The sequence below is a fragment of the Aquarana catesbeiana genome, linkage group LG06, assembly GCF_042186555.1.
Source record: "Aquarana catesbeiana isolate 2022-GZ linkage group LG06, ASM4218655v1, whole genome shotgun sequence".
Classification (NCBI taxonomy): domain Eukaryota; kingdom Metazoa; phylum Chordata; class Amphibia; order Anura; family Ranidae; genus Aquarana; species Aquarana catesbeiana.
Genome location: NC_133329.1, coordinates 38535194 through 38607282, shown reverse-complemented (window position 1 = coordinate 38607282; position 72089 = coordinate 38535194). Strand labels below are relative to the sequence as shown.

Genomic DNA, 72089 nt, shown 5'->3' with positions numbered 1-72089 from the left:
ATGATGGAAACCCCTCATAATGGGCACAGTGGGTGTAAAGACCTGGGAACTCTGCACAGGGACGGTGGGAACCCCCCATAATGATAAATTCATCATAACGAACATTCGTAATTGTTACAAAAAGTTAACAAACCTAAAAGTTAAAAACCCGGGAAGTCAGCACAGCACAGGGATCGTGGGAGCCCCTCATAATGATAAATTCATCATAACGAACATTCGTAATTGTTACGAAAAGTTAACAAAAATTCGTATTTCATACGAATCTGAATTGAATTTTGGACACGAATTAAGAAATACGAATTAATTCTAATACGACACGGAACGGAACAAAATGAAACGAAACAAATTTATTGATGGCGCACATGTCTCCTTCTCAAAAAGAAAGTAATTGTATCGTAAAAGGAAAAATACACTTTCCAAGATGAATCATTTTAATTCATGTGATATTTGAGTGATTGTAAGCCCAAAGTATGGGTTATGCAGGAATACGAAGATCTGACCTCACATGTGAGCCACTTATGATTATCACCCCAAGGGAACCCTTCTAATCTTGTGTGGTCTGTTTTGTATCCTGTAAATGAGAAGGTATCCTCAAAACCATAAGTTGTAGCAGGGTATCGATCAAACTACCTAGTGACTCGCCCAGAGAGCCAAAGCTGGCTACTAAAGGTCTACCCTGGAAAGGACATCAGGCTTGTTTATCTTAGGGAGGTAATGGAATTGGGTGCAACTGGGTGGGGGAAGGGGGGGTTGGGTACCAATTTCTTAGCATCTGCCTCATTAAGGACTCCTATGGCTTCACTTATGATGTGTTCTAACTTATTTTTATATCCCAAGGTCGAATCTGACTATAAGTGGCCCCCTTTTTTATAGATCTGACAGCTGCCATAATGCCTCTTCCCATCAATCATGAGTGTTAAAGCATTTATTAGCCTAAAAAAATGGATTCTGCTCCTTTAAAGCATGATATATGACACAGTGCTTTTGAAACAAAAGGAAGGTAGGGCTTGGACTTTTTAGGCACAGTCGGCAGTCATAGGTATAAAAAATATATACATTTTATTGCAATAGATCATATAAAAGAAAGGGGAACCTCAATACATATTCTAAAAATACATATTCCACATTGACAAGACCGTGTAAAGTATAGAGTATACAAGATACCGCTACTGCATCGAACCAGGTAGGTAAAATACAGAGACCAAGGGATATAGTGAAATGAAGATCAATCCTTGTTCCTTGGATTGTAGCATTCCATGAGTGTGGTTCAGAGGCAGGTAGGCGGCATGATGATGTACACATATATGACTTGGCTCTACATGTTACACGCTGTGTAGCGCTTCTTCAGGAGCATAGATAATGGCTATCAAATAGATAGGAAAAAGAAGAATATGTATAAATATAACATCACAATTCATAAACATTCATAATCACATATCATAAGACTGAGCTGTAGTGTTTGCATTCACGGTGATCGCTATCCAACCATCTCCAAGATAGTCCAGAGGAGCAGCAAACCAAAATTCTATGGGGGCGTGCATATTATAGTAAAATATAATAAAAGACACCATGAAACTATTTAATCAAATGAAGGATGTCCATAAGTTATATTACTGTAATATAAATATAATGGTATAGTGTCCAGGGACAGAGTAAACCTTTGATGTATCCAGAAAGATAACATAGACTTACTTGATAATGTGGAGTAGTTACACACATGGGGTATTGTTAAAACCAATACGGTGTAGCAGCCACGGAGATGCAGCAAGCCAATAGATGGAAGGATGGCAGGGCTATAGGGTTCTGACGTTGGGCAAGAAGTAAATAAATAATTTATAAGTCAATAATCAGGGATGAAAAAGATCCATATGTATACCAAAATAGGATGTAAAAAATGACAGACACAGGGAACTCCCGTGAATTCCCCATGAGTCAGAGGAGGGCAGGGTCACCGGATGGCCCTGCCCTCCGTTATATAAGAAATGTCAGAAGAAGCGAAACGTCACATGGCTGAAGACTCCCACTGAGGCGGATCGTGCGGACGGAGCGGAGAAGAAGCCTGGAGGAAGATGCGGGACGAGAAGAGAGGAGGAAGAAGAAGATGGAAAAGAAGAATATGAAAAAGAAGATGGAGGAAGAAGAAGAACACCGAAAGAACAACAGAAGAAAGAAGATGGAAGAAGAAGCCGAAAGAAGAAGAAATTAATAAAGGACTTGTCAAAAACCGTCTTTTGTGTTTTTTAACCTTTTTGTGAAATGGTAGGGATACATTTGTACCCCATTACCAATTCACATAGGGGGGTTCGGATCTTGGGGTCCCCTTGTTAAGCCCCCTGCCCGCAGACCCCCACAACCACCAGGCAAGGGTTGTGGGGATGAGGCCCTTCTCCCCATCAACATGGGGACAAGGTGCTTTGGGGGCTACCTCAAAGCACCCTCCCAATGTTGAGGGCATGTGGCCTGGTACGGTTCAGGAGGGGGGGCGCTCTCTTGTCCCCCCTCTTTTCCTGCAGCCTGCCAGGTTGCGTGCTCGTATAAGGGTCTGGTATGGATTTTTGGGGGGACCCCACGCGATTTTTTTTAAATATTTGCGGGGGGTTCCCTTAAAATCCATACCAGACCTGAAGGGTTTGGTATGGATTTTGAGGGGGACCCCCGCGCAATTTTTAAAAAAATTTTGGCGCGGGGTTCCCCTTAATACCCATACCAGACCTGAAGGGCCTGGTATGGAATTTAGGGGGACTCCCACGCCATTCTCTTTTTACATTTTGGCACGGGATTCCTCTTAATATCCATACCAGACCTGAAGGTCCTGGTATGGAATTTAGGGGGACCCCCACGCATTTTTTTTTATTTTGGTTCGGGGTTCCCCTGTGGGGAAATCCCATGCCGTTTTTATCAATGAACTTTTATGTGTATTGTCAGACTGACAATTCATTAATAGCCACGAGTAGTTTTAAATGACTTTTTTTTCCTTTGAAATGTCATTTTGCTGTCAGACTGTTCTAAACACGGGAAACATGCACCCCTTTACAGGCATACTATAGACACCCCCAGGTATCAAATTTAAAGGAATATCACACTTTTATTGTTTCAATTTAGGCATTATTAAAATCACTGCTCCCGAAAAAACGGCCATTTTAAAACTTCTTTTTACATTGATACATGTCCCCTGGGGCAGGACCCAGGCCCCCAAACACTTTTTTATGAAAATACCATGCATATAAGCCTTTAAAATTAGCACTTTTGATTTCTCCCATAGACTTTTAAAGGGTGTTCTGTGGCTTTCGAATTTGCCGCGAACACCCCAAATTATTCACTGTTCGGCGAACTGGCGAACAGCCGATGTTCGAGTCAAACTCATGTTCGACTCGAACTCGAAGCTGATCCCTACTCACATGGGAGGGCTTTCTTCAAACACACTTTGGGAACACAGGGCCAGGGTGGCACAACTACCTCAGGAAGTTGTTCACTGGACTGGGAGGGAAGATCCCCACGGGTGACAGAAACGCCAGAAGCAGAGGGAATGACAGGAGTAGAAGGAGCTGGAACAGAATTCAGACAGGCATTCAATGAGGTAACCAAAGCAGACAGAACCCTCCAAGGGGGGGACTCACCCACAGCTGGAGGGATCCCAGCAGCAGCCATAGGGATAGCAAGCATCCGGGCATCAGCTGATGAATGTCAGGCAGCTGGGCAGCAGCATGAGGGAAGGCAGGGAACTGTGCATCCACTGGAGGGACAGCAGGTAGCTGTGCATAAGCATGAGGAATGACACTCACCTGGACCGCAGCATGAGGAATGACACTCACCTGGACCGCAGCATGAGGGATGGCAGGGAGATGGGCATCCACTGGAGGGACATCAGGCAGCTGGGCAACAGCAGGAAGCATCCCCGCTTGACTTCTGAAGACTGAGAACAGCTCCTGCATGGACCACCCGTCCGCTCACATAGGGCGCTGCGCCTTTGCTCCCGCTGGTCGCTCTGCAACAGGGGGGCTTCTCCTCCCGCCCCCAGCTCGGTTCGGCCCCGCCTTCCACGGGTGGCAACTAATGGCGGCGTGTATGCCTGCTTCTTCCTCCTATTCTGGCCACTCGCTGGCCGCGACTCCTCCACCGAGGCTGCTGCCATAGGGAGACCCTCCGGCTCTGGCCCCGCCTCCTGCAGACGCTACCGCTCCGGCGGCCGACTCCTCTGCTGGGTTTCCCGCAGGGCTGGACTCCTCCCCTTTGTCCGAGGCCGACACTGCGGCTCCTCAGGTCATGACTGAGACCCCGCGGCTTCGTCCAATGGCTCCAGCGTGACCTGCTCTTCCTCTTCAGCTAGTAAAAGGCAGAAAAGCAGCCACTCCCCCCTCACCCACTCTTCCTACACGCTCCATGAACTGCTGGACGAGGGACTGCATGCTGTTCCTAGCTCTCCTGCACGCCGAGAGGTCAGCTGACACTGCCGGGACTTTTACCCTTTTATAGCCTCCTTCCGGCCTTCCAGAACATTCCCTGGGATCCGATTGGCACCATCCAGGTCCCTCATTACCATATTTAAAGGGACAGAACCTGAACTGCCCCCAAACCCGTCACCTTAACCTAACCCCTCTAACATGCTAGCCTAGGGGAGGGGGATGGCTGCAATCCCAAGGAAGTGAGCCCCAAGGTTAGTGTCCCACTTTAGCCATTGCAGTGTGCTCCTTTACAGATAAATTTTTTCGAACAAACTGTAGCTTTGTGACCAAAATCACAAGGGCTTTCAATAAAGACTGGTTACCACAAAGCTATAACGGGGGAGTCAGCAAGTCTGCGCAATAGCAATGAAATGGAAGGATTAGCGATATGTCTACATCTCAGCAGTGGCGGCTGGTGGGGTTTTTTTTTGGGGGGGTCAGTCAGTCAGGGCCCTACTCTTACCCCATCTCACAGGCAGCACTCCGGCGGCGGCGGTTTCTCATTCCGGGCTGCGGGCGATGCTGTCTCGGTTCCCCAGTGTCTCCTCCCTCCTCCTCCTGGCGGCCAATCGGGTGACCGGTTTAATGACCCGCTTCCTGATTGGCTGGGAGGAGAATCAGTGTTACAATAGCGAATATTCATTTGCTATTGTCACACAACTGGGTGAGCTTCGGTCACAGTGCTCTGCGCCTCAAGCCTACTCTTTTTGGAAGCCTATTAGAGCCTCTGACTCTAATCACGTGGTTAAAAAAAAAAAAAAAACCCATTGGAATCCATGCATCCCGCACCCTGCATGTAAATCAGGGGGCCAGACACGTAAATGAGGGGGCCGCGCCCATGTGCCCTAATGGACAGGCCGCCACTGCAGCTCAGTACAAACTCGGGGAAGGTCTGGTCCAGAAAAACATCATTACTACCATTGGTAGAGTTTGCATATAACATTGTGTTCCATTCTGCTACGGGGCAGTCCCCATTCTTCGCCAACTATGGCTTTCATCCTTCCTTTTTGCCTAACTTTGTTCCTGAATCCACGGTGCCAGCTGTTCAGAGCGTGCTTTACGAGAGGTCTCCCTCTACACGTCAGCCTCTGCCACAAGGTACAAGGCAGTGCTCCTTGGATTTTGGGCCCATTTATGTAACTAGGCTGTGAAAGTCTCTTACATGTAGTATTCCCATACTTAGGAGGAGTAGAATAATGTGTTTGGTGTGTATTTTCAAGTAAGCCTATACTGTGTGGGAGGAAATATCGTATTAACTGAAAACTTTGTGTAAAAGCATTCATTTTCTATCATTAACTCATAACTCACTATGGGGTTGATTTACCAAAACTGGAGAGTACAAAATCTGGTGCAGCTGTGCATGGTAGCCAATTAGCTTCTAATTTCAGCTTGTTCAATTAAGCTTTGACAACAAAAAAAACCTGTAAGCTGGTTTCTATGCAGAGCTGCACCAGAGTTTGCACTATACAGTTTTGGTAAATTAACCCCTTTGCCTCCCAAGGATATTTTTTGTGTTTGCTTTCCAAAATGTGGTCATTTTGTGGGTGGTTCCACTGTCCTGGCACTCCAGGGCCTCCACAATTGTAACAGTAATCAGGAAATTAGATGCATAATTTATGCTCTATGGCAGCCTGAAGGTGCTCCTTGGATTTTGGACTCCATTATCAGAATGTGTTTTAGGGTAAAATTATAAGCTTGCCCATACTGTGTGTGAGAAATATCCTATTCATTTACATCTTTCTTTAAAAAAAATACATTTTAATTTCTTTTCAACATTTTACAAAAGCTTTGGCAAAAAACTTAAATCTGAAAAAGAGTCACCATGCCTCTTAAAAAATATGTTGGGGTGTTTGCTTTTCAAACCATTTGGGGGCCTCTAAAATGTAAGAGGTAGTCAGGAAATCAGATGTTTAATATATGCCTCTAGAACAGGGGTGTCATCACGGGCCGCATTAGCATTTTGATTGACGTCAAAGGGCTGGTTGCATCTATAAGACTAGATGTCCAGAGCATCCTTCCCTCTCTTACATCAGATGTCAAGAGCCCCCCCCCCACCAGCAGAAGTCAGGAGTCCCACACCCACCCTTACATTACAGTGCACCCTGCTTACCTTCTGCTGGTGATGGGAAGAAGCTGGGGGCAGATGCCAGAGTCTGCTGAATACTGAGACCAGGGGAGTCGGAGATGAGGGGGTGCTGCGGCTGCACAGAGAGGAGCAGGATTTGTAGAAGGAGCTCTGTCCTCCTCTCTGCTGCTGACTGCTGGATGGTGCTCCTTGGAATTTGGGCTCTTCAATGCTGCTAGGCTCCTAAAAAGTCTCACACTCAGTCTGTTACTCAGGAGAAGTATCAGAACTTTTTTTGCTTCATAATTGTGTGTATGCATATGCTGTGCGATGAGGTATAATTATGTGTGTTTGAAATATCTTATTAACACAGTATCCTGGCAATATATGCAATATTCATTACAAAAATGGGGTTTTGGACCCCACTTTTTAACATGGATCAAAGCATTATATAATAAACCCAAAGCCTATATAAAATATGCTGGATACAAATCTGAAGCCTTTAATATCGAAAGAGGTACCCGACAGGGTTGCCCATTATCTCCCTTATTATTTGCCCTTATACTCGAACCCATGGCCCAATACATCAGAACAAACCAAACTATAACTGGCATTGAAGTAGGAGGTATTACACACAAATTATGTATATTTGCAGACGATATATTACTTTTTCTATCATCACCACAGGTCTCTGGTCCTAACTTAATACCAGCTCTTGATGGATTTGCAGCCCTATCCGGCCTTATGATTAATCCTAAGAAATGCCTAGTGCTTAATATTTCACTCACAAACATGGAATTGATCCCGGCTAGGACTGCACTCCCATTCACATGGGCAGAAAAATCAATCCCATATCTTGGAATTCATTTAACAGCATCTCATTCTGACTTATTCTCAACCAATTATCCTCCTGTATTAAGACAGATCACAAATCTAATAAAACAATGGTCGCAACTTCCTTTATCCTGGATAGGGAAGATTAATGCAATCAAAATGACTATTCTACCCAAATTGCTTTATCTATTCAGAGTCCTCCCTATTCCAATTCCTTCCTATTTTTTGAGAATAGTACAAAAAAGAGCAACTTCGTTTATATGGGGCTCTTCTAAACCACGTATACCTATACACACACTACATCTTCCCAAAAATAAAGGAGGCCTGGGATACCCTAATTTTACTAACTACTACAGAGCAGCACATTTGGCCAGTCTGTCCAAATACCATGCAAAACAGGAAATCCCATTATGGGTATTTATAGAGGCTTCAGAAAATGACCCTCTATTAATATCAAATTTATTATGGCTTGATCCTAAAGACCGCTTTAAAATTCATAATCCCATAACTAAACACTTCTTTTCTCTCTGGGATAAACTAAAAACCAAATATCAGTTACAATCTCCACACAATCCTCTCCTTTCTTTTATCAGAAATCCGGCCTTTTATCCGGCATGGATCTACCCAAATTCTTTTAAAGCTTGGACAACATCAGGCATTCAGACACTAAATGACTTCATAGCATCTAAATCATTCCTTTCATTCCCATCGCTTAGAGAAAAATATGATCTACCAAACTCTGAGATATTTAGATATCTCCAAATCAAAAATTTCTATACACCATTCCTAAAGGGGGATACACCATTATCCCAATTATCCATTTTTGAATCAATCTGTACAAAAGATCCACTTGCTAAAGGTACAATTTCATCACTTTATAATCAATTGTATGGAGTAGCAAATCTTAATAGACCCTCTTACGTTCAGAGGTGGGAGGAGGACCTGGGACGAACTTTAGAAGACACGGACTGGTCTAACATATGGCTCACATCTAAGTCATCTTCACCCAACATCTTAGCACTGGAGACAAATTATAAAGTCCTAACTCGCTGGTACCTTGTACCCGCTAGAGTGGCAAAATATTCACCTAATACCTCAACTCTTTGTTTTCGAGGATGCCCAGAAATAGGCACATATTTACACATATGGTGGACGTGCCCAGTAATCCAAACATTCTGGAAGGAAGTCTTCGTGATTGCATCTAAAATATTTAAAAAAATAATACAACCAGATCCATATTTAACTTTACTTAATCTAAAACCGGAATGGTTAACACTCTCTCAATTCAAACTTATAATCCAACTAATAACGGCTGCAAAACAAACAGTGGCCAAGGCATGGAAATCTCCTACATTGGTACTAGCAGAAACAATTCACAGAATGAATAATACAATGTCCCATGCTAAGATGGTAGCCATCGATCAAAATCAAATTCCAAAATTTGAAAAACTTTGGCATCCTTGGATAAAACAACAGTTCCTGTCAAACTTCAATGACTCTGTCCTGTTGCCATGGTAACAGATTAAATGACTTACAGAGACACCCATTCTAAGGCTTCAAAGAGAACTAAAAAGAATAATAAACTGACGAGCGGGACAACCTTGTGGACCATACCTCTACCTTTCAACCCTTTTTCTTCTTTCTCTTTCCTTTTCTCCACCTTACGATTAAAGCTCATTATCAGAATGTATTTGACCTATATACACTCTACTTGTAAACAATATGTATAGTAGGTATAAATCATTTAAATACCTACAAAAGTAACTAAGGAAATGATATATATCTTTAATTTAGGTTTACGTGAACCCAATGTTTAATATTTGAAATTTCATGATATTTACCTATATAAACCCTACTGTAAAACAATGAGCTTACTTTATAGATCCTTGTAAACTTACTTTATGTATCTTTATAACATTGTATACTCAATAAACTTCTTTTGACAAGGAAATATCTTATTAAAATGACAACTTTGTGAAAAAAACACATTTTATTTACTTTCTTCATACTACATAAACTTGTTGAAAGAAATGACAGCTTTAAAATGCTAACCATGCTTTTTACTAAATACCTTGGAGTTTCTGCTTTGCAAAAATGGGCCATTTTGGGGGGTATTTGTACTGTCCTGGCATTTTAGGGCCTCAAGAAATGAGGTGGGCAGTAAGTACCGTACATCAGAGTTGATACATTTCAAATATACTGTACATACTCTAGTTTGTAAACTCTATAACTTTCACACAGACTAAATAATATACACTGTTTTTGTTTTGTTTTTTTTTACCAAAGAAATTCCGCAGATATATTTGACCTAAATTTAAGAAGAAACATCATTTATTTGCAAGTTTTATAACTTTAAAAGACAGTAACCACTTGCCGACAGCCACATGCTGATATACGTTGGCATAATGGCAGCACTGGGCAAATGGGCGTAATGTAGACGCTATAACTTTTGCGCAGACCAATCAATATACGCTTATTGTGTTTTTTTTTTATCAAGAATATGTAGAAGAATACATATCGGCCTAAACTGAGGAAAAAATTAGTTTTTTTATATATTTTTGGGGATATTTGTTTGGGTGCAACGTCGCACGACCGCGCAATTGTCAGTTAAAGTGACGCAGTGCTGAATCGCAAAAAGTGCTCTGGTCAGGAAGGGGGTAAAATCTTCCAGGGCTGAAGCGGTTAAGGGAAACAGTTCAAACTTGTTGGTCTTTTTTTTACTTTATTTTGCAAAAAGAAAAAATACAGTGGTGATTAAATACCACCAAATGAAGGGTCTATCTGTCTCAAAAAATTATATAAACTTAAATTGTGTACAGTGTTGCATAGTATGCATGAGTATTTGTCAATCAAATTATCACATTGCAGAAAAATTGATAAATGAGCTGGACAGGAAGGGGATTTAACATGCCGGTCTTTACGTGGTTGAATTAGTTGCCTGTAAAATACATGAGGCTGAATTCACAAGGTTTTTTTTTTTATAAGAATCATTATTTTTTCCATATGACTTTTATTTTCTAATCTCATTGAACCTACAATAATTATCTTTTTTTTTTAAAATAAGTATCCCCTTTCTAATGTTTCAGCTTTGTGATTTAAACCTAATGAAATTCCTTCTTTTATTGACTACATAACTGCATTAAATGTTTTTTTAATAAATGTCCGGTGTTCAGTAATTCCTCATTTTGGGGGTCACACTTTAGCACATAGATTAGGAGTTAAAACTGTAAACAAAATATCCAACATAAATGAGAAGGTTTTACACTGTTTATTATGAACACATTTCATGATTCATATGCAACAAGTATTAAGAATTAAAAACATTTTTGTAAAAAGTATATACAGTACATTTAACTGTAGAAATAAAGTGCACTGATTTTGGTAGAGGAATCAGAGTAAGGCTACTACGAGAGGAGGAAGAAGGTATGCTGTGGAACCATAGTTTTAGGTAAATTCATTTGTCCATTCTTTGGGATAATTTTATTATTTGATATGGACTAGTGACTATACTATCATTCCTCAGATCTCCAGGGCTCTTTTTCCTTTGGGGACCGTTTGGCTATATCAGTCACCTTCAACCTGAACACGTGGATGTTTATTCATGTGGACTGAGTCCTTAGTATCTAATTTACTACAGGTACATTTTTATTTGTGGTTTAGTTAAATCCCTTATTGGATACATTTGAATTTCCGTTTGTTATTAAGTTTTTGTTTGCACCTCCATCCTCATTTAGGCGTATCACCTACCAGTTCCCAAAATCAATAGGTTTCAACACATACCACCCTCTATGGTTACACCAGATGATCCATGTGTGGGCGTTCCTCTGAACAATTTGGCCCCGTGCTAGCCTTCATATAGTCTTTTGATTTTGATCAGTCCATTTCTATACAGGTAATTTTGCCTCTAAATAGTCTGTCATCGTGGTATCAGTCAAAACATGGGGGTTTAAATAACCAATTTTTATACTTTTTTTATTTTCCTGTTGCGTTTTTGTATTTTTTTATATTGTAATTATGTGTCTTGTTCCTTTTTCTAATTTCAGTAGATAGTGCCTGACAAATGTCGCGCCTTGAGGCGATTCAGTTCGCATTTGCAGCGCTTTAGAAATCATTCATTCATTCAATGTAATTCTCCTGAGGAAGCTACTAATCGTGGTGAAACATGTTGAGGATTTTTTCAGTCGCACATTCTGAAACTGTACTGTATCATTTTTGATGGACTTTTTTATCTGTCATGTTCTTAGCTTTTCTAAATAAACTGTGTTGAATCTTGCACCCTAAAAATTCCATTATCCTTATCCTTCATGTAAAAAGTATAAAAATAAAACTTTGAAAAAGAAATCAGACTGGCAAAGTTCAACAAGGAAGAAGGCACATTGATAAAGAAATCCTATATATATATATATATATATATATATATATATATATAAAGCTTAAAAAATATTATTGTAGACAATCAAGAAGAGTAGCTGAATGGCCGCACAACAAATTATTTTATTATTATTTAATCACCTTTATTTGCAAAATAGAATAAAATCCAAAACAGTCAATCCATGGACAAAGGAGGTACAGAAAGGAATCCTAACGCATTTCACATCATTGTAGATGCTTCATCATAGCTAATGATCATAGTCTGATTGTAAAAATATATAGTGATGTACCAATCAAGGAGCAACAGTTCCTAGAGACTCCTCCTATAGACAATCAGACTATAATTGAAAATAAATGTGCAAGAAAGGATGTCAGGGAAACAGAGACTCGCAGATCATCAAGCTCCGAATACGATATAGTTAATTAATAATCACCGATTCTCTGTAACAACTGATAGTCCCCCTGCCAAAAAAACATAAAAAGTCTATATATGCAAAATGATATTCAAAAATGGAAAATAAAAACGTGATACACGAAACAATACATTGTTAGGTTTGTGTTTTCAATTACCGCAGACCCCAAGAAACAGTCACCATCACAATTTATAATAATAAAATCCATACAGTCCAATAATATTACATCAAAATTACAATTATGATAAATTTTAGACGGTAATTGAATCATATAACATTGTCATTAAATTATGTGATCTTTTTCTTGTTCAGCGTATCTGCAATAAAAAGGAGGACCCTATATTGCATAAAGAAGAGAAAAGAGAAAAAAAGAGAAAAATGAAAGAAAAATATATATAAAATATATGAGAGGAAAAAAAAATATATACATGTGTAGCGGGACACATTTTTGATGTAACTTAATATTAATGTTATATCTTATCCTCTGGCGCCATCTAGTGGCCAAAGTGCAAAAGGACTGAATATTTCTTTTCTTTTCGCTTTTCATGTTGACCTGTAAGTTTTTGTTTGTTTATATCTGGACATTACCTTGACCTGCCCACAATGCACAGTGACTCCCATGATCCTTGGGGAGCAAAATTGCATTGTGGAAGCTTATAAAAAGGCTGGGAGCGGCCATCTTAGGTCTCTTGGAGACGCATGGCCAGCCTGGGGGGATCTGTGTGAGGTCCCCAGCCCAGTGCAGCCTACCCTGTGCGGAGCGGACCAGCAGCCAACGATCCTGCTTTACATCACTGCGTGCTGGAGCAGCACAGTGATCATCCAGAGACCCTTGAAGGAGGTAACCGAGGACTCCCAGTCGTCTGTGAGCAGTCTTTGATCCGGCCTTACAACACAGCGTGCTGGAGCAGCAGTGTGATCGATCCAGAGACCCTTGAAGGAGGTAACCGAGGACTCCCAATCGTCTGTGAACTGGTACAGCGTGACGGCGTGGCCGCAGCGAACAAACTGAGATACTGTGGAGAAAGAACCCTGCACACCAGAGTGGAGTCTCCTGACAGCATTGTCCTGGTTGGGTGAGAGGGCCGAGGCCCACAAGTTTCTTGATGCACTTTCATACATCAGTTTACACAAGATAGAGTTGCTGGGACCTGTAGTCCCACAAGCAAAGTCAAGAGGATTCAACACTAAGTTACTGCATCAAAGTTAGTTATAGCTCTGCTGCATCAGAACTTTGCTTTATATATATCAGGTTACTTTGATAAGGAATCATTAACCTTTGGATTACAAAATTACCTTACTTGCTAGCAGAAGAAAAGAAGATAAAGGAGGACTGTTCAGTAACATATAAGGCCTTGGGTTATTTCACTATATCAGGGGATGTGATGTTACAGGAGGGAGCTCCCTAGTGTTGTATTATACTAAGTCAAGTCAACATTCGATTTAGTATAGCTTTAAGCGCGCAGGAAATAGGACAGTGCTTAGAGTGAGATACACTCACTCTGGCGGTATCCTATTTACTTTTTTATACCTCTCATATATTACTTCAGACATTATACACCCGTATTGTACCTTTGTAATATAAAGTTTAGTTGTCTGTCAGACTATGTTGGTTTGACAGTACAACCACTGTAGTTTAACCCTTCTAATACAACTACAGTAAATACAGTTATTATTTAAGTACAACTGTGTGAGTATTGTTTTACTCTTCATCACCAGCCAAGAAGAGGGTAAGGAAACTACAGACAGGTATATTATATTGAGTATTGTGAATTTGCCTTTGTGATTTCTGTTTGACTGCACACTAAATCAGAAGCTCCTTTGGAGGTTAGTGCTACATATATATATATATATATATATATATATATATATATATATAAGAAAAAAAAAAAGGAAGGAATGTATATAGAGAATATATTCAACCACAAGATTGCATACATAATCTACATTAAAAATCAAGACAAAGTTCAAACAAAAATAAATAATATATTAGGTTTGATCTAATAGAAAATGAACCAAACTTGATTGAATTTAATTAAATTAAATATATGGAAAAAAAATCAGATCAGATGATTGAATAAGTGCCAAGGTAATTAGAATGATTAAAAAAATCCATGATCAGAGTTTAATGATAAACATGAGTGATAAATATGACATATGGACAAATGAAAAATGAAGAAGGCATCTACATTATTCATAAAAATAGGAAACACCCCAGTCAAAATGTAAGCCTACTGCCTTTCTGGTGTGTAAAGTAAATATCCGGAAAGCTTCTTTCCTGCATAAAGTGCCAAATTTATCACCACCTCTAGTGGGCATAGTGATTTTCTCCATGCCTTGGATTACATGACTTGGTACATTTTTCTTATGATGTTGAACCCAATGCCTGGCCACATTTGTGGAATGATTTTTCTCTATATCGTAGAGATGATTGTGTAAACAATCTCTCAATCTCCGAGTCGTCCCACCTACATATTGGACCTGGTATGCGGTGCATGTAATGACATAAACCACATAACGTGTGTTACAGTTAATTGAGGACCGAATCCCAAATGATTTACCCATGGACACTGAGAAAACATTATCACCCTTTTAAATAAATAAACAGTATGAGCAGCTGCCCCTGCCACATTTGATTATACCCTTAAATTGCAACCAATGTGCAGGTAACAACTCACTTGTAAATAAGCTCGGGGATAACCATCTGCCATGGGTAGGTGCCCTTCCCGAGACAACCTGTATGCCATTTGATAGAATCTGTGCATAGGTGGGATCATTGGACAAAACTGGAAGATATTTCCTAATAACTTACCTTATCTTTTCAAACTCCACACTATAGGGAGTCAAGAAAACTGGAACCCTCGAAAATTGTACAATTTGTTTAGTCCAACGTCTGTTACCTAGGGATGTCTTGATATAAACTTAATTTGTGTACAGTGTTGCATATCTCAGGATTTGCCAATCAAATTATCACATTTCAGGAAAAATGGAAAAAATGATCTGGACAGGAAGGGAATTTAACATTTATGTGGTTGAATTAGTTGCCTGTAAAATACATGAGGCTGAATTCACAAAGTTTTTTTTATAAGAATCATAATTTTTTCCATATGACTTTTATTTTCTAATCTCATTTTATGTTTTTATTATTTCTAATTTCTCACAATAATTACATTTTTTAAATAAATAAATATCCCTTTTCTAATGTTTCAGCTTTGTGATTTAAACCTAAATTAAATGCTTTCTTTTATTGACTACATAACTGCATTAAACGGTGTTCAGTAATTCCTCATTTTGGGGGTCACACTTTAGCACATAGATTAGGAGTTAAAAGTGTAAATAAAACATCCAACATAAATGAGAAGGTTCCAAACTCTTTATTATGAACACATTTCATGATTCATATGCAACAAGTATTAAGAATTAAAAACAATATTATTGGGGGTTACTTTTAAAGTAAAAAGTATATACAGTACATCTGACTGTAGAAATAAAGTACACTGTTCCACAGTTAAAAAGGATAGAAATAAAACTTTGAAAAAGAAATCCGGCTGGCAAAGTTCAACAAGGAAAAGGCACATTGAAGACAAATCCTATATATATATATATATATATATATATATATATATATATATATATATATATATATATATATATAAAAAAAAAGCTTAAAAAATATTAATAGCAAGGTTTTTGCATGTAGTTCTAATGCCAGGTTGGTAACTGGAGACAAAGGACAGCATTATTATTAACCACTTGAGCTCCGGGAAGGTTTTACCTCCTCCATGACCAGAGAATTTTTTCATATTCAGCACAGCGCTACTTTTACTGGCAGTTGCGTAGTCATGCAACACTTTATGCAAATTAACTTTCTATCATTTTTTTGCGCACAAATAGAACTTTCTTTCGGTGGTAATTGATCACCAATGGGTTTTTTTTTCTTTTATTTGTGATATAAATGATAAAAGACTGAACATTTTGAAATCAAAAACAATATTTTCTACTTTCTGTTATAAAATATATTTAAAAAAAAATAAAAAAAATAAATTTTGGCTCAAATAAATTTGGTCCATAATATATTCTGCTACATATCTTAATATATTCTGCTACATATCTTTGGTTAAAAAAAAATCTCAATAAGTGTAAAATAATTGGTTTAGGAAAATGTTATAGCATCTACAAACCATGGTATATACAGTTGAGCTCAAAAGCTTGCATACCCTGGCAGAAATTGTGAAATTATACAAAGAAAGGCTGCGCTGCTGTGAATAAGTGAGTGTGGTCAAAAACCATTTAAATGACCATAACATATACATACACAAATTACCATAAATACCTGACATATAGGATTACTTTTTTTGTATATGTGCAATCAGACATCAAATATGTTGAACAAGGTCCATACAAGACTTCTTACCCTGGGTCAGAGGTGCCCCAGCCTGTAGCCAAGAGACAGAAGGTCTTACCCAGGGGTCAGAGGTGCCCCAGCCAGCAGCCAGGAGGTCTTATCCAGGGGTCAGAGGAGCCCCAGCCAGGAAACAGGAGGTCTCAGTCCAGGAGTCAGGTCAGCTCCTATTGGGATGTCAGAAGAACTTATTTTCAGAGGCCAGGATTGGGCTGTGTAGCAGGGTGCTGTGACTAAAGGCTTAAAGAGCCAAGGAAACCAGTTGAGTTGGAAAACATAGTCAGTGGGACAGCTCATACTTTCAGAGTTTGTTAAAGACCCCAAAACCATACCACAGGAGGATGGGAGGGGCCACATTTTAGGGATTTGAGTGCCAGCTTAACATCCAGCGGACCCCCTGAGTAGAGACCCTAGGAGCCTTAATTTTGATAAAGACCCAGTGGCTGGGGGACACAGCCACCTGCATATACGATCTCCTTAAACAAGAGATCTAAATATCTGGTAAGGGGCAGGTTGTTTTGTTTGGTGGAGGAATTTCCCTATTATCACATTCTCCAGGGTGACAACAGTGCATGCTTCACATCAACAGAAGAGTGGTGTTTTATATCAATATTATTGATGCCTTTTCATTCATTTACTGGTGAAAGACATTTTTTTTAAAAAAGGAACGTTTTTGTATGGACCTTGTTCAACATATTTGATGTCTGATTGCACATATACAAAAAAAGTAATCCTATATGTCACGTATTTATGGTAATTTGTGTATGTATATGTTATGGTCATTTAAATGGTTTTTGACCACACTCACTTATTCACAGCAGCGCAGCCTTTCTTTGTATAATATTTTGGAATGGAGGTTGTCTCACATTTAGGGTTGCAGCAGCACTAACACTTTTTTGAGTCTTTCACAGACACAGGTTTTTTGGTTTTTGTTTACTGAACACTGTAAGGGATAGCGCAGTATATATCTTTTGGTTTAGAAATTGTGAAATGTTGGCAATAATATTGAAAATATGACTGATCATGCCAAAAAACTGTCTTTTATTTAAGGAAAGTGATCACATGAAGCCATTTATTATCACATAGTTCTTCGGATCCTTTTTAAATCATAACAATAACAGAAATCACCCAAATGGCCCCGATAAAAAAAATGGATTGTTTGGCCTTGGTACAGACACAGAAGGTGGCACACACAGGTTAAAATGGCAATTAAAGGTTAATTTCTCCCATTTGTGGCTTTTTAAATCAAAATTAGTGTCTGTGTATAAATAGTCAATGAGTTGTTAGCTCTCACATGGATGCACTAAGCAGGCTAGACACTGAGCCATAAGGAGGTAGAAAAGAACAGTCAAAAGACCTGCGTAACAAGGTAATGGAACCTTTATAAAGATGGAAAAGGATATAAAAAGATACTCAAAGCCTTGAATAATCCAGTCAGTACTGTTTAATCCCTTATTAGGAAGTGGAAAATTCGGGGCTCTTTTGATACCAAGCCAAGGTGGTCAGGTAGACCAAGAAAGCTTACAGCCATAACTGGCGGAAGAATTGCTCAGGATACAAAGAAAAATCCACAGGTAACCTCAGGAGAAATACAGGCTGCTCTCCAAAAAGACGGTGTGGTTGTTTTTAAGGAGCACAATTCAACGATGATACTTGAATAAAAAAGAGCTGCATGATTGAGTTGCCAGAAGGAAGCCTTTACTGCGCCAATGTCACAAAAAAATCCCAATGAGGCACGTCTAGGTGTCTTTGGGCATATTGTAACCAGGCTTTTTTGTGGAACTTGTGCAGTAAAGGCTTCTTTCTGGCAACTTGACCATGCAGGTCTTTTTATTCAAGTATCATTGTATTGTGCTCCTTAAAAACAACCACACCATCTTTTTCCAGAGCAGCCTGTATTTCTCCTGAGGTTACCTGTGGGGTTTTCTTTGTATCCCAAACAATTCCTGTGGCAGTTGTGGCTGAAATCTTTCTTGATCTACCTGACGTTGGCTTGGTATCAAGATATCCCCAAATTTTCCACTTCATATTAAGTGATTGAACAGTACTGAGACTGGCATATTCAAGGCTTTGGATATCTTTTTATATCCTTTTCCATCTCTGCAAAGTTTCAATACCTTGTTACGCAGGTCTTTTGACTGTTCTTTTCTGCTCCCCATGGCTTAGTATCTAGCCTGCTTAGTGCAGCTATGTGAGAGCTAACAAACTCATTGACTATTTATACACAGACACTAATTGCAATTTAAAAGGCCACAAATGTGGGAAATTAACCATTAATAGTCATTTTAACCTGTGTGTGCAACCTTGTTTGTGCACCGGTGCGCAGTCATGTTGGAACAGGAAGGGGCCATCCCCAAACTCTTCCCACAAAGTTGGGAGCATGAAATTGTCCTAAATGTCTTGGTATGCTGACACCTTAAGAGTTCCCTTCACTAGAACTAAGGGGCCAAGCCCAACCCCTGAAAAACAACCCCACACCATAATCCCCCCTCCACCAAATGATTTGGACCAGTGCACAAAATAAGGTCCATAAAGACATGGATGAGCGAGTTTGGGTTGGAGGAACTTGACTGGCCTGCACAGAGTCCTGACCTCAACCCGATAGAACACCTTTGGGATGAATTAGAGCGGAGACTGCGAGTCAGGCCTTCTCATCCAACATCAGTGCCTGACCTCACAAATGCGCTTCTGGAAGAATGGTCAAACATTTCAATAGACATGGAAAAAAGTAAAACTGTGCTATTAAGTGAAGTGCTAAAGCTGCAACTCAAAGTAATATACAACACCAACAAAACTATAAAACAAAAGGAGCTGCGCTAATGGTGAACTAAAAGATTTGATACAGAAGAAAAAAATAGTTATGTAACACACACATATAAAAATCAAAAATACATACGCATCACACCAAAAATATGATAATAATAACTGAAAACTCCAGGAACAATATAAAAGGTGCTAAGGCTATGAAACTAGCGTGCAAATAACAGCCGGCCGGCAAAGTTTAAAAGACAGAACAAAACACGTCCGTGCAATGCGGAGGGTGACGGTACGCTAGTTTCATAGCGCTTTTTGTGATTGCTTTATGCCCTGTACACACGAGCGGTTTTGCCATCGGAATAAACTCTGAAGGTTTTTCTGACGGATTTCTGACGGAATTCCGCTCAAGCTGTCTTGCATACACACGATCACACCAAATTCCGACCGTCCAGAACGAGGTGACGTACAACACGTACAACGGGACTAGAAAAAGGAAGTTCAATAGCCAGTGTGCCACCCTTTGGGCTCCTTCTGCTAATCTCGTGTTTATCTTGTGTCAGTAGAAGTTTGTTCGTTCTACGAGACCGAGCGCTTCCGTCTCGTACTTGCTTCAGAGCATGCATCGTTTTTGGTACATCAGAACAGCATACAGATGAACGGTTTTTCCGATAGTAATTAGTTGTGTCTGAAAAATATAGAACATGTTCTCTATCTAAGGCTTGATTCACACCTATGCATTTTTAGTGCTTTTTTGCATTCTGCAGATTTGCACTACAGAACGTGGTCCATAGGAAACCATGTTAAATGGACTGTAGTGCAAATCTGAAAAATGCAAAAAGCACTAAAAATGCATAGGTGTGAATTAGGCCTAAGTCCGTCTGAATTATCGACAGAAAAAGTCTGATGGGGCATACACACAATCGGAATATACGATGAAAAGCTCCCATTGGACTCTTTCTGTCAGAAATTCCGCTCGTGTGTATGCGGCATCAGACTGACATTGATCAGTCGTTTTAATATTATTAAAACCATTGGATTTTACCTATGGCGGTACCCTCTCATCTTTTTTTTCCATGACCACCTGCATGTGATGTGATCATCCATTTACACCTATCCCTCACTCTCTGGACTGAGTGCCGCACACCAGACATTGAGGCTCCCAGTCATACCGGGACTGTTGGATCCCCATAGCTGGAAGTCCATGAAAACGCCAGGTCGGTGGATTGCTCGCAGTAGTTGCAGACGCCAGTGGGAGGTCTTCATCATCCCTGAGTGGGTGAGATGCCTATTTTAATGATAAGCCTACATCCTGTTAGGTGGTGGATGATACTGTTTCACACTTTATGAAGATTTGCCACAGGGTGCTACAACATTCTCAATGTGTTGGTCACTACTACTATAGACTTTATGGTTATTGTGTTTGCGCACATATATAAATTTTTAACCCTTAGCACCTTTTATATTGTGCCTGGAGGTTTCAGTTATTATTATCATATTTTTGGTGTGATGCGTATGTATTTTTGATTTTTATATGTGTGTGTTACATAATTATCTTTTTCTTCTGTATCCAATTTCCATAGACACACCCCTAAACCTTGTGGACAGCCTTTCCCAGAAGAGTTGAAGCCGTTATAGCAGCAAAGGGTGGGCCAACTCAACATTGAATCCTACGGACTAAGACTGGGATTCCATCAAAATTGATGTGTGTGTAGAGGCAGGTGTCCTAATACTTTTGGTAATATAGTGTGTGTGTGTGTATATATATATATATATATATATATATATATATATATATTCTTCAAAAAGTTTCCGCACTTCTATATTTTTGCTGGAAACGGTGAGGGCAGGAGAAGTAGTAATCGGTCGTGTCTAAGAGCGTCATGTGACTAGTCTGTCTGGCAAGCCAGCTGACCTTGCAGTTTGGTATAAGAGTTGTGACGCCGTGATGAAGATGTCTGGGAAACGTAAAAGAAAATTGTGGAAACTTTTTGAAGATCCCTTGTATACACACACATATTATATGGAAGTGAGGACACAAATACAGCCTTGTTATTTTTATTTGAAATTAAACGATTCCTGTAAACTTGCAAGAGCCTGATCCTCTGTGATCTTCATCCACTCTTTTGGAAGTTTAGCTGGCTTTGCAGAATATTCATCTGCAAATTCATTATTGAAAAGTACAAATACGTATTTCCAGTAATCTGAGGATTTGAGGTTGGCATCAGGCTGAATTACCCAGTCTGGATAGTATTTACGGTAGTTTTTGTATGAGTGATATTCTCCTTCTGTGTCAGAATTTCTGAATTTAGTTTTGGACACCACAACAGTGGAACAGATGTCAGTGATTAAAGTCCTTTTTTTGTTCCATTTGTACCATGTGTGCCATTTGTACGATTTGCATCCTCCCAGTCCCTGGGGTCTATGGAGAGATGCAGAGTGCTCCTTGTGGTCACCACAGGGATTCTCACAGGGGACATTACAGAAAGGACACTGCTTACCACAGCCAATCACTTTCTTCAACAATTCCTCCTGAGGATTCAGCTTGACTTTGGAGAGAATTAATTCAGTGTCCTTCAATTCTTCGTTTGATAAAAGTTCCTGCTTCATGTTGAGAAGAAATAAATAAATTTCCTTAGAGAACTGGATGACACTTGCTTTATTGTGAAAAGTTATAACTGCCATTTCATTCTGTGAAATAACTAATTCTTTGTCTAGTAACTCACAGAAACTTTCCAGAAATGTCGCAATGGATTCTTTTTTCACGCATTTCTCACTCTTTAGGACTTCTTCAATTTTTTCAATAATTGGAGTTAAAAGTTTTTCTGCTAGGATGTTTAGAGTTGACAGACCCTTATATTTCTCAGTAATGTACTGGAAGATCCATTCTTTCAAAAAGACCCTATATTTATTAATGTACAAAAAATATTGTTCAACTTCCTTTTTCTTAAGCAAGTCCTTTAGCACAGCAAACTGAAAAGCGCTTCTGCTCTTAAATATGTGACCGTCGGAATTTTGTAGAATTTCGTTAATGATTTCCTTGCCGAGATGCTCCAGAATATAATTATTTAGTGCGGGTTTCAAGCAATGATCACAGAATTTTTTGGCCCTAATCTGACACTCGTCTTTCTCATGGAATATGCTCTCAAATGTGGCCAAGTATTTAGGTTTAAATTTTTCAAGGCAAGTTTTGGGGTCATTTTCTTGAATGAATCTGTCATGTAAGTCTTGAAATGCTCTGGATGCTTTACCAAAGATAAAAAGTTTTATATCTAGCTCAAACTTGGGAGATAAATTAAGTTTTGTAGAAGTATTGTCATTAAGTGTATTATTGATCATGCATAGCAACTCCTGAAAGTAAGTATCACTGTAATCCCCTTTGTTGGCTACCTTCTCTTTGATGTATGTGTCACACATGTCTATCAAAGCTGTTGAAAGGTCTTCTATCTTGTCCAGTTGGAGTAAACAGACTGGATTGCGAGACATATAGCTTTTGTCAGGAACAAATAGATTTTTCCCATAGTCATCCAAGCTCATCACATTTGTTAGGTTTTCATTAATATCACTTCCCTTTACATCCATTTCATTCTTAAGCTGCTGAAAAATCGTTTGTCCAATGTTACGTTTTTTTAGCTCCTCCATTTGCAAATCAGAGAGTGTTTTCTTCCACATCTCTTCAAATTCTCTCTTTACATTTATGTCACTTGGTTTACAATTTCTTTCTCTGCAGCTATTCAGGAGAATAGTTATTTCTTTCTCAATCCGTTCCAGAGATGTCTTCTGAATATCCAGAATCTTGTGTTTGCATTTCTGGATTGAAACTGCTTCGGCGAGCTTATTAATAGTATTCCTTTCCAGTTTCTGCTTCAGGAACCTCACGCTTATGGAGAAATCTTCCTTGTATCGCTCAATGAGATGAACGTTCTCACATTTGCTGTCAAAATATTTGTCTAGTAGCTTCTGCGTTTTATTTTCCTCTTCTGACAGTAAACTCTGAAGATCAGTTTTAAACTGCTTGTCCATCTTATCATTGAGACTGGCTGCAGATTGATTTCTGATGTAAGTTTCTTTGGTGATCATCCAGCTATGGATCTTTTTGGAGAATTCCCATTCCCACTGGGAGTATTGCATAGACAGTTTGGTATAAGCTTCAGCCACCAGACTGTTTCTGAAATTAAAGATGAATTTCTCATGTTTCACTGCACTCCATAAACTTTTAATCCATGTGATGAAGTCAAGGATTTTACACTGAGTGTTGTTGGAATTTTGTGATTTTAAAAATCCCAGCAAATATTTCTTTAATTCATAAACATTTTCACTGTAGCCAATGTTTACCGGAGCCATTGGTGGGACCCCCAGCCACAGGCCAGGAATGTACCAGGTGTGCTTCTCTGGATCATAATTTATCACATCACTGAAACATGTAATTCCACATTTCTTTTCCATATTTGCAGCTACTCTTGTCATTTCATTAAGTTGTTCCAGAAACTTCTTCCTCTCTCTCGTGTTATTATCATGAGCAGACACATCACTGACATTCTGATGTACAAATTGGCAGTTGGCTTTTTTCCCGATTTCTTTCATCCGAAGAAAAGCATGAACCACAATCTGTAAAATATCCTTCATTTCTGATGTGTTTTCTGTGGCCATATTAATAATGGTGATATCACTCAACCCCACCACTAATGTGGCCAGTTCATTGTCATGTTTGTAGCTGTCCTCCAACGAGGCCAACTCCGGAGCTTTCAGCCCCTCAGTGTCAATCACAAGGATGAAGTGACAGCCCAGCTCCTCCTGGAAGTTCTCTTTCACGTTCAGAAGTGTCATGAAGGCTCCTCGTGTGCATCTTCCACTGGCCACCGGGAACTGCAGACCAAACATGGTGTTAAGAAGGGTGGACTTCCCTGTACTCTGCACTCCCAGCACTGTTATTGTTCTCATTTTACATTGTCCTCCTGTCTTATTGTCTAGCTCAGTCAGAACATCAGTTATCCACTGTAAAGGAATATTAGAGGCGTCCCCATCAATCAGCTCCAATGGAAACCCATCTAGTAGAAGACCAGCAGCAATTCCTGGAAGTTTGGTGAATTGTCTTGTGATTTTTTTATTCTGTTTGTTAGCAACCATGGAATACTCAGCCTCATAAAACTGTCCTAGTTCACGTAAGAAATGTTCTATTCCTAAAGAACTGTCTGAGATCTTCTGATCCAGCTGTTTAAGTTTTGATATATCTGATTTATAGTTACATTCTTTCTTGTATTCAGACTGCAACAAGGAAATATTGTCTCTTGCAATCAAATCCAGTTCAAATTTCATCCATCTCAAGAAATAATGTTTTTCAACCTTGGAGAGGTCAGTTATTGCTTCAGTAAAATCTGATATGCCGACAGGAACATCATGCTGGTATTGTTTTTCGTGGAGTGAATTGCGCTTCTGTTTGAGCTCAGATTGATATTCTTGTACATCTTTTTCTCCTTGTTTCTCCATTCTGCAAAGTTCTTTTTCTATTTTTGACAATTCTTTCCACAGATCTCCCTGTAATTTCAGTGTTTCCTTTTTATACCCTTCCACATCTTTTATTACAGAAATAATTTGGTTTGCTTTTTCTCTCGCTTTCTGACATTCAACAGAATTCTCATCAACAAAGATATGAAGGCCTTCAATTTTATTTTTAGTACTACACAGGTTTCTCTTTTCTTTCTGACAGTTTTTTAAAACATTCTCAATGGCATTTCGAACTTTTTTCGCTAATGCTGCATCATTTTCCTTGCTGATTTTTGTAATAATATTTGTTGCACTCATCTTTAAAATTGGCATTAGATTGTTTATGTATTTTATGGTCTCTTTGTTCATTTTTTTACCCTTTTCTGGTGTAAGAATGAGATAAAACTGGGTGTCAGCGTTACTGAAGGATGATAACAGTTTGAATTGTTTCTCAGAAATACTCTCAGTGAATATAAATACAGCTGATGAGACTCGAGTCAGAAACATAAACTGGTCCCAGTTGGACTCCAGGTCTCCTCGTAGGTTAGTCACTGTGATTGGTTCTGGGAAAACATCAGAATTACCACAGGGAAAATACCAGGACATTTCCACCAGTCCATTAGATATTTTCCTTTCAATATTTCCTCCCTCCATGTCATCATGTATGAATATGTTTTGCTCTTCTTGGGCTGAATTAAGTACTTTATTCAGGATTTTAGATTTGGATAATTTGCTGTCACCCAGTCTGATGAAGGAGAAAATAGGCATTGAAACATTCACCACATTTTCCTCACTAAACCCTTTACTTTTGGCTAGTGACTGGGGTCTCCACTTCTTAACAATGTCCCTCATTGCCCAAAGCATGAGGGTGCAGTGTGACCCGTCACCAGCAGGGAGAAGCAGAGGGATGCCAAATTGGCACATGGACAGTTTGGATACAATTTCTTGTTGTAGAAAACTGTCTGAACAATGGAGGAGAACACAAAGCATATCCAGAGGGTGAATAGATTCAGAACTACTTTCCTCTTCGGTCATTGATAAGGTAAATAAGGTGTTGTTTTCATTTGATTTGATTATTTCTTCAGATTTTCCATACTGAGTATTAAGTGCAGTTCTGTTCAAGGCCATCAGCTTTCTCAGAAAATTCCATGGTACATCTTGAATGGTCTGCGGATGGACATCACTCAGAGTCTCTGCTCCAATCCCTAGGATCTGACTCAATGTCAGTTTGGAATCGATTAAATGTTCCATATGTAAACTGACAAAAAGTTCATGGAAAATCTTCAATTTATCTGCAAAAAGAACATAATGTTGTTAACATATAACCTAATGCTAAGCTTTACCAATACAAGGGATTTTAAATAATGAATGTGTGTTTGAATTATTTTCTACCTTGAAAACCATTGGCAATTATCTGTTTTCACTGGAGAAATATAAGGCCATCAAATTACTTGAAGCTTCTCACATTTTTTTTTTTGCTACCCAGCAGTGGATTTGGAAACTCACTAAGATTAATAAGCTTTATAAGCAATGATTGTATAATATGCTATGTAGACAAGAAATGTCAGGTCCCTGTGCCATTTAGGGACTGTGGGAATGGAACAACAGGCATATTACATATACCAACAACACAAACCTATTCATATATTACAAGAGCCCGAAAATGACTAGTTGGCAGATGAGTCCTCCTGTGCTTATGACAGGTGCAAAAACAAAAAACAAAACAAAAATGAAAACCAACCTAAAAATAAAAAAATATTATTCGCCAATGCCAGGAATGGCGCTAGGCTATCAGCACTCAACCACTCATGAGAGATATGAATGATGAAGTTAAAAAAATATCCCATAGAATAAACAAAGACAATGATACAAACCAAAAAAAAAAAACTGACCAAAATTGGGGGGGCTTTATGAGCGGGTAGCACTTATAACTAGACAAAAGGAACTGATAAACTAGAGGTGCTGCTGTCAAAATGGAGGAGGGACTTCATCTGTAAAACAAAGACCACTCTGGTGTACTAAGTTCCAACAAGGTTTAATTACAAAGAAAAATGAATACTTACAAAAGTATAAAAACCACACATACAGTATATATATGGGAGTCCACAGGAGAGGATGGGCCTGTGGTGGAGACACGGCCCGGAAAAGGTACAGCTGGATGGATGGATGATGAGTTGCACAAAGTCCAGATCTCTGTGCCTCTGACTGTTAATAGGGAAATTGGTTCTGACAGCCCAGTAAGCATGTGTAGTGCCACGGCTTCCTTGTTCCAGGTGTCAAGGGCCGATGGATAGTAATGTCCACCTGCAGTCCAAGGTCACAGGATGCATTTCGAGTGTACTTCCTCTTCTTCAGCTGACCCCAATGGGCTACCTGCTCTGTTTAAATAGTCCCCCCCCCAGGAAACAACCCGGGACACACCAAACACCTGAATAAGTTGTCTCAATTACTGAAGCCATGGGCTAAATACTAGATGTGGACTGGAGCGATCCATCCCAAGTACAGCCTGTCCAGGCAGCCATCCAGTCACCCTACACCCTACACCCTCAGCAGCCGACAGAGAGCGACTATCTATCCAGCTGCACCCTTTCAGGACTGTGCCTCCACCACAGGCTCACACTCTACCGTGGACTCCTATATACATACACAGCATCTCACAAAAGTGAGTACACCCTTCACATTTTTGTAAATATTTTATTATATCTTTTCACACTGAAGAAATTACACTTTGCTACAATGTAAAGTAGTGAGTGTACAGCTTGTATAACAGTGTAAATTTGCTGTCCCCTCAAAATAACTCAACACACAGCCATTAATGTCTAAACTGCTGGCAGCAAAAGTAAGTACACACCTAAGTGAAAATGTCCAAATTGGGCCCAATTAGCCATTTTCCCTCCCTGGTGTCATGTGACTCGTTAGTGTTAGAAGGTCTCAGATGTGAATGGGGAGCAGGTGTGTTAAATTTGGTGTTATCGCTCTCACTCTCTCATACTGGTCACTGGAAGTTCAAGATGGCACCTCATGACAAAGAACTCTCTGAGGATCTGAAATAAAGAATTGTTCCTCTACATAAAGATGGCCTAGGCTATAAGAAGATTGCCAAGACCCTGAAACTGAGCTGCAGCATGGTGGCCAAGACCATACAGCGGTTTAACAGGACAGGTTCCACTCAGAACAGGCCTCTCCATGGTCCACCAAAGATGTTGAGTGCACGTGCTCAGCATCATATCCAGAGGTTGTCTTTGGGAAATAGACATATGAGTGCTGCCAGCATTGCTGCAGAGGTTGAAGGGGTGGAGGGTCAGCCTGTCAGTGCTCAGACCATACACCACACACTGCATCAAATTGGTATGCATAGCTGTCGTCCCAGAAGGAAGCCTCTTCTAAAGATGATGCACAAGAAAGCCTATAAACAGTTTGCTGAAGACAAGCAGACTAAGGACATGGATTACTGAAACCATGTCCTGTGGTCTGATGAGACCAAGATAAACTTATTTGGTTCAGATGGTGACAAGCGTGTGTGGTGGCAACCAGGTGAGGAGTACAAAGACAAGTGTGTCTTGCCTACAGTCAAGCATGGTGGTGGGAGTGTCATGGTCTGGAGCTGCATGAGTGCTGCCGGTATGGGGAGCTACAGATCATTGAGGGAACCATGAATGCCAACATGTGCTGTGCCATACTGAAGCAGAGCATGATCCCCTCCCTTGGAAGACTGGGCCGCAGGGCAGTATTCCAACATGAAAACGACCCCAAACACACCTCCAAGACGACCACTGCCTTACTAAAGAAGCTTAGGGTAAAGGTGATGGACTGGCCAAGCATGTCTCCAGACCTAAACCCTATTGAGCATCTGTGGGGCATCCTCAAACGGAAGGTGGAGGAGCGCAAGGTCTCTAACATCCACCAGCTCCGTGATGTCGTCATGGAGGAGTGGAAGAGGACTCCAGTGGCAACCTGTGAAGCTCTGGTGAACTCTATGCCCAAGAGGGTTAAGGCTGTGCTGGAAAATAATGGTGGCCACACAAAATATTGACACTTTGGGCCAAATTTGGACATTTTCACTTAGGGGTGTACTCACTTTTGTTGCCAGCGGTTTAGACATTAATGGCTGTGTGTTGAGTTATTTTGAGGGGACAGCAAATTTACACTGTTATACAAGCTGTACACTCACTACTTTACATTGTAGCAAAGTGTCATTTCTTCAGTGTTGTCACATGAAAAGATAATATAAAATATTTACAAACATGTGAGGGGTGTACTCACTTTTGTGAGATACTGTAACCCTAACATCCCAACATTTAAAAAAAAAGACTTGTAAACTCAATCAGGTGCAGTTAATCACCTTCTCAATGGCACATTGACATTTAACTGTGATCAGCTGTGGTCATTATAATTAGCTCAGTATGAAAAAAGCTTTCCTGGAGCATTTCAGTCCCTGGTAGTGCAACTGAAGCAAACAACCCAGGATGGGTGGCAAGGGACTGTCACTGGGATCACTGGGATAAATTTGTAGAGAGGCACAAGTCAGGAAATGAATACAAAATCATTACAAAGACTTTATCAATGCCTAGAAGCACAATGAAGTCTATTATTAGGAAGTGGAAGGTATTTGGTACAATACAGACCCTCCCTGGTACAGGACGTCACTTCATACTGGATGAAAGAACCAGGAGGAAACTGATCAGGGAGGCTACCAAGGGAGCCTACAGCAATTCTGAAGCAGTTGCAGGAATTTATGACAAAGAGTGTTCATTGTGTGACAACCATAACATAAATTCTCCACAAATGTGGCTTGTATGGGAGGGTTGCAAGAAAAAAAACGCTCATCGAAAAAGGTCAGATGCAGTCACCACTGAACTTTGCACCTTGAAGATGGTAAAAGGTGTTCTGGTCAGATGAGACTAAAATTTAATGATTTGGCCTCAACATCAAATGATATGTCTGGTGGAAATCCAATACAGCTCACCATCCAAATAACACTGTTCCAACAGTAAAGCATTGAGTTGGTAATATTCTGGTATTGGGGGAGGTGGTAATATCCTGCTGTGGGGGTGTTTCTCTGAAGCAGGGACTGGAGCTAGGGTTGCCACCTGTCCGGGATTCACCCGGACAGTTCGGAGTTTGAAATCATGCGTTCAGGTTTCAGACCTCCTGAAACCCGGACACATTATTCAGACCAGATTCTTGGGGTTGCAGTTGTGTAAGCCAAGAGTGTCTCTTACACTCTCTTTCACACTGCCCACGCCAGCACTAACAATTACCCCTCCCCCCTACACAGATGGGAGCGGAGAAAGGGCTTGATCTGCTCCTCTTCCTCCTGCCCCTACCGCTTTGTGTCTACCTTCACTCCAGCAGCCTCAGCTACATCTCAGAGTTCCCCCTTATATCAAAGTCCTCTCCGTTCCCAATGTTCCCCCTTAGATCAGAGTTCCCAGAGCATCCCTTATGTTAAAGTCCCCAGTGGTCTCCCTTACACCAGAGTCTGCAGAGCCCCCCCCCCCCCCCCTTACAGTGTAAGGGAACTCTGTGAGTCAGAAGTAAAAGGGGAACTCTGTGGACTCCGATGTAAAGGGGGACTCTTGTGACTAACGTCACTTGATTAGAAATGTTATTTATTGCAAAATATATGTATAGTTCATACTATAAAAGATTGCCTTGTACCGCTAAAGTGTTCGGGTTTGATTTGAAGAAAAGGTGGCAACCCTAACTGGAGCACTTGTCAGGATAGAAGGAAAAATGGATGGGGCAAATTACCATCAAATTCTTGAGGAAAATCTGCTGCCCTCTGCCAGAAAGCTGTCAATGGGAAGAAGGTTTACCTTCCAACATGGCAATGACCCAAAGCCCACAGCAACAATGACCACATAGTGCTTGAAGGAAAAGGTGAATGTCCCTGAATGGCCTAGTCAGAGCCCAGACTTAAACCCCATTGCAAATCTGTGGAATGACTTGAAGACTGCAGTCCACAAACGGTCACCATCAAATGTAACTGAACTTGAGCAGTTCTGCAAAGAAGAGTGGGCAAATATTGCAAAGTTTAGATGTGCAAAGTTAGTAGAGACAAATCCTAACGGACTACAGGCTGGAATTAAAGCAAAATGTGGTCCAACAAAATACTGACATAAGGGGGGTGATCCTTTTTCCAACTCCGTGATAGTGTTTTTTTTTTCGTCTATTTTTTTTATGACATGTTGGTGTTATATTGTTCACTTGGATTTTATAAATAAATATAATAAATACAGCTGGATAAACCAAAAACTGTGTCTGTCTTAATTTGAGGTTGATCATAAGTGTTTAAAAGTGAATATGTTCAGGTGTTTTTAACTAGCCCTGCAGGAATTGTCATTCTTGTATGTGTGCGCTGTAAAATATTTTGTACTGTTTGTAGGTCTTACAGCAGCACCATCTTTAATTTAAACGCATTGTATGGTGTGCCCCCCAGATATGTTCTTGTATATTGTAATAGGCCCTGACCAGGTCTTTTGGGCTGGAGCACCCCTCCCCCTCCTCATTACCTATTATTTAGTGGCCACCAGTGTATAGGATGTATCCCCTTCAGTTCTCCCACATAGAGGAGTTCAGCTCCCATGGTTGAGACAAAGGATCTTCCATTCTATTACTAGAGTAGGACCCACTATTTTGGGGTACTTTGTCGCAGTAAGTGGGCTTAGCACTATATGACCATATAGTGTGGCCAAACCCCCGTAATTTTTGAATATGTTCAGGTGTTTTTAACTAGCCCTGCAGGAAATGTCATTCTTGTATTTGTGCACTGTAAAATATTTTGTACTGGTCAACCAATAAGAACCTCCCCTCCTCCAGGGTCAGGCACTGGTATTTCAGGGGGAATTTTGAGCTGTTAAGAAAAGGCTCATGATTAGGGATGAGCTTAGGGTTCGAGTCGAACTCATGTTCGAGTCAAACATCGGCTGTTCGCGGGTTCGCCGAATAGCGAACAATTTGGGGTGTTCACAGCAAATTCGAAAGCCGCAGAGCACCCTTTAAAAGTCTATGGGAGAAATCAAAAGTGCTAATTTTAAAGGTTTATATGCATGGTATTGTCATAAAAAGTGTTTGGGGACCCGGGTCCTGCCCCAGGGGACATGGATCAATGCAAAAAAAAGTTGTAAAAACGTCAATTTTTCCGGAAGCAGTGATTTTAATAATGTGAAACAATAAAAGTGTAATATTCCTTTAAATTTCGTACCTGGGGGGTGTCTATAGTATGTCTGTAAAGGGGCGCATGTTTCCCGTGTTTAGAACAGTCTGACAGCAAAATGACATTTCAAAAGAAAAAAAGTCATTTAAAACTACTTGTGGCTAATAATGAATTGCCGGTCTCACAATACACATAAAAGTTCATTGATAAAAACGGCATGAGAATTCCCCACAGGGGAACCCCGAACCAAAATAAAAAAAAAATGACGTGGGGGTCCCCCTAAATTCCACACCAGGTCCTTCAGGTCTGGTATGGATATTAAGGGGAACCCCAGCCAAAATTAAAAAAAAAAAAATGGCGTGGGGTCCTCCTCAAAATCTATACCAGACCTTTCAGGTCTGGTATGGATTTTAAGGGGAACCCCGCGCCAAAATGTAAAAAAAAAATGGCGTGGGGTATCCCCAAAAATCCATACCAGACCCTTATCCGAGCACGCAACCTGGCAGGCCGCAGGACGAGAGAGCGGCCCCCCCCCTGAACCGTACCAGGCCACATGCCCTCAACATTGGGAGGGTGCTTTGGGGTAGCCCCCCAAAACACCTTGTCCCCATGTTGATGGGGACAAGGGCCTCATCCCCACAACCCTTGCCCGGTGGTTGTGGGGGTCTGCGGGCGGGGGGCTTATCGGAATCTGGAAGCCCCCTTTAACAAGGGGACCCCCAGATCCCGGCCCTACCCCCTGTGTGAAATGGTAAGGGGGTACAAAAGTGCCCCTACCATTTCACAAAAAACTCAAAAATGTTAAAAATGACAAGAGACAGTTTTTGACAATTCCTTTATTTAAATGCTTCTTCTTTCTTTTGTCTTCTATCTTCCTTCGGTTTCTTCCTCCATATTCTTCTTCTTCTGGTTCTTGTTCTTCTGGTTCTTCTTGTTCTTCTGGTTCTTCATCCGGTCTTCTCGTCCGGCATCTTCCTCAGCGGCGCCTTCTTCACTTCTTTCACACTGGAGCGGTGCGCTGGCAGGGCGTCAGAAAAAGTCCTGCCAGCAGCTTCTTTGGAGCAGTGAAGGAGCGATGAATTCACTGCTCCTCCACCGCTGCTCCCCATTGAAATCAATAGGCCAGTGGTGCGATACCACCGGCAAAACGCCTAACCCCTTTTCGGCCACTAGTGGGGGGTTAAAACTGCCCCGCTAGCGGGTAAATAGCGCCGCTAAAACGATGGTAAAGCGGCGCTAAAGATAGCACCCCTTTACCGCTGACGCCCTAGGCGGCGCAGTGTGAAATGGCTCTAACTCAAACCAATCAATATACACTTATGCCCTGTACACACGATCGGACATTCCTACAACAAAATCCATGGATTTTTTTCAGACGGATGTTGGCTGAAACTTGTCTTGCATACACACGGTCACACAAATCTTGTCGGAAATTCCGAATGTCAAGAACGCGGTGAAGTACAACACGTATGACGAGCTGAGAAAAATGAAGTTTAATAGGCAGTGCGGCTCTTCTGCTTGATTCCGAGCATGTGTGGAACTTTGTGTGTAGGAATTGTGTACACACGATCGGAATTTACAACGTATTTTTTGTTGATCTCAAATTTTGTGTGATGGAATTTCTGATGGAAAATGTCTGATAGAGCCTACACATGGTCGGAATTTCTGACAACAAGCTCCATCGGAAAATCCAACCGTGTGTACGGGGCATTATCGGGATTTTTTTTCCAAAAATATGGATATGTTTAATAGCAGAAAGTAAAAGATGTTGCTTTTTTTTTCAAGATTGTCGCTCTTTTTTTGTTTATAGTGCAAAAAATAAAAACGCAGAGGCGATCAAATACCACCAAAAGAAAGCTTTATTTGTGGGGAAAAGGGACATCAATTTTATTTGGGTACATCATCGCACGGCCGCGCAATTGTCAGTTAAAGTAACTCAGTGTGTTTAGCAAAAAACGGCCTGGTCATAAAGGAGGGTAAACCTTCCCGAGGTGGGTAAACCTTCCCGAGGTCAAGTTGTTAAGTTGCTTTTGTGCTATCTCACAAGCTAGCTCAGGCTCTCAGGTGTGTCGGTACTCACTTCTAGTCTCTCCTTGTCACAGTAGGCATGCTACAAGGTCCCTAAGGCCCCTTTCACATGAGCTCTCCGATCAGGTGTGCTTGTCGGTTTTTTCTTGTCGGACCTCCCCTATGGAGCGGCGGATGTCAGCGGTGACATGTCAGCTGACATCTGCCGCTATCTGATCCGATCCTGTCTGTAAAATCCAGACGGATGGTGGTCCTATTTTTCATTCGTCTGGTGGATCGATTATGATCGAATGAAAATGGACAGGCGGTCCGTTTTCATCCGATTTCCCCATAGAGGAGAGTGGGACTGGGTCCATGTCTGATCTGCACAGTGAGTGGAGAAGGACCTGTCATCCACCTGCTTAGCGGGGATCAGCCCTCAGTATGTTTTTGGAGGGTTTGGTAGACAGCCCCTGTCAGAAGTCGCCCCAGTGGCTGGTCACAGAACCGGGAGAGGAGAAAACCCTTCCACCTCTCCAGCAGCTGAACTCTTTGAACCTTTGTACCCGTCCCCCCAGCAGAAGTGCTGGCTATGGGGCAGAGGGCTGTTGGTCTCTGCCCAGCATCAGAAAAAAAGACAGGGAGTCCGGGAGATAGTCCCCGCAAGATACCTCCCCAGTGGCTGGTAACTACACCGGAAGAAGGCAAGTACATTTTCCTCCCCAACAGCTTAGCACTTCCAGCCTACATTCCCTACCAGCTGAAGCGCTGGCATTGGGACAGAGGATTATTTACCTCCCCCAATACCTGCAACCCAGCCCCGGATCACGGGAGTGCAGACAGCTAGTTGCAGCGGCTGTTTTTATTCACGGGAGACCGTATGTGTGATTTTTCTCCCCAGCGCCAGAGTCGTACTGTTCCTTTCGCTGTTTGCCTGGGGTGGAAGTTTGTGACTAAGGCAGGTCCAGACCAGTTGAGGGTCAGGGACCTGGTTAGTCAGTTTTTAAATGGGGAGAAACGTGACAGAACCCACTGTCACTGTGTGTTTTGGAGGGGGCTGTGGGCTGGCCTCCTACCCAAAGACTATGGCCCAGAAGAGAACGAGAGACTTGGGGGTAAAATGGCGTCGGGATAATGTAATTATATCTCCATATACGTTGCGTCCCTTCTCCCCCCCATTATTGTGTTTAATTATGTTAGGTCATGGCAAGGGATGAGCTTCGTGTTCGAGTCGAACCCATGTTCGACTCGAACATCGTCTGTTCGCCCGTTCGCCGAATTGCGAACGATATGGGCCGTTCGCGCCAAATTCGCGTGGCGCGTCACGGCCCATAATTCGCTGCGGCATCGCAGTGCATTGCTGGCTGATGATTGGCCAAGCATGCACTATGACCCGCATGCTTGGCCAATCACAGCGCCGTCAGTAGAGAGAGCTGTAATTGGCCAAAGCTAGGGTGGCTTTGGCCAATTATGGCTCAGGGGGTTTAGAACACGCCCCACACTATATAAGGCCGCCTGCACGGCAGCCCTGTGTAGTGTGTTCCGGCGTTGAAAGAGAGATAGATAGACAGAGAGACAGTGTCATTTCATTTGAGTTAGCTAGATTAGGCAGGACAATCAGTGAGTTAGCTGCACTTACAGTGTATTGTGTATATATATGCATCCCAGGTGTTGCATATATATATATATATATATACACTGTATTCAGTTTAGCTAGATCCATTCCTGTTATCTTCTTACTGACAGGCAGGCTTGTCTTGTTACAGTATTTACAGCTACCTGAAGAAAATTGCTGGTGTTCTTTTGATCCTATTTGTACCACAGTCAGGCAGCTAGACTATTTACAGTTAGTGCAGTGCGTCCTGCTCACAGTGTTCAGCTAAAACTACAAGTTAGTGCGGTGCGTCCTGCTCACAGTGTTCAGCTAAAACTACAAGTTAGTGGGGTGCGTCCTGCTCACAGTGTTCAGCTAAAACTACAAGTTAGTGCGGTGCGTCCTGCTCACAGTGTTCAGCTAAAACTACAAGTTAGTGCGGTGCGTGCTGCTTACAGTGTTCAGCTAAAACTACAAGTTAGTGGGGTGCGTCCTACTCACAGTGTTCAGCTAAAACTACAAGTTAGTGTAGTGAGACCTCTGCACAGTGTTCATATAAAGCTACAAGTTAGTGGGGTGCATCCTGCTTCCAGTGTTCAGCTAAAACTACAAGTTAGTGGGGTGCGTCCTGCTCACAGTGTTCAGCTAAAACTACAAGTTAGTGCGGTGCGTCCTGCTCACTGTGTTCAGCTAAAACTACAAGTTAGTGGGGTGCGTCCTGCTCACAGTGTTCAGCTAAAACTACAAGTTAGTGGGGTGCGTCCTGCTCACAGTGTTCAGCTAAAACTACAAGTTAGTGCGGTGCGTCCTGCTCACAGTGTTCAGCTAAAACTACAAGTTAGTGCGGTGCGTCCTGCTCACTGTGTTCAGCTAAAACTACAAGTTAGTGCGGTGCGTCCTGCTCACAGTGTTCAGCTAAAACTACAAGTTAGTGGGGTGCGTCCTGCTCACAGTGTTCAGCTAGAACTACAAGTTAGTGCAGTGCGTCCTGCTCACAGTGTTTAGCTAAAACTACAAGTTAGTGCGGTGTGTCCTGCTCACAGTGTTCAGCTAAAACTACAAGTTAGTGTAGTGAGACCTCTGCACAGTGTTCATCTAAAGCTACAAGTTAGTGCAGTGCGTCCTGCTCACAGTGTTCAGCTAAAACTACAAGTTAGTGCAGTGCGTCCTGCTTACAGTGTTCAGCTAAAACTACAAGTTAGTGCGGTGCGTCCTGCTCACAGTGTTCAGCTAAACCTACAAGTTAGTGGAGTGTGTCCTGCTCACAGTGTTCAGCTAAAACTACAAGTTAGTGTGGTGCGTCCTGCTCACAGTGTTCAGCTAAAACTACAAGTTAGTGTGGTGCGTCCTCCTCACAGTGTTCAGCTAAACCTACAAGTTAGTTTTTTGCGAGCTCTGCACAGTGTTAGCTAAAGCTACCTGTAGAAGGTTGGTGGTGTTCTCATACTACAGGCAGGCAGTTGATTTTGCTAGCTGCAGTATCAGTACATATATATATATATATATATCCCAGCTTAGTGCAGCTACAGGCCATTAGTATGTCTTGAAAGCTAAGAAGGAGAGGCAGACAGTCACAAGCCAATAAGAGAGGGCAAGCAGGCTCTGTGTCTAGTGCTGGTCGTGGAGACGGTGCATCCTCATCAGCACGTGGCCGTGGGACACGCTTGGCCTTTTTTTCGGCAGCTGGCCGCGTTGAGCCGCAACATGCGGAAGACTTGGTCGAGTGGATGACCAAGCCGTCCTCATCCTCCTCATCCTCTCTCACCCATTCCCAGGGTACTTTGTCTGGCAAAGCAGCGGCCTCTTCCCTCGGCTCAATGTCATCAGTGACTCCTTCCCTAGCCCCACCATGTCCACCTGAGGAGTCCCTCGAACTGTTTGACCACAGTGTTGGGTACATGTTCCAGGAGGATGCCCAGTATTTGGAAGGCTCTGATGATGATACTGAGCTCGATGAAGGCAGTAACATGAGCACGGACAGAGGGGGTGCCCAAGAAGGACAGCAATCTGGCAGTCATGCTCCCCCTGCTGCAGCATACTGCCAGGTTTGCTCCAGTGATGAGGAGGGAGGGGATGATGAGGTCACTGACTCAACGTGGGTGCCTGATAGGAGAGAGGAGGAGGAGGAGGAGGAGGAGGCGGCACATCACCAACGAGGCAGGATGCCCTCCAGGGGCCAGCCTAAGGGCAGCACATTGACTGCATCACACCCCAAAGCTCCACATGTGCAGGGCGCTGCAGTCTCTGCGCGTTATTCAAAAAGTTCTTTGGTGCGGGCCTTTTTTGAGACGAGTGCATCAGATCGCACCGCTGCTATTTGCAACATATGTCTCAAGCATATCTCGCTTTTCCAAAACATCTCCCGCTTGGGTACCACATGCTTGACCAGACATATGTTGACCTGCCATGCAGTTCGTTGGCAAGCGTATCTAAAAGACCCACACCAAAGCACAAAGAGGACCTCTCCTTGCTCCTCATCAGCTGAGATCGCCAACCCCACTATACCTTCAGTCCTCTCTGAGACCTGCACTGAGAGGAATGAAGGTGTAGAATTAGGTGTGTCACAGCCAAGTACTTGTGGGCAATCTGCTTTTGGTACACCAACGTCAGATTGTACCAGGCAAATTTCCCTGCCCCAGCTGCTGCACCGCCGAAAGAAGTTTGCTCCCAGTCATCCACATGCCCAGCGGTTGAATGCTAGCTTGGCAAAATTGCTAGCACTTCAACTGCTGCCTTTTCAGTTGGTAGACTCTGCCCCCTTCCGTGAGTTTGTGGAATGTGCGGTTCCTCAGTGGCAGGTACCCAAATGCCACTTTTTCTCACGGAAGGCGATTCCGGCTCTCTACCGGCATGTGGAAGGCAATGTCCATGCCTCGCTGGACAGGGCGGTCAGCGGTAAGGTGCATATTACCGCTGACTCATGGTCCAGCAGGCATGGACAGGGATGTTACCTAAGTTTCATGGCGCATTGGGTGACTCTGCTGGCAGCTGGGAAGGATGCAGGACAGGGTGCAGTAGTGTTGGAGGTTGTTCCTCCACCACGCCTCCAAAATGCTAATGATTGTGACACACCTCTCTCCTCCACCCCCTCCTCTTCTTCTTCCTCCATGGCCTCTTCCTGTGCTTTGTCCTTGGAACCAGCGGTGCTCTGTAGCCGTTCAAGGGGCTACGCAAGTACGCAGGCCAAAAGATGCCATGCGGTGCTTGAGCTGGTGTGCTTGGGGGACAGGAGCCACACTGGGGCAGAGGTTCTGTCAGCTCTGTAGGGGCAGGTTCAGAGGTGGTTGACGCCACGGCAACTTAAGGCAGGAATGGTGGTTTGCGACAATGGCACCAACCTCCTCTCTGCCCTCCAACAGGGACAAATGACCCATGTGCCTTGTTTGGCTCACGTCCTTAACTTTGTGGTGCAGCGGTTCTTGGGCAGGTTACCCGGGCTTACAGGATGTCCTGAGGCAGGCCAGGAAAGTCTGTGTGCATTTCCGCCGGTCATATAATGCCAGTGCTCGGCTGGCGGACCTCCAAAAAGGAGTTTAACCTGCCCAAGAACCGCCTAATCTATGACATGCCCACCAGGTGGAACTCAACATTGGCCATGCTGCAGCGGCTGCACACACAGCAGAGGGCCATCAATGAGTACCTGTGCGACTATAGCACCAGGACAGGGTCGGGAGAGCTTGGTTTGGAATAATGGACAGGGCACTTGAGGCAGAACAGAGGCAGGAAGAGGAGGACTTCCTTAGCTCTCAAGGCCCCCTTTATCCAGACAGTGTTCCTGCGTGCCCGCCGATCACACAGGAAGAGGAGGAGGAGGAGGAGGAGGAGGAAGTTTGTGTCAGTATGGAGGTGGAGCCTGGCACTCAGCATCAGCAGCAGTCTTTAAGGGATCAGTCCCAAGAAACACATGGACTTGTACGTGGCTGGGAGGAGGTGGCTGCAGACCATGTCATCCTTAGTGACCCAGAGGACTCTGGACCGAATGCCTCAGCAAACCTACGCTGCATGGCCTCCCTGATCCTGCAAAGCCTGCGTAAGGATCCTCGTATTCGTGGTATCAAGGAGAAGGACCAATACTGGCTGGCAACCCTCCTTGATCCACGTTACAAGGGTAAGGTTGCGGACCTTATCTTGCCATCGCAGAGGGAGCAGAGGATGAAACATCTTCGGGAGGCCTTGCAGAAAGGTCTGTGCAATGCGTTCCCTGAGTCTGGGAGGTTACAAACTCCTGTTTCTGGACAACGTATTGCTGAGGCTTCGGTCAGTCAAAGAAGGAGCGGTGGAGAAGGTGGCCGTCTGACCGATGCATTTGGACAATTTTTTGGTCCGCAGCCCCAGGGTATGATCGGTTCCAGCAACCATCGCCAGCGTCTGTTTTACATGGTGCAGGAAAACCTAGGGGCAAGATCTGACTTGGACACCTTTCCCACCGAAAATCCTCTGGGATACTGGGTCTGGAGGATGGATCACTGGCCAGAGCTTGCACAGTATGCAATTGAGCTACTGGCCTGTCCTGCATCCAGCGTTCTTTCGGAACTCACATTCAGTGCTGCTGGAGGCTTTGTAACCGATCACAGGGTGCGTCTGTCCACCGACTCGGTCGATCGACTGACCTTCATAAAAATGAATCAGTCTTGGATCATCACCAGCTACCAAGCACCTGATGCTGATGTAACTGAATATTTTTTTTTTAAATCTCAGATCCCTTCAAAGACTGCCTATGCTGATGCTGAGAGACTATCCCTGAGTAATTATCCTCTTCCTCCTCAATCATCACGCTGATAGCTTGTAAGAACATTTTTGGTTCTGGGCGCCACCACCAGTGCCTAAGGCCCAATTTTTTAGCCCCTGTTTAACAGGGGCGTGTAATTACAATTCTTGATGCAATACCTTGCAGCAGGGCTCGTTTCTGCGTTACAACTAAAGTATCTGTGAGGGGTTGCAGTGTTGTGGCACCAGCACCAGTGCCTAAGGCCCAATTTTTCAGCCCTTGTTTAACAGGGGCGTGTAATTACAATTTTTGATGCAATACTTTGCAGCAGGGCTCGTTCCTGCGTTCCAACTAGAGTGTCTGTGAGGGGTTGCAGTGTTGTGGCACCAGCACCAGTGCCTAAGGCCCAATTTTTCTGCCCTTGTTCAACAGGGGCATGTAATTACAATTCTTGATCTAATATTTCACAGCAGGGCCCATTTCTGCACCCACCAAGAGCGAGTGAGGACTTACAGTGTTGTGGCACCAGCACCACCACCACCAAAGGCCCAATTTTTCTGCCCTTGTTCAACAGGGGCATGTAATTACAATTCTTGATCTAATATTTCACAGCAGGGCCTTGTGAGGGCTTACAGTGTTGTGGCCACAACAACACCTAAGGCCCAAATTTCTGCTGAGTATATAGGGCAGGCCCCTACTTTCAAACATCTAACTTACAAACGACTCCTACTTGCAAACGGAAGGAGACAACAGGAAGTGAGATGAAATCTACCCCTAGGAAGGGAAATTCTCTCCTGTAAGAGTTAATATGGGAAAAACATTTCTCCTTTCCACTGATGCTTTCCAATCCTTGTTCCACAAAAAAACCCAAATTTTCAAAAAACATTTGTCATTGGGACAAAAAGTGAGGTGAAATCTTCTGAAGAGGAGGACAGACAGCAAAACAAATGTCACAGGGGTGATGGCTGGAGCTAAACATGTTAAAAATGTACCCGTTCAAAATTACAAACAGATTCTACTTAACAAACCTACCATCCCTGTCTTGTTTGCACCGCCTGTATACTGCTGTTCAGAGTATATAGGGCCTGGTGGCCCCACACCTTTCCTTTTTTTAATTTGGGTGCGGGGTTCCCCTTAATATCCATACAAGACCCAAAGGGCCTGGTAATGGACTGGGGGGTACCCATGCCATTTGTCTCACTGATTTTTATCCATACTGCCAGGACCCGACATTACATTAAACCCGTAAGCAGTTTTAAATGACTTTTTTTCCTTTAAAAATTACGTTTTGTGCAGGGACTGTTCTAAGCACGGGAAACACGCGCCACTTTACAGGCATACTTCAGACACCCCCCAGGTACGATATTTAAAGGAATATTTCACTTTTTTTTTTTTACTTTAACTACTTCCCACCCGGCCAATGTACATAAACGGCCGGGTGGGCGCTCTCTCCTTCTGAGTGGACGTTCAGGAACGTCCCTCAGAAGGAGCGGGATCGCGTGTGCGTGCCCGCGCAGCGGCGCGATCCCGATGCGCTCATGTCATCCGGACACGGCGCATCTCGGATCGGCAGGAGGGCTCTGTGATTGGCCCTCCTGATCACATGACGGCCGTGTCCAAACACAGCCGGTTGCTAGGCGATCAGCTCTCCTCTCCTCACACGGAAGTTGTCGCTGAGGAGGAGAGGAGAGGGGATCGCTGCAGCCGGCTGATGATCAGTGAGTATGAGCTGTTTTTTACAGCTTTTTACTCACTGATCACCAACCTAGTGTCAACACACATGTAAATACATACATGTAAAACACACACATGTCCCCACATAATGTAAAACACACATATGTCCCCACATAATGTAAAACACACATGTTCCCAAAACACATGTCCCCAAATAATAAAAAAAGCTATCCCCCACATATGTCCCACTAAAATCACATGTCCCAATGGTAATCTGCACACATATGTACGTGATCACCTGCACACATCTGTACATGATCATTTGCGTACATATGTCCGTGATCACACAAACCAATCATTATACACTTAACAGGATTTTTTTATCAAAAACATGTAGCAGAATACATTTTGGCTTAAATTTATGACAAAATTCGATTTTACTGGATTTCTTTTAAACAGAAAAAAGAAAATATTGTTTTTTTTCCAAATTTCCACTATTTTTGCGCTTATATCGCAAAAAAAAATAATGGAGTCGTGAATAAATACCACCAAAAGAAAGCTCTATTTGTGTGAACAAAATGATAAAAATTTCATTTGGGTACAGCGTAGCATGACTGAGTAATTGTCATTAAAAGTGCAAGAGCGCTGAAAGCAGAAAATTGGTCTGGGAAGGAAGGGGGCGAAAGTGCCCAGTATTGAGGTGGTTAAGCATCATTAACCGGTTCAATACCGGGCCTTTTCACCCCCTTCCTTCCCAGACCAATTTTTAGTTTTCAGCGCTGTCGCACTTTAAACGACAATTGCGCGGTCGTGCGACGTTGTACCCAAACAAAATTGACGTTATTTTTTTCCCCACAAATAGGGCTTTCTTTTGGTGGTATTTGATCACCTCTGCGGTTTTTATTTTTTGCGCTATAAAAAAAAGAATAGCGACAATTTTGAAAAAAACACAATATTTTTTACTTTTTGCTATAATAAATATCCCAATTTAAAAAAAAAAAAAAAATTTTTTCCTCAGTTTAGGCCGATATGTATTCTTCTACATATTTTTGGTAAAAAAAATCGCAATAAGCGTATATTGCTTGGTTTGCGCAAAAGTTATAGCGTCTATAAAATACGGGATAGATTTATGGCATTTTTAAAAAAAATATATTTATTTATTTTTTTTTACTAATAATATCGGCGATCGCGATTTTTTTTCATGACTGCGACATTATGGCGGACACATCGGACACTTTTGACACATTTTTGGGACCATTCACATTTATACAGCGATCAATGCTATAAAATTGCATTGATTACTGTGTAAATGTGACAGGCAGTGAAGGAGTTAACCACTAGGGGGCGGGGAGGGGTTAAATATGTTTCCTAGGGAATGCTTCTAACTGTATGGGGAGGGAACACACAAGGGGAGGAGACCGATCAGTGTTCCTCCGTTCTGGGAACACAGATTGCTCTCCTCTGAGCTGACAGGACGTGGATCTCTATGTTTACACACACAGATCCACGGTCTGGCCCGGTTAACGGGCAGTCGTGGGTGCCCGGCAGACATCGCGGCTGCCGGGCACACGCAATGGGGGTCCTGAGCAATGTGGCGGGCGTGCGCGCGCGCCCCCTAGGCGGCCGGGAACCCGAGGCCGTCATATGATGTCCACCCAGGATGGGAGATCCCATCTGTGGACGTCATATTACTATAGGCGGGTAGGGAAGTGGTTAAAATCACTGCTCCCGAAAAAAGGCCGTTTTTAAAAGTTTTTTTTGCATTGATACATGTCCCCTGGGGTAGGACCCGGGTCCCCAAACCCTTTTTAGGACAATACCAGGAAAATTAGCCTTTAAAATGAGCACTTTTGATTTCGAACGTTCAAGTCCCATAGACGTCAATGGGGTTCTAACGTTCGTGCAAATTTTCGGTCCGTTCGCAGGTTCTGGTGCGAACCGAACTAGGGGGTGTTCGGCTCATCCCTAGTGGCAACCTAGGAAGCTCTGGTGAACTCCATGCCCAAGAGGGTTAAGGCAGTGCTGGAAAATAATGGTGGCCACACAAAATATTGACACTTTGGGCCCAATTTGGACATTTTCACTTAGGGGTGTACTCACTTTTGTTGCCAGCGGTTTAGACATTAATGGCTGTGTGTTGAGTTATTTTGAGGGGACAGCAAATTTACACTGTTATACAAGCTGTACACTTAGTACTTTACATTGTAGCAAAGTGTCATTTCTTCAGTGTTGTCACATGAAAAGATAGAATAAAATATTTACAAAAATGTGAGGGGTGTACTCACTTTTGTGAGATACTTTATAATATAAAAAAGGAAGCCACTGCCCCCACCTATTACCGGCCATTGCCGCAAGCAGCATTGGAAGGCAACATATGTTAGAAAAAAAGCCAAGGATAAATCCAAGGGAAAATCCAAGCTCACTTACTGACCAGCCCCGCGGACAACCAAATTGACCTGTCTAACAGTATGCGTTAAAAACATACTGCCCTCCATCTATCCATGAGAATGCATGTGCTTCCATTGTGGAGTCACTCATAAGCTAGTGATGGGACTACAGATACCAGGGTGCCATGGCGAGGCTCTGTAGCTTATGCATGTATTTGCAAATATGTGAAGACTAAACCCCTGTTTTTAACGCATACAGTTAGACAGGTCAATTTGATTGTCCGCGGGCTGGTCTGTAAGTGAGCTTGGAGTTTCCCTTGGCTTTTTTTCTAACCCAAATATACCTAATGCACATATAAAAAAAAAAAGCAAGAGAGGGTGCCTCCATCTAAGTGTAAACTGTTTTATTAACAGAAAAAAAAACAAAAACAAAATAAATCTATGCACTCACTGCATGACAGGTTAAGTCAGTATGTCTCCGATGTAGGGAATGAAGTCATCTGTGGAGCGGCTCAGACATGAAGAGATCGACAGGCCAGCGGCTGTTCAAAGGTGCAGAGGATTGGCAGGCAAGTGGCTGGAGAATGCGTAGTTCAGCCAGGAAGCTGCTGGTTGGAGGAGAAGGAGCGATGTCAAGGCTGCAAGGTGGAATGCAAGCTTTTATAGTTGGCTCAACAGCAGCTTCCGGGAGACATCCAACTCAGTTAGGAGCGGCTCAGCTCTGGGAGTATGTGATGATGACGTCACTATGCAAGGGGTCATGGCTACACATTTCAGGGAGAAAGTCCTTTCCGGTGTCTTATCAAATACAGTCCCCTATCATATAGTGTCCGCCCTGTACTGCGCAGGCGCAGTACGGAGGACAAACGAGACGCCGAAAGTCTCCTAAGTTTAACAGCTGATCATCAGCTGTACACGGCGCCTGCGCTTTTAATCTCACCCTATGTCCAGGTTCATTCCCTACTATCCAAGTGAACATAGAGTTAGAATAAATAGTTGCCGAGCGCAGCGAGGCCGTGCCCGAAGCGTGGCGAGCGAAGCGAGCCCGCGAGGGGCCCTCTTACACAGCCATCGCTAACAAGTGCCCGAGCGCCGTGTACAGCTGATGGTCAGCTGATCAATTTCGGAAACTTTCGGCATCTCCTTCTGCTCCGTACTGCGCAAGCGCTGCGCCTGCGCAGTACGGAGAGGACACTATCCGATAGGAGGACAGTATATGTCAGAACACCGGCTTGACAAAGGGGCGTACCTTGTGCCATGAAATGCTGAGCCATGCCCCCTTGCATGCACCAACTGCTTACCTAGCCGATATCTGCACCTTTGAACAGCCACTTGTCTGTCGATCTTTGCATGATTGCGTTGCTCCACAGATGACTTCATTCTCTACATTAAAGACATGCTGACTTAACCTGTCATGCAGTGAGAGCATGTATTTATTTTGTTTTTTTTCTATAAAACAGTTTAAACTTAGATGGAGGCTTCTCTTGCTTGTTTTTTGAAGCTCAGTAGACAAACAAATAATACCCAGCCTCTAATATTCCTATAGCTGAGATGACTTACTTTCTGGAAAGTGCTGGGACAGGTCTCTCAGTGCTGGAAATCTGGGGATCATTTTCTCAAGATGACACAGGAATGTCTGACAGTCTTCTTCTTTCTGTAGTATGATGTTCATCATTTTTTCAACTCTCCCTCTTGGATCTTTATCACGTTGGAGTTGAATCATCTCATCCGGGGTTATGAGGCCTTGAGATCCCAACTCATCACACAGACCCTCCGCGTCCTTCTCAAACGCTTCCAATAATTTCCATCTAAGACGTTTCATCGTCTCTGCGGAATCTGTGCCAGAAGCCATGATTTCTTTATTTCAGAATCTAAAAATAAACAAACATAAATAAATAATTAGGTAAATAAATAAATAATTATTAGTCTGCAACCAGTATTTGATTTTAAAGGAAATAGTGTATTTTTAGTGACCTTCACATTAGTCTATCTTAACCACTTCAGCCCCGAAAGGATTTGCCCCCTTAATGACCAGGCCATTTTTTTGCGATACGGCACTGCGTCGCTTTAACTGACAATTGTGCGGTCGTGCGGCGCTGTACCCATACAAAATCGACGTCCTTTTTTTCCCACAAATAGAGCTTTCTTTTGGTGGTATTTGATCACCACTGCGGTTTTAATTTTTTGCGCTATAAACAAAAAAAGAATGACAATTTTGAAAAAAAAAAAAAAACAACAATATTTTTTACTTTCTGCTATAAAACATATGCAATAAAAAAATTGAAAAAAACATAAAATGTATACATAAATTTCAGCCAATATGTATTCTGCTACTTATTTTTGATTAAAAAAAAATCCCAGTAAGCGTATAGTATATTGATTGGTTTGCACAAAAGTTATAGCGTCTACAAACTATGGGATATTTACTGGAATTTTTATTGTTTTTTTTTTTTTATACTAGTAATGGTGGCGCTCAGCAGCTTATAGCGGGACTGCAATCTTGCGATGGAAAATTGGACACTGACACTTTTGAAACTTTGAGGGAACCAATGACACTAATACAATGATCAGTGCTAAAAATATGCACTGTACTAATAACACTGGCTGGGAAGGGGTTAAACATCTAGGACAATCAAAGTGATAACTGTGTGCATAGCCAGTGTTTGTGTGTACTGTGTGCTGCTTTTCTAGGGGAAGTGATGAATTTCATTCTGTGCCTTGCTTCCCCCTGTCAGAACGGAGCTCTATCTTGTTTACTGTACATGGGCAGAGCTTCATCCTGTATCTCTGTCCGACGATCGGCAGGTGCCCATGGACATCCATTGCCCGGCTCCCGCAGTTCGGCTTCTGCTGTGAGTTGGTCCACTGTGTTTCATTGAGTCCAGGGTCAACGCAGCCGTCCACCAGGAGATTTCTGTAGAACTTCATGCTTCCTTCCTCAGACGAGTTCTATGGGGATGCCGACTTCATTTTCCAGCAGCACTTGGCACCTGCCCACACTTCCAAAGGCACCAAAACCTGGTTCAATGACCGTGGGATTACTGTGCTTGATTGGCCAGCAAACTCTCCTGACCTGAACCCCATAGAGAATCTATGGGGCATTGTCAAGAGAAAGATGAGAGACATGTGACCGAACAATGCAGAAGAGCTGAAGGCCGCTATTGAAGCATCCTGGTCTTCCATAAAACCTCAGCAGTGCCACAGGCTGATAGCTTCCATGCCACGCCACATTGAGGCAGTAATTGCTGCAAAAGGGGCCCAAACCAAGTACTGAGTACATATGCATGCTTATACTTTTCAGAGGTCCGATATTGTTCTATGTACAATCCTTGTTTTATTGATTGCATGTAATATTCTAATTTCTGAGATTGTGGATTTGGGGTTTTCATGAGCTGTAAGCCATAAACGTCACAATTATGACAAATCACGGCTTGAACGATCTTGCTTTGCATGTAATGAGTCTCATATATTAGTTTCACCTTTTAAGGTGCATTAGTGAAATAAATGAACTTTTGCACGATATTCTAATTTTTCGAGTACCACCTGTATCTGCTATAGGGCTATCCTTAAGTGGTTAAATTAATTTTGATGTTATTTTCACAGTTTCACATTCACTTCAATCAGTGGGTAGCTCAGTAAAGCCTTCTTAGAGGTATTCACGTGTCTCCTTCAATCACATACAGTCATGCTCAAAAGTTTGCATACCCCGGCAGAAATTATGAAATTTTGGCATTAATATTGAAAATATGACTGATCATGCCAAAAAAACTGTCTTTTATTTAGGATAGCAAAAAACATGAAGCCATTTATTATCACATAGTTTTTTGGATCCTTTTGAAATCATTATGATAACAGAAATCACCCAAAAATCTCCCTGATAAAAAGTTTGTGGAATGTGTGGCCTTGGTACAGACACAAAAGGTGGCACACACAGGTTAAAATGGCAATTAAAGGTTAGTTTCCCACATTTGTGGCTTTTTAAATCACAATAAGTGTCTGTGTATAAATTGTCAATGAGTTTATTAGCTCTCACATGGAAGCACTAAGCAGGCTAGACACTGAGCCATGAGGAGGTAGAAAAGAACAATCAAAAGACCTGCGTAACAAGGTAATGAAACTTTACAAAGATGGAAAAGGATATGAAAAGATACCCAAAGCTTTAAATATGCCAGTCAGTACTTTTTAATCACTTATTAACCACTTGACGACCGCCTCACGCCGATGTACGTCGGCAAGGTGGCACGGACAGGCAAAATCACGTACATGTACGTGATTTGCCTTCCGCGGGTGGGGGGTCCGATCGGTCCCCCCCCGGTGCCCGAAGCGGTCGCCATTTCTTCCCGGGCGATGAGAGGTGAGGGGGCGGCCATCCATTGTTGGCCACCCCCTCCCGATCGCTCCCGGCGAATGAAAATGCTTCCTTTCCCTCTGTAATGTAAACAGAGGGAAAGGAAGTGATGTAATCTCTCCTCGAGTCGGTCTTTTTGATCCGGCGCCGAGGAGAGAAGACATCCAAGTAAGTCTGCACAACACTACACATTCAGTAGAACACGCCAGGCACACTTGTCACCCCCCATCACCCCCCGATCACCCCCCGATCACCCCCCTGTACCCCCTGTCACTCTGACACCAATAGCATTTTTTTTTTTTTGCATTGGTGTCAGTTTGTGTCAGTTAGAAGTGTTAGGGCAGTTAGGTTAGCCCCCTTTAGGTCTAGGGTACCCCCCCTTAGGTCCAGGGTACCCCCCTAACCCCCCCTAATAAAAGTTAACCCCTTGATTACCCCCCGTCACCAGTGTCGCTAAGCGATCGTTTTTCTGATCGCTGTATTAGTGACACAGGTGACGCTAGTTAGGGAGGTAAGTATATAGGTTCGCTGTCAGTGTTTTATAGCGATAGGGACCCCCATATACTACCTGCTAAAGGTTTTAACCCCCTGATTGCCCCCTAGTTAACCCTTTCACCAGCGATCACCGTATAAGTGTTACGGGTGACGCTGGTTAGCTAGTTTGTTTTTTGTAGTTTATTACAGTTTATTACAGTTTATTATAGTTTATTATAGTTTTAGGGCACCCGCCGTTTATTACCCTATAAAGGTTTAACCCCCTAATTGCCCGGCGGTGATAGAAGTTAAGTTTTTAGGATCAGATAAGGTCTGCGTCGCCCCAGGCAGCGTCAGGTTAGTGCCAGTACCGCTAAAACCCACGCACGCAGCATACACCTCCCTTAGTGCTATAGTATCTGAGCGGATCGATATCTGATCCGATCAGATCTATACTCTCCAGCAGTTTAGGGTTCCCTGAAACGCAGTGTTAGCGGGATCAGCCCAGATACCTGCTAGCACCTGCGTTTTGCTCCTCGGCCCAGCCCTGCCCAGCCCACCCAAGTGCAGTATCGATCGATAACTGACACTTACAAAACACTAAGCACACATAACTGCAGCGTTCGCAGAGTCAGGCCTGATCCCTGCGATCGCTAACAGTTTTTTGGTAGCGTTTTGATACAGTCGCCAACAGTCAGGAGCTTTTTTGCCTGTGAGTCTCACTAGTGTACCCCTAAATTTAGAGGCCAAAATGGCAAATCGAAGGTACACTAGTGAAGTCACTCATCTGTCAAGTTCAGGCTCAGAATACGAACCTGTAGAGGACAGCGGCTCCATGACAGATAGCTCTGACGACAGAGTTGTGGTCCCTGCTAGAGTCAGGCGTACCAGACCCCATTCTTCTTCTTCTGTCCTTGAAGTGCAAGAACCGCAGGGCTCTCGTATGGAGCAGAGAAGTACTAGCGCCGCTACTCCTTCTGGTGAACTGGCAAGCACCAGCGGCCTAGTACACCCTGGTCGTACATCCAGCACTGCAGTAACACTTGGTGACGTGGCGAGTCCCATAAGTGCAGTTCAAGCTGGCGAGGTGGCAAGCACTAGTAGTGTCCCGCTGCCACCAAGAAGACAAAGACAGGCCCGTCGTGCCCATAGTGTCCTTCCTGCTGCATTGGCCAATCCGAATTGGGAACCTTCCACTTCTGCAGCGCCCGTACTTCCCCCTTTCACTGGCCAACCCGGAATTCAGGTGGAAACAGTTGACTTTACGCCACTGGATTTTTATTCACTGTTTTTCACCGAAGATCTCTATAGATCTATTGTGGACCAAAGCAATTTATACGCTGGTCAACACATCGCCGCTAATCCCCAGTCCTCCCTTGCCAGAGATTGGAGACCAATTACGGTCTCCGAATTTAAGACCTTTCTGGGCCTTTCCCTCCTCATGGGGTTGAATAAAAAGAGTAAGTTGCGGTCATATTGGTCCACTGACCCAATTTACCATTCACCCTTGTTCTCTGCTTCCATGGCCAGGGCACGATACGAGCAGATTTTGCGGTTCATGCACTTCAACGACAATGAACTCTGTCGTCCTCGTGGAGACCCTGCATACGATCGGCTCTACAAAATTCGGCCCCTCGTAAACCACTTCAACCAACGTTTTGCAGACTTGTTTACCCCCCATCAAGTTGTCTGCGTTGATGAGTCCCTGATTAAGTTTTCTGGCCGCTTGTCATTCAAACAGTACCTTCCCAGCAAGCGTGCCAGATACGGGGTCAAGATGTATAAGCTCTGTGACAGGGCCACAGGCTATACATGTAGATTTATGGTTTACGAGGGAAAAGATAGTCACGTAGAGCCGACAAACTGCCCTGACTACATAGGAAGCGCTGGCAAGATAGTGTGGGACTTGGTGTCACCCTTATTCAGAAAGGGGTACCACTTGTACGTGGACAATTATTATACGAGCGTGCCACTTTTTAGTCACTTGTTTGATCAGCAGATTGGAGCATGTGGCACCGTGCGACCTAATCGCTGGGGCTTTCCCCAGCGGCTTGTAGATTCCCGTCTTAGGCTGGGGGAGAGAGCCTGCTTGAAGTATAATAATTTGCTCGCTATGAAGTGGAGGGATAAGAAGAATGTTTTCGTTCTCACCTCCCTTCATGCAGACACGACGACCCAAATTTCTACGGCGACTGGTGTTGTGGAGAAACCCCTCTGTGTCCACGAATACAACCTTAATATGGGAGGGGTGGACCTCAACGACCAGTTGTTGGCGCCGTACTTAGTTGCCCGTAAGGCCAGACGCTGGTACAAAAAAGTGTCTGTATACTTATTTCAATTGGCTTTGCTGAATGCTCATGTGCTATACAGAGCTTCAGGACAGACTGGATCCTTCCTTAAATTCCAGGAAGAGATCGTCAGAGCCCTTCTGTTTCCAGACGGTGCTCTACCTCACCTTCCCCAACCAAATGCAGTAAGCCGGCTGCATGAGCGGCATTTTCTTTATGCCATCCCGAGTACCCCTACCCAACGAGCCCCCCAAAAAAGATGTCGTGTCTGCAGCAAGCGCGGATTTAGGCGTGACACCCGGTCTTATTGTCCCTCCTGTCCTGGCAATCCTGGTCTTTGCATGGGTGAATGCTTTGAACGCTACCATACATTAGTTGAGTATTAGCGTAGGGTTCAGCACTGCACAGACTAGGCACACTAACACAGGGTCTCCCAAGATGCCATTGCATTTTGAGAGACCCAAACCTGGAACGAGTTACAAAAGTTAAAAGTTACTAAAAAAAAGTGTAAAAAAAAAATTAAAAAAAAATAAAAAAAAAATAAAAACAAAAAAAAATATAAAATAAAAAAACCAAAAATAGTTGTTGTTTTATTGTTCTCTCTCTCTCTATTGTTCTTCTCTTTTTTACTCTATTCTATTCTGTAATGTTTTATTGTTATTATGTTTTACCATGTTTCCTTTTCAGATTTTTCATACTTTACCGTTTACTGTGTTTTGTTGGTAACCATTTTATTGTTTTCAGGTACGCCATTCAGTTCCAGCGTGGATTTATTTATCTTGACAGCAACAGCGTTTGCTCCCACGATATCTAAAGCCGTGACTCCAGCGCTGTTGGAGGTGATTTCACCACCACAGTTACATACTTCAGCATATATGAAGAAGCGTGGGGGCAGCAGTGGGTGGAGGAGCAATTTGCTCCTGCCTTTTGCGGGAGGATGCCCCCATGCTTCGGCATATATATATTTTAGGCACAGGTTGCGTTAAATGTTTTATTTTTTACTATGTTTTTTTTTTGTATTTGCTTTGCAGGTATGGTAAGTCTTACTGTTATACTGTAATGTTACTTTGTTTTATTGTTAACCATCATTTGCTTAGCAGGTACGCCATTCAGTTGCAGCGCGGATTTATTTATCTTGACAGCAACAGCGTTTGCTCCCACGATATATAAAGCCGTGACTCCAGCGCTGTCGGAGGTGATTTCACCACCACAGTTACATACTTCAGCATATATGCCGAAGCGTGGGGGCAGCAGTGGGTGGAGGAGCAATTTGCTCCTGCCTTTTGCGGGAGGATGCCCCCATGCTTCGGCATATATAAATGGTGCATGTATGCCCATCATTAGAAGTGGGTGGATGAAGGGAGGTATTCTAATGGTGGGCATACCCACCGATCAATATCTTTTTTTCGTTCAGCCCACAGGCTGCATGAAAAAAAAGTTTACAATATATGCCTAACAAGGACCAGCAACGTACTGGTATGTTGCTGGACTTTGAGTGGTTATACCAGAATGATGCCTGCAGGTTTAGGTATCATCTTGGTATCATTCTTTTCAGCCAGCGGTCGGCTTTCATGTAAAAGCAATCCTAGCGGCTAATTAGCCTCTAGACTGCTTTTGCAAGCAGTGGGAGGGAATGCCCCCCCTCCCCCACCGTCTTCCATGTTTTTCTCTGGCTTTCCTGTCCCAACAGGGAACCTGAAAATGCAGCCGGTGATTCAGCCAGCTGACCATAGAGCTGATCAGAGACCAGAATGGCTCCAAACATCTCTATGGCCTAAGAAACCGGAAGCTACGAGCATTTCATGACTTAGATTTTGCCGAATGTAAACAGCGCCATTGGGAAATTGGGAAAGCATTTTATCACACCGATCTTGGTGTGATCAGATGCTTTGAGGGCAGAGGAGAGATCTAGGGTCTAATAGAGCCCAATTTTTAAAAAAAAAGAGTACCTGTCACTACCTATTGCTATCATAGGGGATATTTACATTCCCTGAGATAACAATAAAATTAATTAAAAAAAAAAAAAATGAAAGGAACAGTTTAAAAATAAGATAAAAAAGCAAAAAAATAATAAAGAAAAAAAAAAAAAAAGCACCCCTGTCCCCCCCTGCTCTCACGCAAAGGCGAACGCAAGCGTCGGTCTGGCGTCAAATGTAAACAGCAATTGCGCCATGCATGTGAGGTATCACCGCGAAGGACAGAACGAGGGCAGTAATTTTAGCAGTAGACCTCCTCTGTAAATCTAAAGTGGTAACCTGTAAAGGCTTTTAAAGGCTTTTAAAAATGTATTTATTTTGTCGCCGCTGCGCGTTTGTGCGCAATTTTAAAGCATGTCATGTTTGGTATCCATGTACTCGGCCTAAGATCATCTTTTTTATTTCATCAAACATTTGGGCAATATAGTGTGTTTTAGTGCATTAAAATTTAAAAAAGAGTGTTTTTTCCCCAAAAAATGCGTTTGAAAAATCGCTGCGCAAATACTGTGTGAAAAAAAATATGAAACACCCACCATTTTAATCTGTAGGGCATTTGCTTTAAAAAAAATAGATAATGTTTGGGGGTTCAAAGTAATTTTCTTGCAAAAAAAAATTATTTTTTCATGTAATCAAAAAGTGTCAGAAAGGGCTTTGTCTTCAAGTGGTTAGAAGAGTGGGTGATGTGTGACATAAGCTTCTAAATGTTGTGCATAAAATGCCAGGACAGTTCAAACCCCCCCCAAATGACCCCATTTTGGAAAGTAGACACCCCAAGCTATTTGCTGAGAGGCATGTCGAGTCCATGGAATATTTTATATTGTGACACAAGCTGCGGGAAAGAGACAAATCTTTTTTTTTTTTTTTTTTTTTTTTGCACAAAGATGTCACTAAATGATATATTGCTCAAACATGCCATGGGAATATGTGAAATTACACCCCAAAATACATTCTGTTGCTTCTCCTGAGTATGGGGATACCACATGTGTGGGACTTTTTGGGAGCCTAGCCGCGCACGGGACCCCGAAAACCAAGCCCCGCCTTCAGGCTTTCTAAGGGCGTAAATTTTTGATTTCACTCTTCACTGCCTAGCACAGTTTCGGAGGCCATGGAATGCCCAGATAGCACAACCCCCCCCCAAATGACCCCATTTTGGAAAATAGACACCCCAAGCTATTTGCTGAGAGGTATAGTGAGTATTTTGCAGACCTCACTTTTTGTCACAAACTTTCGAAAATTGAAAAAAGAAAAAAAAAATACATTTTTTTTGTCTTTCTTCATTTTCAAAAACAAATGAGAGCTGCAAAATACTCACCATGCCTCTCAGCAAATAGCTTGGGGTGTCTACTTTCCAAAATGGGGGGGGGTTTGCCATCTTGGCATTTTATGGCCTTCAAAACTGTGATAGGTAGTGAGGAGTGGAATCACAACTTAACGCCCTTAGAAATCCAGAAGCCGGTGCTTGGTTTTCGGGGCCCCGTATGCGGCTAGGCTCCCAAAAAGTCCCACACATGTGGTATCCCCATACTCAGGAGAAGCAGCAGAATATATTTCGGGGTGTAATTCCACATATGCCCATGGCATGTTTGAGCAATATATCATTTAGTGACAACTTTGTGCAAAAAAAAAAAAAAAAAAATTGTCACTTTCCCGCAACTTGTGTCAAAATATAAAATATTCCATGGACTCAACATGCCTCTCAGCAAATAGCTTGGGGTGTCTACTTTCCAAAATGGGGTCATTTGGGGGGGTTTTGTGCCATCTGGGCTTTTTATGGCCTTCAAAACTGTGATAGGCAGTGAGGAGTGAAATCACAACTTTACGCCCTTAGAAATCCTGAAGGCGGTGCTTGGTTTTCGGGGCCCCGTATGCGGCTAGGCTCCCAAAAAGTCCCACACATGTGGTATCCCCGTACTCAGGAGAAGCAGCTAAATGTATTTTGGGGTGCAATTCCACATATGCCCATGGCCTGTGTGAGAAATATATCATTTAGTGACAACTTTGTGCAAAAAAAAAAAAAATTGTCACTTTCCCGCAACTTGTGTCAAAAAATAAAATATTCCATGGACTCAACATGCCTCTCAGCAATTACCTTGGGGTGTCTACTTTCCAAATTGGGGTCATTTGGGGGGGTTTTGTGCCATCTTGGCATTTTATGGCCTTCAAAACTGTGATAGGAAGTGAGGAGTGAAATCAAAAATTTATGCCCTTAGAAATCCTGAAGGCGGTGATTGGTTTTCGGGGCCCCGTACGCGGCTAGGCTCCCAAAAAGTCCTAAACATGTGGTATCCCCATACTCAGGAGAAGCAGCAGAATGTATTTTGGGGTGTAATTCCACATATGCCCATGGCATGTTTGAGCAATATATCATTTAGTGACAACTTTGTGCAAAAAAAAAAAAAAAAAAGTGTTACTTTCCCGCAACTTGTGTCAAAATATAAAATATTCCATGGACTCAACATGCCTCTCAGCAAATAGTTTGGGGTGTCTACTTTCCAAAATGGGGTCATTTGGGGGGGGTTTTGTGCCATCTTGGCATTTTATGGCCTTCAAAACTGTGATAGGTAGTGAGGAATGAAATAAAAAATTTATGCCCTTAGAAATCCTGAAGGCGGTGATTGGTTTTCGGGGCCCCGTACGCGGCTAGGCTCCCAAAAAGTCCCACACATGTGGTATCCCCATACTCAGGAGAAGCAGCTGAATGTATTTTGGGGTGCAATTCCACATAGGCCCATGGCCTGTGTGAGCAATATATCATTTAGTGACAACTTTTTGTAAATATTTTTTTTTTTTTTTTTTTTGTCATTATTCAATCACTTGGGACAAAAAAAATAAATATTCAATGGGTTCAACATGCCTCTCAGCAATTTCCTTGGGGTGTCTACTTTCCAAAATGGGGTCATTTGGGGGGGTTTTGTACTGCCCTGCCATTTTAGCACCTCATGAAATGACATAGGCAGTCATAAACTAAAAGCTGTGTAAATTCCAGAAAATGTACCCTAGTTTGTAGACGCTATAACTTTTGCGCAAACCAATAAATATACGCTTATTAACTTTTTTTTTACCAAAGACATGTGGCCGAATAAATTTTGGCCTAAATGTATGACTAAAATTGAGTTTATTGGATTTTTTTTATAACAAAAAGTAGAAAATATCATTTTTTTTCAAAATTTTTGGTCTTTTTCTGTTTATAGCGCAAAAAATAAAAACGGCAGAGGTGATCAAATGCCATCAAAAGAAAGCTCTATTTGTGGGAAGAAAAGGATGCAAATTTCGTTTGGGTACAGCATTGCATGACCGCGCAATTAAAAGTTAAAGTGACGCAGTGCCAAATTGGAAAAAGACCTCTGGTCCTTAGGCAGCATAATGGTCCGGGGCTCAAGTGGTTAAGAAGTGGAGAATTAGTGCATGCGATCGTGCCATTTGTAAAGGGCCCGTGCCGCAACCGGCGGCTCCCGTGCAATTGCGCGGGAATAAGGTCATCACGCATCTGGCCACTCACAGCGCCAGAGCCCGCGAGCCCAGAAATAACTCTGGGGGACTGCTGCAACAGCTTCGATCTAAGGTATTTCAGAATGAGCTAGTGTGCGATGCATACTAGCTCAATATGCCTTTGTCTTGCAGGTTCTTTTTTTATTTTTTATTTACAACCACTTTAAGATAAAAAGCCTGCTCTGTGCAGCAGCCCCCCTCAGTCCCCCCAAATACTGAGGTCCATCTAGATCCAGTGATGTTGTAGAATTGTCTCAGCTGTCCGGCTAAGACAGCAGCGTTGCACCCTTGCCTCCTGCTGCTGTCAATCAAAGCCAGTCAGCCAATGAGAAGAGAAAGGGGGCGGGACCAGGCCATGGCTCCGTGTCAGCATGGACACACAGAGCAGCGGCTCGGCTCAGGTGCCCCATAGCTATCGGTTGGCTGTGAGGGGACTCAATAGTAAGGAGGGGCCAGGAGCACAGAAAAGGGACCTGAGAAGAGGAGGATTCGTGTGCAAAACCAACTGCCCAGAGCAGGTAAGTATAACATGTTTGTTATTTTTAACTAAAAAACAAAAAACGAGACTTTGCAATCACTTTAAGATCGAATGTATTTGTTTAACCAATCAGGAACGGCTCCAGTTTCAGGCACTACTATTTCAGGGGAAGGTTTTAGCTGTTAAACACACATTCACACATTCATTCTTCTCCACCATAAAAGCACAAGTCTAGATTATATAACATAGATTGAACTTTGTATCAGAGCGCATCAATCATTGTGAGAAAATAATTTTTTGGGCTAAAAAACCAGTGTGAAAAAAATTGCTACCAAATTGCTAAAAAATCGCACATATATAAAATCGCAAATATATGAAAAAATTGCAAATATTTAAAAACTGTGTTCCTCCAGTTATACAAATCCACTGGAAGTGGTGCGATATCTCCAAAGTAAACTAAGCAACAATTGTGTATAGATATACTAAAAATGCGTTTGCAAATAGTAATCAATCCAAATTAGTGCCAATAAATAAATAAATTAGATATATTCCCTGTGATAAGTGTTGAATCCTCCGTAATAAAAAATAAATAAATGATAAGCTTATAAAGGTGCAATATATATACAATTGATGAGTATAAATAGATAAATAGTGCCAATAGAATCTGATTAAATATAGATGATTAAATTCATGAGATAGGAAAAGTAACAGGCGACAGTTCAATCCTCAGTAATCTGGGATATCTGGATTCCTGCAGTACTTATTTGTTCACCCTCTGAGCTATTTCTTCCACAGCCACAATGAATGGTAATTTTCTCAGTATCAAGTGGTTTTATGTAAAATAAACAAAGAGAGAAAACATTGCGCAATATTGTTACAATACAAGTTCACAGGCAAAACAGCACAGTGATACACTCATGTGTGCCTGACTTGTTTTAGGCATGCAGATAAGCAGATAGGCAGATCTCAGCTGGCTTGTAAGGCCTTGAGAAAGTCACGTGTCAGTGATGCAACGCGTGGGAGGAGCCTAGGACACAGTCTGCTGAATACATTGCATCAAGCAGCAGCAGCTTGCGTAGCAAGCCTTGTCCTTACAAGCCAGCTGAGATCTGCCTTTCTGCTTATCTGCATGCCTAAAACAAGTCAGGCACACGTGAGTGTATCACTGTGCTGTTTTGCCTGTGAACTTTTATTGTAACAATATTGCGCAATGTTTTCTCTCTTTGTTTATTTTACATAAAACCACTTGATACTGAGAAAATTACCATTCATTGTGGCTGTGGAAGAAATAGCTCAGAGGGTGAACAAATAAGTACTGCAGGAATCCAGATATCCCAGATTACTGAGCATTGAACTGTTGCCTGTTACTTATCCTATCTCATGAATTTAATCATCTATATTTAATCAGATTCTATTGGCACTATTTATCTATTCATACTCATCAATTGTATATATATTGCACCTTTATAAGCATATCATTTATTTTTTATTATGGAGGATTTAACACTTATCACAGGTAATATATCTAATTTATTTATTTATTGGCACTAATTTGGATTGATTACTATTTGCAAATGCATTTTTAGTATATCTATACACAATTGTTGCTTAGTTTACTTTGGAGATATCGCACCACTTCCAGTGGATTTGTATAACTGGAGGAACGCAGTTTTTAAATATTTGCGATTTTTTCATATATTTGCGATTTTATATATATGCGATTTTTTTAGCGATTTGGTAGCAATTTTTTTCACATTGGTTTTTTAGCACAAAAAATTCTTTTCTCACATTGATTGAACTTTGTATCAGAGCGCATCAATCTATGTTATATGTTTTAATTTTTAGGGGATTCTGACCACTATATAATTGATAGCAGCTTGATATCATTGTCAATCTAACAATTTTTATTTAATTAATTGCACGTGCATTCACATACATTTGAATTACACTTATTTGATTGTATATGTCATGCTAGAACATTATTGCGCTTGGTGTTTTTGTTTATTTATAGGTCTAGATTATGACACACATTATTGCAAGTGTGGAAGCTACTTAGGTGCAAATTATATAGACTTGACATATGCTGGATTGTAGTGTGCTATGACATTAATTAACCAATGGGACTCTGAAGGCTACTGTTCATTGGAATATTTACAATTGCTCTGCTGGATTTGGTCATCTGTTGCAAGTATCTTGTGAACTGGGGTTGGGATTCAATAAATGCATCTCTGTGGATGAACCGAGTTGCTGCGAGAATAATTCACTTTTGGGATAGAAGAATTTTGCATTCCATACTTGCTAACAAACTCAACAGCAATAAATATAAGAATTATCACTACTCATCCCTTTACTATATGACAACAGTAGGCTGTATGGGGCCCCATGGTTTTGTCCCTGATTTTGAGGGACTGTCCCTGATTTGGGACAATGTCCATCTGTCCCTCTTTCCTCCTCATTTATCCATATATCTTTTAAAAAAGTGTTTCCCAGTGCTAAACCTTTCATCCAATTTTTAATTGCTGCATTTGTAAATGTACAATAGCCAATATAAAGGAATAATAGTGGTAAAAAAAAAGCACTTTTGGGTTTAACCAATCTTTTTTGTTTGTATAATTTCCCCTTTGAAGGGCTGTGGTGGGGGAGTAACCTTTGCCTACATACTATTCCTAATAGGTGTCCCTCGTTCCCAACTCAAAGTGATGGGGGGTATGCCACCCTGGTACCTACCTCTAACCCCATGAACACGATCGGTTTGCTCTCAGCAGTGTCTCTGCAAACTCCTCTGTGCTGATACTGCACTCTGGTTTTAAAAGATGTGTAACCAGATGTTGGGCAAGGCAGGACCTCACAGGAATCAGACTATTTCATGTACAATACGTGAAAAGAATGCTACTTTCACTTTCACTCACCCTGATATACATGGGGGAGATTTACTAAAACTGGAGAATGCAAAATCTGGTGCATGGTAGCCAATCAGCTTCTAACTTCAGCTTGTTCAGTTACGTTTTGGCAGGATCAATGGTTTCTGTGCAGAGCTGCACAACATTCTCCAGTTTTAGAAAATCAACCTCTATATGTCATCATTTTGAGTATAAAAAATAAGTCCTATGTACAACTAAATGTACAAGTACCACTTCTCTTGTCCTGTATGTTGGGTGTAATTCTCAGTATCTGTTCTTATTCTGTATGTATGGACTCTGCACAGTACTACTTCTCTTGTCCTGTATGTTGGGTGTAATTCTCATTATCTGTTCTTATTCTCTATGTATGGAGATTTTTATTTGTAAAAAACAAACAAGATACATAATAACAAACTAACTGACTGAAAATAACAGAAATACAACAATTACTGACATGTTGTTTACGTCAAAAACTTAGCAGTTAAAGGTCATTAATAGGAAATAAATGTCATGTGACAATAAGACTCCTTTCCATAAATCTATACTTCAACATTTCATTATAAGTCAGAATCGGAGTCACTCTGCTGACTACCAGTTTCCATATCAGATTCTGCGGATCCAGGATCAGGGGGCGGACGCCTTTTAGTGGGCGGGTCATCCTCTGAGCCAATCACATACTCCTTTTCCACTCTTTTTAATTCCTGCTCCAGTTCCTGGGCCCCCAGAGAATAGGAGTCAGCATCCGAATCTGATAACGCTTCATACCGATTGGTGGAAACTGCCGTACCCACTTCTGGTGGCCCTTTCACTTTTTTAGCTGGCTTCTGCACTAATGTCCAGTCACTTTCGGGTTTACGGGTAGATTTATCTTTTTTCCTATTCCTCCTCTTCTGACCAGTGATCTTCACAGAGACAGGAACTGGAACAGAAGAGGAATGTGGGGCCGGCTGCTCCTCAGCCTGCTGAACACTGTCCGTCTGCCCGGGAGTAGTCTCCTGGACCTCCTGGACCACCTCCTCCCTAGTCAATACAGCCCCATTCATTAAAGCTTCCTCCTCTAGTTGTTCTGCTGCAGCCAACAATTCATTGTCTGCAGATTCCCCATCCTTATTATGGAAGGCCTCCGGGCAATCCCTATGGAAATGGCCAAGCCCACCACATAGATTGCACTTAACCTTCTCACAGGTAGAACTGATATGGCCAACCTCCCCACAAAGATTACACTTCAGGATCGTACAAACATTCGCCACATGGCCAGATTTACCACATTTATAACATAACCTGGGCTGACCTGCATAGAAGCAAACTCCTCTCTCCCGCCCAATGAAAAAAGAGTTTGGCAGGTGATGGGTAACATTGTTACTTTGCCTCAACTTAACAAGAACCCTCCAACCACCCGTCCAGATCCCATCACTGTCTTTAGTTTTTGTCAACTCAGAAACCATTTCACAATGTCTTCTAAGCCAGATGACAACATCCTGGGGGGGCACAGACTCATTCCAGAACATGATGGTAACATTTGCTGTGTCAGGTTTGGAGATGGGAATAAAGATGAAATTCCTCCAACCCTCTTTATCCCGCAAACCACTGAAACTGGCCCAGAACCTGTCTAAGTCAGACATGAGCTTAAAGCTGACATCATAACCTTGTCTGTCAGGGAGATTGATGACTGCCAGTATGTCTGCTGGAGCAAACCCCATCTGATGACACAGCAACTCCCTTACTACAAACCTCCTATCAGGGAGCTCCTCTCTGGAACCCCTATGCTTCAATCTGACCACATTCCTTCTCTTAAAGGCCTGACCAGTAGAACTGTTACTGGTGGAAAAAGAAGGGGCCCCACGGCTCCAGGCATTCCGAGGAGGGACATGACCAGATGGACCAGCATTCCCTTGTGGAGCAGGTGGTGGATCCACCAAAGGGGGGAAATCCTGAGAGTTATTCTGAACTGACTCCTCCATCGCTACATTCTCAGAGCCCTCAGACTGCTGATGACCCCATTCAGATATACCAGCATTGATAACATCAGAATTATTCACCACATCAATATTAGTGACATCATCACTGCACCTCATATCATCATTACTAGCAGCATCATTACTAGTTACCCCAGTGTTACTCCCCCCATGAACACCAGTCACCCCAGCATGGCTCCCCTCATGAACACCAGTCCCCCCAGCATGGCTCCCCCCATGAACACCAGCCACCCCAGCATGGCTCCCACCATGAACACCAGTCACCCCAGCATGGCTCCCACCAGGAGTACTAGTGGCAGCAGCACTGTTCTCACAATTCATGTGCTGGGGGTCCACCATGTCACTCCTCTGAGTCTCCTGTACTGTGAATGTCTGCTGGGTTATACTGTAGTTCCCACTACCCTCCAGAGCTGGAAGTCCAGCAGGAGGATCTACTCCAACCTCACTGTCCTCCAGAGGCTGCACAGTCTTCCCTTCAGGAGACACATGTGGTGGCTGCGTGCGTTGGACTGGTTCCCCAGAGTCTGACTCTGTAGAAGACTCAATCCTTCCACTCAATCCCGCCTCAAATCGATCACGATTGTAGTACACCTCCGCCACTGGTCCCAGTTCTTCCAGAACAGCATCAATGTCCTTTGACACACCGGCCAGTTCAATGCCCAGGGAGTTCAGTTTGCTGTCATATAAAATTTCCTTCTTGGGGTTGGCAGCTTTAAGTCTATAAACACATTCAATCTGCTTCTGGATCTTAGTCTTGGCTTTCCTCAGGGACTCCATTCTTTTTACAAGGAAAGGAATCTTGTCAGCCAGGTGCAGCGCAGGTTCAGACTTTAACACTTTCTGCTTCGCGGCTGCAGGACGCTTGAAATCCTGATCCACCTTCCCATTACCAGTGCTGGTCTGAGGGTCTCTGCTGGGTGTAGATGGTTTCACTGGGGCGGATTGTGGAAAATTATTACCACCCTCCTCTTTATTCTGCTGCAGCTTAGAGCGCGATGAACGTCCCTGGCTGCTGCCCACCATTACACACTGTTGTAAGTTCTCTTTAATGGTTTTCTGTTCTAAGGAAGTTCTGGTGTATTTGCGAGGAGTACTGGGAGAAACCAATGTCTCTGCTCCACTCTGAGCTCTATGAGCTGCACTCTGCTGAGCTTGCTGTGGTTGTAATGGCTGACTGGATTGGATCACGCTTCCAGAACTTGGACTGTACTGGGTGGTATTATTAAGTTGCTGGACTGAATGAGCCCCACTCTGCGGGGTTCTTTGAGTTGTACTTCCAGAGTTTGGACTGTGCTGAGCGATAATAACATGTCTCTGAGTAGACTGAGCTGCACTGTGCTGGGCTTGCAATGGCTGGCTGGATTGGATTACGCTTCCAGAACTTGGACTGTACTGGGTGGTATTAGTAAGTTGCTGGACTGAATGAGCCCCCCTCTGCGGGGTTTGCATTGACTGTAATGACTGGCTGCATTGAGTTGCACTTCCAGAGTTTGGACTGTGCTGAGCGATAATAACATGTCTCTGAACAGACTGAGCTGCACTGTGCTGGGCTTGCAATGGTTGGCTGGATTGGATCACGCTTCCAGAACTTGGACTGTACTGGGTGTCATGTTGCTGGACTGAATGAGCCCCACTCTGAGGGGTTCTTTGAGTTGGACTTCCAGGGTTTGGACTGTGCTGAGCGAAAATAACATGTCTCTGAACAGACTGAGCTGCACTGTGCTGGGTTTGCTGGGCCTGCAATGACTGGCTGGACTGAGAACTCTTTTGCTGAAAAACATCATCAGACTTCCTCTTATCAGTATTATGGGTACTTTTCATACAAACATTTCCATGTCTACTTACAGTCTCTGCAGATTGCTTCCCATTCCCAGAGCTCTGTCCTGCGGCTTCACCACCAACCACAGCTTCACCTGACAGTCCTTGTGTAGGCCGGAAAGCCTGGGACTCTCCTGAGAGAGATCCCAGCCCAGGGGAGCCCAACCCTGGGCTTGTACCAGACATCAGAGGAGCTCAGCACCACACAGACTTCAGCTGCTCCACAAGCAGCCACACCCTCTGCACAGTACTACTTCTCTTGTCCTGTATGCTGGGTGTAATTCTCAGTATCTGTTCTTATTCTGTATGTATGGACTCTGCACAGTACCACTTCTCTTGTCCTGTATGTCGGGTGTAATTCTCAGTATCTGTTCTTATTCTGTATGTATGGACTCTGCACAGTACCACTTCTCTTGTCCTGTATGTCGGGTGTAATTCTCATTATCTGTTCTTATTCTGTATGTATGGACTCTGCACAGTACCACTTCTCTTGTCCTGTATGTCGGGTGTAATTCTCAATATCTGTTCTTATTCTGTATGTATGGACTCTGCACAGTACTACTTCTCTTGTCCTGTATGCTGGGTGTAATTCTCATTATCTGTTCTTATTCTGTATGTATGGACTCTGCACAGTACCACTTCTCTTGTCCTGTATGCCGGGTGTAATTCTCAGTATCTGTTCTTAAAGCGGGAGGTATCCAGGAACAACTCCGGACAACAGACTTTTAGGAAAACAGTTTTTTTTCAAAGCCGGCCAGCGTGGCACCCAGCCCGACTCGTGCCAGAGCCCAATGGGTCATCTATGAACTTTTGCAGTGTATATCAGGGATGTGCAGTCAGGGGAGGCAGAGCCACCTGCTTGAGTACAGTTTTTGAAAATATAGTAAATTACCTTAAAAACAATATATAATAATTGTTTGTATATTACTTACTTATGGTAATTAACCCCTTGCCACCCAGACCAATTCTGACACTTCTCTCCTACATGTAAAAATCATCTTTTTTTTTTTTTTTGCTAAAAAATTACTCAGAACCCCCAAAAATGATATATATATATTTTAGCAGGGACCCTATGGGATAAAAAATGTGTGCAGACTAAACCCCTGTTTTAACGCATACTGTTAGATAGGTTGATTCAGTTGTCAGCGGGCTGGCTGGTGAGTAAAGCTTGGATCTCTCCTTGAATTAATCCTTGGTCTTGTTTATACCCTATGGGATTAAATGGTGGTCGTTGCAACTTTTTATGTCACACGTTATTTTCGCAGCAATTTTTCAAATGCGTTTTTTTAGGAAAAAAAATCATGAATCTAAGGAAAAAAAACCCTAAAGTTAGTCAGATTTTTTTTGTATAATGTGAAAGATGATGTCACGCTGAGTAAATACCTAACATGTCACACTTTACAATTGCGTACACTCGTAGAATGGCGCCATCTTTGGTAAAATCTCCTTAGGCAATACTTTACATTTTTTTACAGGTTACATGTTTAGTTACAGAGGAGGTCTAGTGCTTGAATTATTGCTGTCACTCTAACGTTCGGGGCGTATATAACCTGTGTGTATCTGGCTCTGATACTAGCCAGTGCCTTACCAGCCACTGACCTCACTGCACGTCCCTGGTGTATACCTATTGGTAATTACATCACAAAATATATTTCATGTTATAAACTCTTCACAATTCTTAAAACAATTTAAACCTCCTTTTTTGCAAAAACACTCCTTAACGGTTTCCTGTATCTTTGTGGTTTTCTTCATTTGCATAGATCTATCTGTCTTACACATTGATTAACTAACCGCAGAACATCCTGCTTTTGCAGCGCAAAGCCTCCTGTCCATCTAAGTTTAGTGGCATGGGTGAGTGTTAGAGATAGGTGCCCCAAAGCTTGTCATATATCAGAAATATGCTATAACTGCACAAGTAAAGAAAACATATCATCCATTTTGCATACTATATAGAATTCAAACATTTTGTCTTTATTCAGCCATTAGCCTCCTAGCCCCACCTACCACAATCTTATTCTGTATGTATGGATTCTGCACAGTACCACTTCCAGGGCCGTCTTTACTATTGATTGAACCCTGGGCAAAAATTTTCTTGGGCCCCCCCCATGCAATTTCACTCTCCACCTGCTCTGAGACATACAATAAACAGCAGCTAGATTCAAAATCTGACTGGTTGCTAGAGGTTACCGCACATCATTAACCCTTACTGACTGGTTGCTAGAGGTTACAGCATATCATTAACGCTTACTGACTGGTTGCTAGAGGTTACAGCCCATGATTTCTGCTTTTTGATTGGTTGCTAGAGATTACTGTACAGCAATACTGCTCACTGATTGGTTGCTAGAGGTTACAGCACATCATCGCCTCACTGCCTGCACACCATGGACTGGGGAGGTGAGGGGACCCATCAATAGACAGAAAACTCCTAGCGATCCTAAAACTCCTGGGATTAGTGGCAGTGCTGGGGGGAGTGGAGGGCGTGATCAATGGCAATGCTATTTTTTTTTCACCGATTACCAATATAAAGAGGACTTTCAACACTGGCCACCAATGTAATAGGGGTTTACACTGACCACTAATGTAATAGAAGCATTCACAGTAACTACCAATGTGAGGAGGGATTTACACTGACCACCAATGTAAGGGGAATGTTCACACTGCCCACTACTGTGAATGAAAGGATTCTACATCAAGCTCCAATGTAATGCGAAGATTTACCGTGTGGTTTTGAAAAAGGGTTTGGGACTTTCTTCCGCATTTCTAGCGCATAGAGCAGCCAATTGAAATGAATCGGTTGTCCTACACATGACCTACATCTTTATCCACCCTGTCAGTACACCTTTGCATCCTAAAACCCCTACTAACCTCTGCACCCCAAACCTCCCCCATTCTATCCACTCCAACCCCCCCCCCCCCCCATTAACTCTACCTGCCTCCTCTGCTCATCTTTTCACCCACCTTCCTTACCTCTATACATCCCCTCCTTGCTCACCTGTGCACCCCAAACTGTAATTCCTTCTCTGCCTAACTCTGCACACCCAACACTAACCCCCCCCCACACACACCACCAATTTGCTTACCTTTGCAGAACAGGCGGATGTTAAGTTTAATGACCACAGTTGCAGGCAGGACTTTCAAGCATGCCCCTTTTCCTCCCCGGTGGGCAGCATTCAGTATAGGTGATGGTGGATATGACCTCAGGGGGTCATGATTTACATATGAATGCCTCCTTTATTTACATATGAATGCCTCTGCCCGTCTCTATTTACATATGAATGCCACTACTGTTTACATATGAATGCCAGTTATTTACATGTAAACACAGGGTCTGCAGGTGAAACATCCGTACACAACATTAGGGCAGAGCTGGGCAGCATTAGTAACAGCACTTCACACTGAGATTTTGGGACACAGCACGGCACTAAAACTTCAAGGGACAAGGGAATTTAAACCAGGATAGTTGGCAGCTGCTTTGGGCCCCACAACAATGATAGGGCCCAGGGCAGCTGCCCCTTTTGCCTTGCCTTAAAGACGGCCCTGCACTGACCACTATACTATTGAAGTGATGCTGCTAATATATAAAGGATAAAACATAAATCACATAGATAAGTGTGATAAATTCCTGAATAAACATAATTTTATCCTGATAAGAACGTGACAGATCAAAGTGGCATAATCAAGTGAAAATGTCAAATAAAACAAATAATAAAAAAATCTCATAAATGAACGTGAACAAATCCTGGTGTAAACTTGACAAATCTATAAGCAAAATCAAGTGAATGAAATATCAAGTGAAACAAATAAACATGATCAGGTGAGAGAAAGTCCATGTAAAATAATACAGAGGTGAGTAAAAACTACAGGAGAATCCATGTAAACTGTAATCAATAAGTCCCACCACCAATGGAGGCACAAAGTGCTGAAAAAAAATGCAACTCTTCAGTGATGACACCTGTGGATCTGCAAGCAGCTCACCTTACTGCCGTAAGGTGTACAGCATGGGTTAATCACAGATGCAAAGTAGGTTGACAGATGCAAAGTATGATGATACCTCCTGGCTGTGATTAAACGCTTGGATGATCTCACTAGGTATATTCACATCTGACGGAAGGAGACGAGCTCGGAGCTCGTGGTTGAATGTACTTTGTGCCATCACACATGTGAGTGTGTTTTTTATGGTTGTCATTTTAATAAATTGTTTTAAATACGGGATTACGCTATGGGCATCTCTCTTTCCATATTTTAAAACTACCCATCGAGTCTCTATTGGAAGTGTTTTGGAGCAAGAACAGACCCAGGACCACCCAGGACCACCTACACGGGCTTACGAACTCGACGTTCGTGGATTGACCTCTATGCTCCTTATTTTAAAAGTGAGTGCATCACTTTTGGATCTGCCTTTGTCGCATCCCCCTTCGTTTACCTTACGGATTTATGTTATCAACTTTATGTTTATGTTTCTCCATATGTTCTAAACTTGCCACTGAGATCATCCAAGCGTTTAATCACAGCCAGGAGGTATCATCATACTTTGCATCTGTCAACCTACTTTGCATTTGTGATTAAAACCCATGCTGTACACCTTACAGCATTAAGGTGAGCTGCTTGCAGGATCACAGGTGTTATCACTGAAGAGTTGCGTTTTTTTTTTAGCACTTTGTACCTCCATTGGTGGTTGGACTTATTGATTACAGTTTACATGGATTCTTCTGGAGTTTTTACTCACCTCTGTATTATTTTACATGGACTTTTCTCTCACCGGATCATGTTTATTTGTTTCACTTGATATTTCATTCACTTATAGATTTGTCAAGTTTACACCAGAATTTTTTCACGTTCATTTATGAGATTTATTTATTTATCTGTTTTACTTGACATTTTCACTTGATTATGCCACTTTGACCTGTCACATTCTTATCAGGATAATAATACGTTCATTCAGGAATTTATCACGCTTATCTATGTGTTTTATGTTTTATCCTTTATACATTAGCAGCATCACTTATATTCTCCTTGCCTCTCTCATACACCTTTCTTCACACAGCGCAAACACCACTATTTATTCATTTATCATTTCTTTTTGTTTGGATCAGATTCACAGGTGTTTGCAGTAGTGCCCCCTAGATTAGATTAACAGACAGCGCGGGAGTCATCTATTTACACATTGACCACTATACTATACTACACTACACACTACACTGTCCACTACACACTACACACTAAACTGCCCACTACACTACCCCCTAAACTGCCCACTACACACTAAACTGCCCATTACACACTACACACTAAACTGCCCACTAAACTGCCCACTACACACTAAACTGCCCATTACACACTACACACTAAACTGCCCACTAAACTGCCCACTACACACTAAACTGCCCATTACACACTACACACTAAACTGCCCACTAAACTGCCCACTACACACTAAACTGCCCACTACACTACACTACACTACACATTAAACTGCCCACTACACTACACACTAAACTGCCCACTACACTACACACTAAACTGCCTACTAAACTGCCCACTACACACTACACACTAAACTGCCCACTACACACTAAACTGCCCACTACACACTAAATTGCCCACTACACTACACATTAAACTGCCCACTACACTACACACTAAACTGCCCACTACACTACACACTACACTACACTACACACTAAACTGCCCACTACACTACACTACACACTAAACTGCCCACTACACTACACACTACACTGCCCACTACACTACACTGCCCACTACACTACACTGCCCACTACACTACACACTAAACTGCCCACTACACTACACACTACACTGCCCACTACACTACACACTACACTACACTACACACTAAACTGCCCACTACACTACACACTACACTGCCCACTACACTACACACTAAACTACACTACACTTCCCACTACACTACACACTAAACTGCCCACTACACACTAAACTGCCCATTACACACTACACACTAAACTGCCCACTAAACTGCCAACTACACACTAAACTGCCCACTACATTACCCCCTAAACTGCCCAATACACACCACACACTAAACTGCCCACTAAACTGCCCACTACACACTAAACTGCCCACTACACACTAAACTGCCCACTACACTACACTACACATTAAACTGCCCACTACACTACACACTAAACTGCCTACTAAACTGCCCACTACACACTACACACTAAACTGCCCACTACACACTAAACTGCCCACTACACTACACATTAAACTGCCCACTACACACTAAACTGCCCACTACACTACACACTACACTGCCCACTACACTACACACTACACTACATTACACACTAAACTGCCCACTACACTACACACTACACTGCCCACTACACTACACACTATACTACACTACACACTAAACTGCCCACTACACTACACACTAAACTACACTACACACTACACTGCCCACTACACTACACACTTTACTGCCCACTACACTACACACTAAACTACACTACACACTACACTGCCCACTACACTACACACTTTACTGCCCACTACACTACACACTGCACTACACACTAAACTGCCCACTACACTACACACTAAACTGCCCACTACACTACACACTAAACTGCCCACTACACTACACACTAAACTTCCCACTACATTACACACTAAACTACACTGCACACTACACTGCCCATTACACTACACACTACACTACACACTAGCTGCCCACTAAACTTCCCATTACACTACACTACACACTAAACTGCCCACTACATTTCACACTAAACTACACTACTCTGTCCACTACACTACACACTACATTACACACTAAACTGCCCACTACACTAAACTGCACTACACACTAAACTACACACTACACTACACACTAAACTGACTTACTGGCTGCTCCCTCTCCCCAGACCATGTCCACTCCCCCCAGGCCAGCGACGTGACTCACGAGGGAGTCTTTCAGTCACCTGCTTTTTTTTCATCTGCTCTGCCTCTGCGGTCTGTCACACTGCCAGACTGCCTGCTGCAACAGGGAAACAATCTGGGATCCAGTCGGGACTCCGGGAGAGGAGAAGGGGGAAGACAGCAGAGGCTCACAGCTAAGCAGAGGCCAACCCCGCTCACCAGCGATCAAGGACAGGCCAGCCCTGCCGCTGCACATGACCCTATTCTCCCAATCACAGGGCGCCAGGGGCCATCCTGCGACGGAACATGGCGGCCAAAGCGCGGAGACATAGGAAATCAAAATTAGGAGGACGGAGCTGGGGGAACACACACTGGCACGGGATTTTGCCCCCCCAAATGTTGTGCCCCCCACACTACGCCACTGCCCCTAGCAAGCTGCTTGCTGTGGGGGCACTCGACAGGAGGGAAGGGCCAGGAACAGCGAAGAGGGACCCGATAAGAGGAGGATCCAGGCTGCTCTGTGCAAAAGCAACTGCACAGAGGAGGTAGGTATAACATGCTTGTTGTTTAAAAAAAAAAAACAAGACTTTACAACCCCATTAATTAAAACCAGCAACTGTTGAGACAACACCTTGGTCAGGTCTATGTACAGCAAATTGTACAGAGTACGTGGGTCAGGAGTAAGTATTGAACAAAACAACATATAGAGTAGGGATGAGCCGATGTTCGAGTCGAACGTAAGTTCTGCACTGATAAAACTACATTTAACTCAGCCAAGTTCAGCTTACCTTGTATCAGCCTGCAGCTCCTCCCACACTGCAGGCTGTGTCCCCGCCTCCCTCTCCTCTCCTCCAGCTGTCGGCATATACTGTTCTGTATTTAAAGAAGCAGCGCGGGGGAAGGGGGCATGTACACTGTGTTCCCATTGGTTAAGGATTTAGTAGAGGAGCGGAGCAGCTATAGCCTCAGGAATTTGACATCAAAATGATCTCGGTGTCAGACATTTCAGGAACAGGTGTAAAAAAACACTGATTTTTACAATCTGTGCCTGGTTTTACTGAGGCTGGCAACCCTGATGGGGCCCCCTAGTGGCTGGGGCCCTCGGGCAGTGCCCGAGTGCCCAAATGGTCAGTCTTCCC

General features: G+C 42.8%; 1 protein-coding gene across 1 annotated transcript; it reads right to left on the bottom strand.

Moving 5' to 3' along the window:
* Nucleotides 1-20795: 20795 nt before the first annotated feature.
* On the bottom strand, nucleotides 20796-60226 carry LOC141148321 (interferon-induced very large GTPase 1-like). The gene is made up of 3 exons (XM_073635649.1): nucleotides 60075-60226; nucleotides 45855-46165; nucleotides 20796-26057 (listed from the first exon to the last, which is right to left on the bottom strand). The coding sequence occupies exons 2-3, from the start codon at nucleotides 46144-46146 to the stop codon at nucleotides 21340-21342; spliced, it is 5010 nt and encodes a 1669-aa protein (XP_073491750.1). The 5' UTR covers nucleotides 46147-46165; nucleotides 60075-60226; the 3' UTR covers nucleotides 20796-21339.
* Between the last annotated feature and the right edge of the window lie 11863 nt (nucleotides 60227-72089).

What these genes read in the sequence shown, in the direction of transcription:
- LOC141148321 (XM_073635649.1), bottom strand. Translation starts at nt 46,146, where the DNA reads ATGGCTTCTGGCACAGATTCCGCAGAGACGATGAAACGTCTTAGATGG. An exon ending in GTCCCAGCACTTTCCAGAAA is followed by an intron (nt 26,058 to 45,854) that starts GTAAGTCATCTC and finishes TTCTTTTTGCAG; the next exon opens with ATAAATTGAAGATTTTCCAT.